General features: G+C 46.3%; 1 protein-coding gene and 1 long non-coding RNA gene across 4 annotated transcripts; both read left to right on the forward strand.

Annotated features, from left to right (window-relative positions):
- Positions 1-19,273: 19,273 nt before the first annotated feature.
- LOC131198928 (uncharacterized) lies at positions 19,274-20,427 on the forward strand. The gene is made up of 3 exons (XR_009155196.1): positions 19,274-19,474; positions 20,239-20,285; positions 20,391-20,427. It is a non-coding gene; the product is annotated as an uncharacterized LOC131198928 (long non-coding RNA).
- A 598-nt stretch (positions 20,428-21,025) lies between these two features.
- RABGGTA (Rab geranylgeranyltransferase subunit alpha) lies at positions 21,026-59,790 on the forward strand. Of its 3 annotated transcripts, none has more exons than XM_058181160.1 (17): positions 21,026-21,300; positions 22,138-22,184; positions 22,290-22,400; positions 28,481-28,605; positions 28,707-28,894; positions 30,812-31,009; positions 33,848-33,931; positions 36,513-36,595; positions 36,696-36,797; positions 41,390-41,495; positions 41,616-41,667; positions 46,403-46,491; positions 47,324-47,412; positions 53,196-53,312; positions 57,738-57,851; positions 59,434-59,521; positions 59,641-59,790. In XM_058181160.1, the coding sequence occupies exons 2-17, from the start codon at positions 22,182-22,184 to the stop codon at positions 59,787-59,789; spliced, it is 1,698 nt and encodes a 565-aa protein (XP_058037143.1). In that variant the 5' UTR covers positions 21,026-21,300; positions 22,138-22,181; the 3' UTR covers position 59,790. The 3 variants fall into 3 exon arrangements, with proteins under 3 accessions (XP_058037143.1, XP_058037142.1, XP_058037144.1); XM_058181159.1 differs by having other exon boundaries at positions 21,027-21,373; XM_058181161.1 differs by lacking the exons at positions 21,026-21,300; positions 22,138-22,184; positions 22,290-22,400 and having other exon boundaries at positions 28,480-28,614.
- Positions 59,791-60,948: the final 1,158 nt, after the last annotated feature.

Raw genomic sequence — 60,948 nt, forward strand, 5'->3', positions numbered from 1 at the left:
AATAGAATATAAAATATAAAATTAGAATAGGAATAGAATTCAGATTATAAAATTAGAATAGGAATGGAATTCAGAATTAAAATAGAATATAAAGAATAGAACTGAAAATAGGGAAGAATAAAATAGAATTCAGAATTACAATATAGAATAGAATATATAGAATAGCATTCAGCATTAGAATATAGAATAGAATTAGAATAGAATATAAAATGTAAAATTAGAATAGGAATAGAATTCAGATTATAAAATTAGAATAGAATAGGAATAGAATTCAAAATTAAAATAGAATATAGAGAAGAGCATAGAATAGAATAGAATAGAATAGAATAGAATAGAATAGAATAGAATAGAATAGAATAGAATAGAACTTTTTATTGGCCAAGTGTGATTGGACACACAAGGAATTTGTCCTCGGTGCATAACCTCTCAGCATACATAACAAGCAACAAGTGATAAATCATGATCATAATCATCATAAAAATACATCATAAATCATAAGATACAACACTTAGCGATAGACACAGGACACTAAATAAGCCTATAAATGTATGTGGATCGCCTAGCCAAGCTTCGACCGAGCTACTCAGGACTTAGGCTTTGGGGATGGGGGACCCCCACGATCAATAATAATAATTCCCAAAACAACTGGAGCATCGCTTGGACACCACCATGGGCATTGACAAATTCCCTGTCAGTCAATTGCAAAAGGCAGCTTCACTCGGAACAGCTGACATCCTACATATGTTACCTGTAGCCCCATCAAACAGCCATATTTATCTGTCCCAGGTCTTGTACGATGAGCAAAATAAAATAAAATAAACAGAATAATAATATAATACAGTACAGTATAATACAGTACAAATACAAAACCATACAAATAAAATACAATACTAATACAGTGCAGTGCAATGCAACACAACGCAACGCAACGCAACGCAACGCAATGCAATGCAATACAATACTACGGTTGTTAAGTGAGACCAGGGTGTTAAACCAGCCTTTGTCCTGCAGACAAATCCATTATATGCCCAGCCTTATGGAAAGACTGACGCACCCACCGCGGAAAAATGAATATAGAATAACAATATTGGAAGGGACCTTGGAGGTCTTCTAGTCCAACCCCCGGCTTAGGCTGGATGGGGAAGATGGCATAATTTGCAGAAATGGACAAATTGATCTCTTTGATCAGGGATGAAACAACGAGGATGCTTATTAAATATAGCTATTAGATTTATTTATTAAATGTATTTTATTTATTACATTTCTTTAGTTATTACCTTGATTGGTCACATTGATTTATTGCATTTATCTATTAAATGATGTATAAAATCGATTGATCGCCTTTGTTTCTTGTACTTATTTCATTTATCACATATACCATAGTTATTTGCTTGTTAATTAAATCTATCTGCCGGCCGTCTCACTCTGCAATGCCACTCTGGAAACCTTTTATGGACTCTTGGCTGAAAATGGAATGGGGGGGAAATAAAATGGTGATTTCCGGATGCGCTTATTCAACGAGCCGAATGCAGGATAAAAGGGAACGATGCGATACCATCTCAAGAACTCGTGAAATAAAAGTCGGTTTGCAAATATCATGCCAAAGAAACACCAGAAGTCGCTTCTTTCGTTATCTTTTGTTTTTCTTTCCTCCTATTTTTCTTTCATCCTTCCTCCTAATTCCCCTTTCTACATAACATAACATAACATAATAACAGAGTTGGAAGGGACCTTGGAGGTCTTCTAGTCCAACCCCCGGCTTAGGCTGGATGGGGAAGATGGCATAATTTGCAGAAATGGACAAATTGATCTCTTTGATCAGGGATGAAACAACGAGGATGCTTATTAAATATAGCTATTAGATTTATTTATTAAATGTATTTTATTTATTACATTTCTTTAGTTATTACCTTGATTGGTCACATTGATTTATTGCATTTATCTATTAAATGATGTATAAAATCGATTGATCGCCTTTGTTTCTTGTACTTATTTCATTTATCACATATACCATAGTTATTTGCTTGTTAATTAAATCTATCTGCCGGCCGTCTCACTCTGCAATGCCACTCTGGAAACCTTTTATGGACTCTTGGCTGAAAATGGAATGGGGGGGAAATAAAATGGTGATTTCCGGATGCGCTTATTCAACGAGCCGAATGCAGGATAAAAGGGAACGATGCGATACCATCTCAAGAACTCGTGAAATAAAAGTCGGTTTGCAAATATCATGCCAAAGAAACACCAGAAGTCGCTTCTTTCGTTATCTTTTGTTTTTCTTTCCTCCTATTTTTCTTTCATCCTTCCTCCTAATTCCCCTTTCTACATAACATAACATAACATAATAACAGAGTTGGAAGGGACCTTGAGGTCTTCTAGTCCAACCCCGGCTTAGGCTGGATGGGGAAGATGGCATAATTTGCAGAAATGGACAAATTGATCTCTTTGATCAGGGATGAAACAACGAGGATGCTTATTAAATATAGCTATTAGATTTATTTATTAAATGTATTTTATTTATTACATTTCTTTAGTTATTACCTTGATTGGTCACATTGATTTATTGCATTTATCTATTAAATGATGTATAAAATCGATTGATCGCCTTTGTTTCTTGTACTTATTTCATTTATCACATATACCATAGTTATTTGCTTGTTAATTAAATCTATCTGCCGGCCGTCTCACTCTGCAATGCCACTCTGGAAACCTTTTATGGACTCTTGGCTGAAAATGGAATGGGGGGGAAATAAAATGGTGATTTCCGGATGCGCTTATTCAACGAGCCGAATGCAGGATAAAAGGGAACGATGCGATACCATCTCAAGAACTCGTGAAATAAAAGTCGGTTTGCAAATATCATGCCAAAGAAACACCAGAAGTCGCTTCTTTCGTTATCTTTTGTTTTTCTTTCCTCCTATTTTTCTTTCATCCTTCCTCCTAATTCCCCTTTCTACATAACATAACATAACATAATAACAGAGTTGGAAGGGACCTTGGAGGTCTTCTAGTCCAACCCCCTGCCCAGGCAGGAAACCCTACACCATTTCAGACAAATGGCTATCCAACATTTTCTTTAAAATTTCCAGTGTTGGAGCATTTACAACTTCTGCAGGCAAGTTGTTCCACTGATTAATTGTTCTAACTGTCAGGAAATTTCTGCTTAGTTCTAAGTTGCTTCTTTCCTTGATCAGTTTCCACCCGTTGCTTCTTGTTCTACCCTCAGGTGCTTTGGAGAATAGTTTGACTCCCTCTTCTTTGGGGCAGCCCCTGAGATATTGATACACTGCTATCATGTCTCCCCTAGTCCTTCTTTTCATTAAACTAGACATACCCAGTTCCTGCAACCGTTCTTCATACGTTTTAGCCTCCAGTCCCCTAATCATCTTTGTTGCTCTTCTCTGCACTCTTTCTAGAGTCTCAACATCTTTTTCACATTGTGGCGACCAAAACTGAATGCAATATTCCAAGTGTGGCCTTACCAAAGTGGTATTAACACTTCACGTGATCTAAACACTAAACATCATTTAGTCCAGGGAAAAAAAAAAACTTTCAATAAAAAAATTGCAAATCGGCCAAAGTCACTGGACAGGGAGAAGGGTGCCGCCACATGCATTCGATAAATAAAACTAAATAAAATCAATTTATACGGGATCCAGAGCAAGCAACTTGAGGGAAGAGAAAATGGCAGACTGGGCAAATTCGGCGGTTCCTTGGGTGAAGTTGGGCCGAGACAACTGATGTTGACACCTGAGAAACCCCTGGCAATTTAAAAGCAATAATGCCATAAATATTTGCTCTCCCCGCCTGTCTCTGCCTCCTGGATGATGGGAAAGGCCCTGCAAAAAACGTGTGCAGGAGCGCAGCTTCCTCCTTCAAAACCTTGGATTGATTCATGACGGCCCCCCAGGACAGGGCAGCCCCCACAAAGGCAGAGCTTCCAAATGTGAATCTTTGCCCCTTGGTCGCGGTGGCGAGGAACACAGCTAGTCCTTGCCTTCCGATGACAATCGAGTTCAACATCCCGGTTACTAAGCGAGACCGTTGTAAAGTGGGTTTGCCCTATTTTGCGGCCTTTCTTGCCAGAGTTCAGTGAATCCGGGGCATTGTTAAGCGAGTCACACTGTTGTTAAAGAATCCGGCTTCCCCCTTGACTTCGCATGTCCGAAGGTCGCCAAAGGGGCTCACGTGACCCCGAACACATTGCAACCGTCGTAAGCAGAGGTCCTATTCAGCCGGTTTGGACGAATGTGGGCCCGCCCTCGGCCCCTGACCACCCGACCACCCGCCTGGATGTAATGCTGTCCCTTTTAGCCACATTTTTTAGGCCGGGCGCATCCACATAAGGCCGGGCGCATGTGCAGAAGGCGTGTGGGTATCGAGCACACAGAAGGCTGGGCACATGCGTGGAAGGCACGCATGGCAACCCGGTGGCAACAATATGTGAAACCCACCCCTGTTTGTAAGCACATGCCAACTGCCAAGCATCTCTGTTTTGATCACGTGACCATGGGGATACAGGAATGGTTCTAAGTCTCATTTTTCTGTGCCGTCGTAACATGAAAACGCTCGCGTCATATTTAAGACGGTCGCAGTGTCCCAGGGTCACTGGATCCCCTTTTGTGACCGTCGGACAAGTCAATCGGGAAGGGTCCTTGAGTGGCTCAGACTGCTAAGACAGTCTGTTATTAACAGCAGCTGCTTGCAATTACTGCAGGTTCAAGTCCCACCAGGCCCAAGGTTGACTCAGCCTTCCATCCTTTATAAAGTAGGTAAAATGAGGACCCAGATTGTTGGGGGGGCAATAAGTTGACTTTGTATATAAATATACAAATAGGATGAAGACTATTGCTAATGCCTTATGCACAGTCACTCATGCTCTGGCCACGTCTCGGTTGGATTACTGCAATGCTCTCTACATGGGGCTGCCCTTGAGGTGCACCCGGAGGCTACAGTTAGTCCAGAATGCGGCTGCGCGAGTAGTAACAGGAGCCCCTCACGGCTCCCATGTAACATCACTGCTGCGTAGTCTGCACTGGCTTCCTGTGGTCTTTCGGGTGCGCTTCAAGATTCTGGTTACCACCTTCAAAGCGCTCCATGGCTTAGGACCCGGGTACTTACGAGACTGCCTGCTGCTACCCTATGCCTCCCACCGACCCGTACACTCTCACAGAGAAGGTTTCCTCAGGGTGCCGTCCGCCAAACAGTGTCAGCTGGCGGCCCCCAGGAGTAGGGCCTTCTCTGTTGGAGCATCGACGCTCTGGAATGAACTCCCCCCTGGCCTACGTCAAGTGCCTGATCTTCGGACCTTCCGTCGTGAGCTAAAAACATATTTATTTATTCAAGCGGGACTGGCATAATGGTTTTTATAGTTTTAATCTTAAATTGGGGTTTTTATTGGGTTTTTAAAATTCTTTTATAATTTTAAATATAAACTTTTAATTATCAGCCTTTTGTAATTTGCTAGGTTTTAATTGTTGGTTTTAATTGTATATGTATTGTGTTTTATCTTTGGCTGAGTCCTTCGGGAGAAGGGCGGTATAAAAAATTTAATAAATAAATAAATAAAAATAAAAATAATATAGTGTAAGCCGCCCTGAGTCTTCGGAGAAGGGCGGGATATAAATGCAAATAAAAATAAAAATAATATAGTGTAAGCCGCCCTGAGTCTTCGGAGAAGGGCGGGATATAAATGCAAATAAAATTTTTTTAAAAAGCCGGATTCACTTAACAAGGGCGTTACTCCCTAACAATTGCAGGGATTCACTTGACAGCTATGTCAAGGGAGGGCCGTCAGATCCCCGTAACAACCGTCTCGCTTAGCAACAGCAACATTTGGAGCTCAATTGTGGTCGTAAGTCAAGGATCGCCTAGATCCGTGATGGCGAACCTATGGCACGGGTGCCGGAAGTGGCACGCAAAGCCATCTCTCTCGGCACGCCAGCTGTCGCCTGTTGTTCTTACGGATTCCATGCGCTCCAGCTAGCTGGTCTTCGTGCACGCGGAGCACCGGAAATTGGAAGAACAGTTCCCCGGCGCACATGAGCACTGGGAACCTGAGCTTCCGGTTTCCATCACACGCACGAGCGCCGGCCAGCTGGTCTTCATCCATGCCTGCCTGCCAGAAACTGGAAGACCAGGTGACCGGCATGCGCCGGAAGCTCAGCACTCCAGCTCCAGTTTCCAGTGCTCCCCTGCGCATGCACATACGCTCCTGTTTTGGCACTCAGCGCCGAAAAGCTTCGCCAACACTGGTCCATATCATGTAAATTATACATAATTAGAACTGCAGAAAAAATAATTGCTACCAACTTGCCTTCCATTGAGGACCTGTATACTGCACGAATCAAGAAGAGGGCCATGAAAATATTTGCAGATCCCTCACATCCTGGACATAAACTGTTTCAACTCCTACCCTCAAAACGACGCTATAGAGCACTGCACACCAGAACAACTAGACACAAGAACAGTTTTTTCCCGAAGGCCATCACTCTGCTAAACAAATAATTCCCTCAACACTGTCAGACTATTTACTGAATCTGCACTACTATTAATCGTTTCATAGTTCCCATCACCAATCTCTTTCCACTTATGACTGTATGACTGTAACTTGTTGCTGGCAATCCTTATGATTTATATTGATATATTGATCATCAATTGTGTTGTAAATGTTGTACCTTGATGAATGTATCTTTTCTTTTATGTACACTGAGAGCATATGCACCAAGACAAATTCCTTGTGTGTCCAATCACACTTGGCCAATAAAATTCTATTATTATTATCTAAATGAGCTGGAATGAAATAGAAGTCCTCCCATCTAAAACATTTTGCGGAAAACTCCCCAACTAGGTGTGTTGCGTTCTTCTTCCAGAATAGCCGTTTAATTGCCGGCATAAATCAGGGCTGCACAAATGCGAATTTATAATATCAGGTTGCCAAAGTTTCCTTCGGTCGCTGCCACCCAGGCAGGCAGGAGGTCGGCAGGCGTTTTCCCAGCTACCGGAATACACTGTCAATCAATCCCGTCATCTCCATTCCTTCCCCGTTCCTTCTGGCTTACATATGCATCCCATTTCCCCCCCCCCCGTGGGAAATCCGGATTAGCTTGACTCGACTTGGCGATGACTTCATCCCCCACACACACCCCTAATTTTTTATCTTGGCTTCCATCACCCAACAGGAGAAGCTAGTCATAAAAAATCAGATTTAAATTCTACCCCACCAAGCCGAGCCTTGGTTTGAAAACTCTGCACAGGGAGTCTTCGACGGACGGCCGCAATCGGGCCCCGACATTTCTGTTGCAAAGCCAGGCGGTCTTTAAGAGGGCTTTTTCGCCCTGTTTTACGACCTTCCTTGCCACGGTTGTTAAGCGAGTGGCTTGAATGTTAAACGAATCACCCTGTCACTAAACGAACCTGGCTTTCGGCATTTGGCTTTGCTTGTTGGAAGCCAGCTGGGAAGGTCAACAAATGGCGATCACGTGACCCCAGGACACTGCAACCGTCATAAATCAGTTGCTGCAATGGTCATAAGTTTGAAAAACGGTCATAAGTCACTTTTTTCAGTGCTGTTGTAACTTCGAATGGTCACTATGTGAACTGTTGTAAATAGAGGACTACCTGTGTAGGTAATCCTCGACTTACAACAGTTCATTTAGTGACCGAAATTATAACGGTACTGAAAAAAGTGACATATGCCCACCAAAACGGCACCCATGGTCACGTGATTTGCATTTGGATGCTTGACAGCTGACTCACACTTATGACGGTCGCAGTGTCCCAGAGTTACGTGATTCCCTTTTACAACCTTCTGACAAGCAAAGCCAATGGAGGAGCTGGATTCACTTAACAACCATGTTACTAACTTAATACAGGTAGCCTCTGCCTTACAACAGTTCGTTTAGTGACCGTTCAAAGTTACAATGGCACTGACAAAATGAGACTTATGACCGTTTTTCACAATTACCACCTTGCAGCCTCCCCATGGTCAAAACTCAGATCCTTGGCAATCGTTTCATATTTATAACAGTAACAACAACAGAGTTGGAAGGGACCTTGGAGGCCTTCTAGTCCAACCCCCTGCCCAGGCAGGAAACCCTACACCATCTCAGACAGATGGTTATCCAACATTATGACGGTCAACGTGCCCCATCCGGGAGGGTCGGCAGCCCCACCCACAGTCATGATACCGGTTCGCTCAAACCGGTCTGTACTGGCTGAATACAACCTCTGCTTACGACGGTTGCAATGTCCTCGGGTTCACGTAAGCCCCTTTGGTGACCTTCGGACGAGCAAACTCAACGGGGAAGCCAGATTCGCTTAGCAACCGGCTTACTGACTTCTCAACCGCAGGGATTCCCTTAACAACGGTGTCAAGAAAAGTTGCCCAACGGGGCAAAACTCACTTCACAAACGTTCCACTTAACACCCGAAATTTGAGGGTCGGTTGCGGTTGTAAGACGAGGACTACCCGTAACCGATGGGCTTAAGAACAGGAAAGCCGGACTCGTTTCATGACAGGGCTACCGACTTCTCCACTGCCCATAACAAACGCGGTCGGAAAAGTTGTACGACGGGGCCAAACTCCCTTCACCGATTTCTCACCGAGCGACAGACTTACGGCCGTTACGTCGAGCACCACCTGTGTTTTAAGATTATCTCTGCTGTCTAATAACGCTTTCCTAAAATCAAATCCCAGCCTTTCGAAACTGTCGAGGATCCTTGGTGTGTCCCTGACAAAAGAGGTTGATGAAAGAAAGGGAAGGGTTTTCTTTTAAAAAACCCTGCCTAAATTCCTTTTTTTTTTCCGCTGACTCAATGGCTTTTATCGTATTGGCACCCACCCACCGAAAGCAGCAATTAAGGATGGCTCATCCCTCAATGTCTGTCTCCCGTCGTTCTGAGAAAGCAAGAACGGCACTGACTTTGGGGTGAACGGCAGGACAATCAAAATGCGAATCCTTTTCGGAGAACTGGATTTCCAAGCCTACACCCAGACGTGTGTAAGCCCTTTTTTCTCTCCCTTGTGGCTTAAATCATCCTTCTAAAGTGATTCCTCGCCCAGAACGTGACCTCAATTAAAGAAACTTTCAATTAAAGAAAGAAATTAAAGGTACCACATATACGGTACAAAATGCACCAGTACCGTATATGTGGTACCTTGCTCAATAGTAGTACCTGTGAGAGGGATCTTGGAGTCCTAGTGGACACCCATTTAAATATGAGCCAGCCGTGTGCAGCAGCTGTTAAAAAAGCCAACACAGTTCTGGGCTGCATAAACAGAGGGATAGAATCAAGATCATGTGAAGTGTTAGTACCACTTTATAAGGCCTTGGTAAGGCCACACTTGGAATATTGCATTCAGTTTTGGTCGCCACGATGTAAAAAAGATGTTGAGACTCTAGAAAGAGTGCAGAGAAGAGCAACAAAGATGATTAGGGGACTGGAGGATAAAACATATTGTTGGAACTGGGTATGTCTAGTTTAACAAAAAGAAGGACTAGGGGAGACATGATAGCTGTGTTACAATATCTCAGGGGCTGCCACAAAGAAGAGGGAGTCAAGCTATTCTCCAAAGCACCTGAGGGTAGAACAAGAAGCAATGGGTGGAAACTCATCAAAGAAAGAAGCAACTTAGAACTAAGGAGAAATTTCCTGACAGTTAGAACAATTAATAAGTGGAACGACTTGCCTTCAGAAGTTGTGAATGCTCCAACACTGGGAATTTTTAAGAAAATGTTGGCTAACCATCTGACTGAGATGGTGTAGGGTTTCCTGCCTAGGCAGGGGGTTGGACTAGAAGGCCTCCAAGGTCCCTTCCAACTCTGTTGTTATGTTATGTTATGTTATGTTAAATGTATCATATAACCTGATAATTTATCATACATCTTGTTTCCTCAAAAATAAGACCCAACCGGAAAAGTAAGCCCTAGCATGATTTTTCAGGATGCTCATAATATAAGCCCTACCCCCAAAATAAGCCCCAGTTAAGACTGTCAGCCAGATGGATGCATTTAGTACCATATTTCCTCCAAAATAAGACCCAACTGGAAAATAAGCTCTTATACGTCTTTTGGAGCAAAAATTGGGGAAACACGGTATGTATGTATGTATGTATGTATGTATGTATCTATGTATCTATGGTATATGTATATATGTATGTGTGTGTGTGTGTGTGTGTGTGTGTGTGTGTTTTCTGAGGTTTTCGCGGGTGTTTGTATGTAGGTCTTTGGTTATTCGGGTTTTCTCCTGCGTAAAATTGGAAGTGTCTTGGCGACGTTTCAACGAAGTCTCATTCGTCCTCTTCAAGCTGGTGTTTACAGCTTTGTGCTTCTAGGAGCAATGTGTGATCACAGCTTTTTCTTCCTTTTAACTGCTAGTGGGGGTTTGAACTGATTGGTTGGGAGCTTGGCTGTGTTCTGATTGGGTGGAGGTGTGTTCTGATTGGGTGGGGGTTTGGCTGTGCTCTGATTGGATGGGGGTGTGTTCTATTTGGGTGGGGGGGCTTGGTTGTGCTCAGGTTAGTCTGAGTTGCAGGGGGATTTGAGTTGGTGAGCTGCATTGCTGTTGTTTGGCTTCGCATTCATGGTCATGCTACATCTTCATGGTGGGTGTCAGTCTGCTGCATGTATGGATTGGAGGGGTTTGAAATGGCTAATGATGCAGCTGCGGTCTGGCTTCTGGTCCATGGTCGTACTTCATCATTGGTGTGGGTTTGAGTCTGTTTCCGCGTGGATGTGTGGTGGTGACATGCCGTGTAGTCATAAAAAATAATAACAATCATAGTGTTTACATCTCTCTCTTAACATATTTTCTGTATTTCGCTGACCTTCTTCTTTGGTTTCCCTATTTTTAACTTCCATTTTTATTCTCTAACCATCGATAAAATAGATCCCATGCACAGAGGTGGTATCAGCTGGTTCTGCCCGGTTCGCGTGAACCAGTTTCGGCGACTGCCGCCCCCGCCCACCCACCTACCCATCCCGGTGTAATGTTGTCCTATTTAAGCACGGTTGTTGTGTCTCGCTCGCTTTCCCCGCAGCCGGGTCCCTCTTATCTTCTGCCGAACGCTGAGGAATGTCCTGGCATCCCTCCAGGCCCCAGCCCTGACACCATGCCCAGACAAGCCGAGCAAGATGAAGGACCTGACGTGCCTCCAGCCCCCAGCCCTGGCTCCATGCCCAGGCAAACGGAGCAACTAGACCCCTCCCCCACAGCATGTGAGCCTGAAGAATGTGAGGCCAGTCATGAGCTAGGATTGCCAACAGCTGGAGGCTGGAGAGATCCTCGCTTCCGGAGAGTGGAGAGGCAACGTCAGCAAAAGGAAGGGAGGGGCAGGCCTGGATAAGTGCTGAGTCATGGAGCCACACCCCATGGCCTATATATAAAGGATCTGCTTTCTGGCATTCTCTGAGTCAGGCAAAGTCTACCTTGGATTGCTGAAGTCACTTCCTGGTCTCCTGCCTGCCTTGAGAACTTTGCTAGGACTTTGGCAGAGCTGCAGAGGCACGCTTGATACGGACTTCCCTGACCCGGCCGTCAGCGGAGGAGTGGGACACGACAACGCTTTTTAGGCCGGGCACGTGTACAAAATGCGCGCGAGCGAGCAAAGCGTACGCATGGAAGGCCGGATACATGCGCGGAAGGTGCATGCGCGAAGCGAGCATGCGTGTGCGCGCATGGTGAACCGGTGGTAAAAATATGTGGAACCCACCACTGAGCCCATGTCATATAACATTCAGAGCCCCACATTTCTGTCCTTAAGCGAGATGGTGGTTAGGTGAGGTCGTTCTCGCCTTACAGCAGGGGTTCAAATTGATATTCCACAGGGATGCGAAAACATGGGTTTAGACGTTTCAGAATTATAGTGTATATATATATAAATTATAAGGGACGCAGTGGCTCAGGGGCTAAGACAGCTGAGCTTGTCAATCGAAAGGTCAGCAGTTCGGCGGTTCGAATCCCTAGTGCTGCCGTGTAACGGAGTGAGCTCCCGTGACTTGTCCCAGCTTCTGCCAACCTAGCAGTTTGAAAGCAGGTAAAAAATGCAAGTAGAAAAAATAGGGACCATCTTTGGTGGGAAGGGAACAGCGTTCCGTGCGCCTTTGGCGTTGAGTCATGCCGGCCACATGACCATGGAGACATCTGCGGACAGCGCTGGCTCTTCGGCTTTGAAACGGAGATGAGCACCGCCCCCATAGAGTCGGGAACGACTAGCACGTATGTGTGAGGGGAACCTTTACCTTTACCTATATAAATTATATGCATATAATTTTTTTTTTTAAGGGGGCGAGAATATATCAGAAGCATTCTAAGGGCGTTGGCAGTGGTGAGATTCAAATAATTTAACAATCGGTTTGCCCGAACCGGTCCGAACCGTCTGAATCTCACCACTGGTTGCAGGGTGTAAAAATGGTTCGGAACCCTTGCCTGACAGGAACAATTGAGCCCCAAATTTCCACTGCTACCAAGGTGAGCCGTCAAAGTGACTTTTGCCCCGTTTTACGACCTTTCTGAGGAATACGGATAGTCCTCGACGTACGACGACCATCGAGGCCAAAATTTCTGCTGCTAAGCGAGACAATTGTTGAGCGAGTTTTGCTCATATTTTATGGCCGTTCTTGCAGCAGCTGTTAAGTTCGGAACACGGCTGTTAAATGAATCCCGTCTTTCTTACTGACTTTGCTTGTCAGAAGGTCGTAAAAGGGGATCCCCTGCCCCTGGGACACTGCAACCGTCATAAATATGAGTCGTTTGCCAAGTATCTGGATGTTGATCATGTGAACACGGGGGTACCACAACCATATGTGTGCGGAACCATCATAACTCCCATTTTTCAGTGGTGTTCTAACCTCAAACGGTCACTAAACCGAAGCGTTGTACCTCAAGGACTATCTCTAATCAGTTACGGAACGCATATTATGCTGGGAAATGCAGCGCTTCTGAGAACGCACAGATTTAGCTGAGGGAAAAGCTAAAAAGAGAGCAGAGGGTTGGACTAGATGACCGCCAAGGTCCCTTATTCTGTTTAATATCCAGCTCCAAAAGAGCCTGAGGGCTGAGGTAGGTGGGGGTTTTTTTTGGAGTTTCGTTTTGTTTTTAATCTGGATTTATTTTCTCTTGTTGTCATCATGAAATTGCCCATTGAAATTGCCTCTTGATTGCAGAAAATATGACTTCTGTAACAGAGTTGTTAACGCTTGGAACTCACTACCTGACTCTGTGGTCTCTTCTCAAACTCCCAAAATCTTCAACCAAAAACTGTCTACTATTGACCTCACCCCATTCATAAGAGGACTATAAGGGGCGTGCATAAGTGCACAAAAGTGCCTACCGTTCCTGTCCTATTGTTTCCTTTCATTGTATGTGCTTGTATATAATGTTGTGACGAAATAAAATGAGGAAAAAAATGTTTGGAAAGAAAAGCAGAAGCATAAAATATAAATAAATCAGGGCGTAAAAAGGTTTTCTGGGAATCACAAAAGGAAGTTTGTGTTTCTTCCACACCCAGAAAAGTTCCCTGAATATCAGCTGCTTCTGTCCTGTCAAATAAAGTAAAAGTGATGATAGATACACCAAAGAATAATTTGGTATTTATAAAGGTAAAGGTAAAGGTTCCCCTCGCACATACGTGCTAGTCGTTCCCGACTCTAGGGGGCGGTGCTCATCTCCGTTTCAAAGCCGAAGAGCCAGCGCTGTCCGAAGACGTCTCCGTGATCATGAGGCCGGCATGACTCAACGCCAAAGGCGCACGGAACGCTGTTCCCTTCCCACCAAAGGTGGTCCCTGTTTTTTCTACTGGCATTTTTTACATGCTTTCGAACTGCTAGGTTGGCAGAAGCTGGGACAAGTCACGGGAGCTCACCCCTCTTACGTGGCGCTAGGAATTCGAACCACTGAACTGCCGACTTTTCGATCGACAAGATCAGCGTCTTAGCCACTGAGCCACTGTGTCCCCTTTGGTATTTATACATTCCCATTAATCTGATATCTTTGTTTTGTGTCCCGCAGGCCCACAAACCCAGGCTGTTTAGCAAACCCTGGTTTAATCGGATCCTTAAATGCCAACAGCTCAGACCGACGTTAGATCCCGAGACTCCACGTAGTCCTTGAGTTACGACCACAATTCAGCCCCAAATTTCCATCGCTAATGTTCTGTCCCCCTTCGCCTCTGTCCGAACGATGGCTTAATTAGCCGGCACTATCAGGTCTGGCAGCAAAATAGTGAGCGTCTGCCAAGTGTCTCTGTTATCTCCCTCGACGCCGATGAGTCAAACAGTACTTCAGTTCTTAGTTAAGCAGTTAATTTGCCTTGTACAAAGAGGCACAGCAGCTCTTGCTGCCTTTATATCCTGTGGGGTGTGGCTCCATGATTCAGCACTTCCTAGGCCTGCCCCACCCCTGCTTCTGTTGTTCCCGCCTCTCCTGCCTACGAAACCTAGGGTCCAGCCAGGCCTGATTGCCATCAGCTGGGTCTAAAGGCGTGGCCTGGGGGGGAAGAGTCAGGGGACGGAGGCCTCGTTATCGCTTCCACCTGGCCTGTTTCTGGCTCCTGGAGCTGAGCCAGGGAAGCCGGTGCTCCCGAGGTAAGTCCTGATGGCCCTTCCCCCTCACTTTCCAAGTCACTTTCTGGCAGGAGGCCTGGCTCGGGGGGTGCAGACACAACAGCTAAGGCAGGCAGTCATTAAGTGAATCTTGCCTCGTTTCTCACCATAGTCATTCTGCAAACCGTTATGAAGGTAGCGACACCGTGGTTAAGCGAATCTGGCTTGACTGGGCTCATCCGAAGGTCGCGAAAGGGGATCAGGTGGATGTTGCCACCGTCCTAAATATGAGTCCATTGCCAAGCGTCCAAACTTTGATCACGTGACCACGGAGAAGCTGCAACGGTCGTAAGGGCGAAAAATGGCCGTAATTTGGCAGTTTGAATCTCACTAGGCTCCAGGTTTACTCAGCTTTCCATCCTTCCTTCCGAGGTCAATAAAATGTAGGACCCAGATGGTTGGGGGGCAAGAGGCTGACTCTGTAAACCGCTTAGAGAAGGCTGTAAAAGCACTGTGAAGTGTTATATAAGTTTATTGCTAAGGAAGGAAGGAGTGAAGGAAGATGGAAAAGAAGGAAGATGAGAAGGAAGGAAGGAAGGAAGGAGGGAGGGAGGGAAGGAGGGAGGGAGGGAAGGTGGGAAGGGAGGAAGATGAGAAAGAAGGAAGGAGGGAAGGAAGGAAGATGGGAAGGAAGGAGGGAGAGAGGGAGAGAAGGAAGGTGGGAAGGAGGGAAGGAAGGAAGATGAGAAGGAGAGAGGAGGGAGGAGGAGGGAGGGAGGAAGGAAGGAAGGAAGGTGGGAAGGAAGGAAGATGGGAAGGAAGGAAGGAAGATGAAAAGGAAGGAAGGAAGGAGGGAGGGAGGGAGGGAGGGAGGAAGGAAGGAAGGAAGGAAGGAAGGAAGGTGGGAAGGAAGGAAGATGGGAAGGAAGGAAGGAAGGAAGGAGGGAGGGAGGGAGGGGAGGAAGGGAGGGAGGGGAAGGAGGGACGGAGGGAGGGAAGGAAGGAAGGTGGGAAAGAAGGAAGATCAGAAGGAAAGAAAGAGGGAGGGAGGGAGGAAGGAAGGAAAATGAGAAGGAAGGAAAGAGGGAAGGAGGAGGGAGGAGGAAGGAAGGAAGGAGGAAGGAAGGAAGGAAGGTGGGAAGGAGGGAGGGAAGGTGGGAAAGAAGGAAGATGAAAAGAAAGGAAAGAGGGAGGGAGGGAAGGAAGGAAGGAAGGGGAAGGAAAGAGGGAAGAAGGGAGGGAAGGAACGAAGAGGGAGGGAGGGAGGGAGGAAGCCATCTTGGTAGAGCGATTAGAGTGCAGTATTGCAGGCTGACCCTGACCAAAGCCAGCAGTTCGAATCCCACCAGGCTCAAGGTTGACTCAGCCTTCCGTCCTTCCGAGGTGGGTAAAACGAGGACCCAGATGGTTGGGGGGGGGGAAGAGGCTGACTCTGTAAACCGCTTAGAGAGGGCCATAAAAGCACCGTGAAGCGGGATATAAGTCTTAAGTGCTATCGCTATAACTCACATTTTTTAAAATACTATTATAACTTCGGACGGTCACTCAATGAATGGCTGTAAAAGTCTGTCTTTGCTAAAGTTGGGTGGACGGTCCTCAGCTCATCGCAAACTCATATTCTGACGTGTTCAATGGCTAAAAAGAGGGAGTAAATTACTAGTAATTAAGGGGAGGCCTTGAAAGCTCAATAGCGGAAACTCCCCAAAATCCCCAACCTCGCCCACGCTGGCTGGGGAATTCTGGGAGTTGAAGTCCACCCATCTTAAAATTTCCAGGGTTGAGAATCACTGCCTTACACGGATTTCATGACATCAATTCTACAGCCACATTTCTTAGCTCAGGTGTGTGCACAGGTAGTCCTCAGCTAACGATAGTCGAGTCCCAAATTTTATGTGGCTAAGCGAGACATTTGTTCGGTGCGGTTTTTTCGCCCCGTTCTATGACTTTTCTTGCCCCGTTTGTTAAGCGAATTGCTGCGACGGTTCAGGGAGTCAGACGATTGTTAGGTGAATCTGGCTTCCCTGCGTCGTTGTAAAACGGTCACTAAACGAACCATTGTAAAGCGAGGGTGTTTCCCGTATTACTGTGCACTGCGGGTGCTTTCCTCGGCCTTCACGCTGACCAGGTCCCCAAATCGAACGAAATTTTTCTAAATAAACTTCTGGTTTGCTTTCCGACTGATGTTGGGTTAACAGGGACAGCTGATTGGTCAGCCAGTAAAATATTTGGAAATTATTATTTCCGGGCCAAATATTGAAACAGCTCTAGGCATGCGTGTGCCATGCGTGGCAGGAATGTACGTCTCTTCATTCTGCCAAAGAAAACAAGAGTGCAGAATAATATATTTGTTTATCTTCTGACTAGGTGGCTCAGTGGCGAAGACACTGAGCTTGTCGATCAGAAAGGTCGGCGGTTCGAATCCCTAGGACAGGTCTCCTGCGTGGACTAGATGACCTCCAAGGTCCCTTCCAACTCTGTTACCATTACATGTATCTAGCCCCAGATTCGGTGAAGCTGAGGGGAGCCAGAAAAGGAGCCTCTTTGAATAACTGTTTTCAGGAACAAGGAGCGCCTCGGGTCGCCGTTTCTAGTCCCTTTGAAATAACAAGCAAGAATGTGAAATTCTGCTACGAACCGGTTGAATAACAGAATCATAGAGTTGGAAGGGACCTTGGAGGCCTTCTAGTCCAACCCCCTCCTCAAGCAGGAGACCCCCTAGACCCGTGATGGCGAACCTATGGCACCATATGGCTCCAAATATGGAGCCATATCTGTGGGCACACGAGCTTTGCCCTAGGTCAGCTCCAGCTTGCATGCGCGCGGCAGCCAGCTGATTTTCAGCACTTCTGGGCTCACCGGAAGTCGGGAAACGGGCTGTTTCCAGCCTCCAGGTGGGTGGGGAAGGCTATTTTCGCCTTCCCCAGGCTCCAAGAAAGTCTCTGGAGCCTGGGGAGGGCGAAAAACGGGCCTACTGAACCCACCGTGCCATCGTGTGCCAAAAGCAGGGGGAGTGTGTGTGGGGGGGTTGTGCACGCGTGTGCAGGGCTGGGCACATTGAATTATGGGTGTGGGCACGCGTGCACACGACCCGCCCCCCTTGCGGTTACCCTGCTTATGGCACGTAATGGCACAGTGGGCCCAGTAGGCCCGTTTTTCGCCCTCCCCGGGCTCCAGAAACTTTCTTGGAGCCTGGGGAGGGCGAAAAAGACTGTTCTTTCTGCGCCAACTCGGAAAGCTCAGAACTGCCCAAGGAGCTGCTGATCCAGTTCTACAGAGGAATGATTGAATCTGTCATCTGCACCTCTAGAACTGTCTGGTTTGGTTCTGCAACAAAAAAGACACAGACTTCAGAGGATCATTAGAACTGCAGAAAAAATAATGGCTACCAACCTGCCTTCCATTGAGGACCTGTATACTGCACGAATCAAGAAGAGGGCCGTGAAAATATTTACAGATCCCTCACATCCTGGATATAAACTGTTTCAACTCCTACCTCAAAACGCTATAGAGCCCTGCACACCAGAACAACTAGACACAAGAACAGTTTTTTCCCGAAGGCCATCACTCTGCTAAACAAATAATTCCCTCAACACTGTCAGACTATTTACTGAATCTGCACTACTATTAATCTTCTCATTGTTCCCATCTCCTTCCACTTATGACTGTGTGACTGCAACTTTGTTGCTTGTATCCTTACGATTTATACTGATATTGTTTCCTGATTGCTTATTTGTAGCCTATGACTGTCATTAAGGGTCGTACCTTATGATTCTTGATGAAGGTATCTTTTCTATTTATTCCATTCATTCCATTCCATATTTTCTATTCTATTTATTCCATTCCATTCCATATTTTCTATTCTATTCTATTCTATTCCATTCTATTCTATTCCATTCCATTCCATTCCATATTTTCTATTCTATTCTATTCTATTCTATTCCATTCCATTCTATTCTATTCCATTCCATATTTTCTATTCTATTCTATTCTATTCTATTCCATTCCATTCCATTCCATTCCATTCCATATTTTCTATTCTATTCTATTCTATTCTATTCCATTCTATTCTATTCCATTCCATTCCATATTTTCTATTCTATTCTATTCCATTCATTCCATTCCATATTTTCTATTCTATTTATTCCATTCCATTCCATATTTTCTATTCTATTCTATTCCATTCCATATTTTCTATTCTATTCTATTCTATTCCATTCCATTCCATATTTTCTATTCTATTCTATTCCATTCCATATTTTCTATTCCATTCCATTCCATTCTATTCTATTCTATTCTATTCTAGCAACTGCAGTGGTTCACTTGGCAAGAAAGGTTGTAAAATGGGGCGAAAGTCACTTAACAAAGGTTTCACTTAGCGACAGCAACGGTGGGCTCCACTGTGGTCGTAAATCGAGGACTCACTGTACAACCCAATCCCATTCAAAACTGAAACTGTTCCTTTAAGAATGAGGACGCTCCGTCCCGCCAGGAGAATTCAACTCGATAGCCTCTGGGACCTCAATGGTAGTTCCCATCCGTATTCCCTCCCCCCTCTTCTCTCTTCCACTCTTAATTGGATTCGCCCGAACGGAGCTCGTTTTGCTCGCCGAGTCTCTGCGGACGAGACCATTCGCCACCGGCCGATCTCATATTCTCCGCCTATTTCCTCCTCCCCCCGTCCTCACCGTCCAGTTGGTATCGCCCCCTAGGGGCGCTCTCAGCCCGGCGCCTCTTTTCCGCTTCTACAAAACACCCCTACGGGCTTGTTCAGAATGGTCTCGCCCCGTAGAAAACCGATGTAGACATTTCCGGGAGAGACCACTTCGCGGCTTCCCGGAGGGGGAGAAACTAGGAATTGGTGAGAACTTGTCTTGAACGTCGCTGGTTGTGCATCAGCCCGAAAACAAGGGGAGAAAAAATTGTGCATGAAGGTAAAATGAGTAGGGGGGCTCCTCAGACTGCGGCCCCCTGTTTTTTTTCCCGAGGATGTTTGCTTTCTGGGCCAATCAAAAAGGCTTAAGTGCTAAAGAGAACGTGTGAATGTTGGTTTAAGGCTGTGCATGCTTTGCAATAATTGAACAAGCCACCATTGGCTGAACTCGTGTTTGGCCCTACACCTGACGCACGGTTGAACCAACAACGGCGGCTGGATTTTGCATAAATGGATCAAACCATGTTTGCACCCTGGTTTAAGTCTAGCTACAGTTCAGCAGATCTGGGGTTTAAGGGAGCCTGGGGTTTTAGCAGATTGCTGCCTGGTTGTGGGTCTAGTCCAGTTTCTTTTTTTCTTTGTTTTTTTTAGACTGTGTTTGTGTAGGTTCCTCCACCTTTAACCACAAACAAGCCATGTTTTGGCCCCTAAACCACAAACAAGCCATGTTTCAATCAAGTTTCAGGGCTTGGTGGGAAGATAAGACGGGGAGGAACTCCAAGTCACTGGGAAATTGAAAACCGGAAAATGATGCTTTTAAAAAAAAATAAGTGCGGTTTGGTGAAACCTGACGTTCCATCTGAAGGGTTAAACGTCAAGTGGGGGGGTGGGGGGTTGGACTAGATGACCTACAAGGTCCCTTCCGATTCTGTTAAAGGTATGTCATCTTTAGGACTCTAGTGCCCATCATCCTCGGCGTGCCCGCTGGAGAGTTGAGCTGCAAACATCACTGAGGTTTTCTTCTTCTCGTTTCACATTTCCTAGGATAAGTGATTCATTCTTCGCCTCTCTCTTCGGAGTCAGTCAAGATGGTGAGTTTGCTGTCTGGTCCTTTGATGGATCCTTGCGGATGTTCCTCATTGCTTCCCCACCCCCACCCCGAAGCATCCTCTCATCCTCATCTCCCTCTCCCCCAGCACGGAAGGCTGAAGGTGAAGACGACGGAAGAGCAAGCGAAGCCAAGCGCCTGGAGCAGGAGAAGAAGCTCCAGCAGTATGTGACGGTCACCAAAGCCATCTTTGAGAAGGTAAAAGACTTGAGGCTGGGACTATTTTCTATTCTATTTATTCCATTCCATTCCATATTTTCTATTCTATTCTATTCCATTCCATATTTTCTATTCTATTCTATTCTATTCCATTCCATTCCATATTTTCTATTCTATTCTATTCTATTCCATTCCATTCCATATTTTCTATTCTATTCTATTCCATTCCATATTTTCTATTCCATTCCATTCCATTCTATTCTATTCTATTCTATTCTAGCAACTGCAGTGGTTCACTTGGCAAGAAAGGTTGTAAAATGGGGCGAAAGTCACTTAACAAAGGTTTCACTTAGCGACAGCAACGGTGGGCTCCACTGTGGTCGTAAATCGAGGACTCACTGTACAACCCAATCCCATTCAAAACTGAAACTGTTCCTTTAAGAATGAGGACGCTCCGTCCCGCCAGGAGAATTCAACTCGATAGCCTCTGGGACCTCAATGGTAGTTCCCATCCGTATTCCCTCCCCCCTCTTCTCTCTTCCACTCTTAATTGGATTCGCCCGAACGGAGCTCGTTTTGCTCGCCGAGTCTCTGCGGACGAGACCATTCGCCACCGGCCGATCTCATATTCTCCGCCTATTTCCTCCTCCCCCCGTCCTCACCGTCCAGTTGGTATCGCCCCCTAGGGGCGGCTAGGCTTAGCCCGGCGCCTCTTTTCCGCTTCTACAAAACACCCCTACGGGCTTGTTCAGAATGGTCTCGCCCCGTAGAAAACCGATGTAGACATTTCCGGGAGAGACCACTTCGCGGCTTCCCGGAGGGGGAGAAACTAGGAATTGGTGAGAACTTGTCTTGAACGTCGCTGGTTGTGCATCAGCCCGAAAACAAGGGGAGAAAAAATTGTGCATGAAGGTAAAATGAGTAGGGGGGCTCCTCAGACTGCGGCCCCCTGTTTTTTTTCCCGAGGATGTTTGCTTTCTGGGCCAATCAAAAAGGCTTAAGTGCTAAAGAGAACGTGTGAATGTTGGTTTAAGGCTGTGCATGCTTTGCAATAATTGAACAAGCCACCATTGGCTGAACTCGTGTTTGGCCCTACACCTGACGCACGGTTGAACCAACAACGGCGGCTGGATTTTGCATAAATGGATCAAACCATGTTTGCACCCTGGTTTAAGTCTAGCTACAGTTCAGCAGATCTGGGGTTTAAGGGAGCCTGGGGTTTTAGCAGATTGCTGCCTGGTTGTGGGTCTAGTCCAGTTTCTTTTTTTCTTTGTTTTTTTTAGACTGTGTTTGTGTAGGTTCCTCCACCTTTAACCACAAACAAGCCATGTTTTGGCCCCTAAACCACAAACAAGCCATGTTTCAATCAAGTTTCAGGGCTTGGTGGGAAGATAAGACGGGGAGGAACTCCAAGTCACTGGGAAATTGAAAACCGGAAAATGATGCTTTTAAAAAAAAATAAGTGCAGTTTGGTGAAACCTGACGTTCCATCTGAAGGGTTAAACGTCAAGTGGGGGGGTGGGGGGTTGGACTAGATGACCTACAAGGTCCCTTCCGATTCTGTTAAAGGTATGTCATCTTTAGGACTCTAGTGCCCATCATCCTCGGCGTGCCCGCTGGAGAGTTGAGCTGCAAACATCACTGAGGTTTTCTTCTTCTCGTTTCACATTTCCTAGGATAAGTGATTCATTCTTCGCCTCTCTCTTCGGAGTCAGTCAAGATGGTGAGTTTGCTGTCTGGTCCTTTGATGGATCCTTGCGGATGTTCCTCATTGCTTCCCCACCCCCACCCCGAAGCATCCTCTCATCCTCATCTCCCTCTCCCCCAGCACGGAAGGCTGAAGGTGAAGACGACGGAAGAGCAAGCCGAAGCCAAACGCCTGGAACGGGAGAAGAAGCTCCAGCAGTATGTGACGGTCACCAAAGCCATCTTTGAGAAGGTAAAAGACTTGAGGCTGGGACTCCCTCTTCTGCTCCTGGGTGGAAAAGGAACCGGAAGGTCTTGTGTTGGTTGGGACGTCTCGCCGTGTTAGGATTTCGAAATCCCGGCTCTCCTCACTCGGTTAAAGAACCCTTGGTGTTGGGATGGCTGGATGGATGGCTGTCTATCTATCATCTCTCCATCCCTCCATCCACACAATGGATGGCTGCATGGATGGAGGGAGGGAGATGATGATAGATGGATGGATGGATGGATGGATGGATGGATGGATGGATGGATGGGTAGGTGGATGGGTGGATAGAGAGATTAGAGAGAGAGAGAGAGAGAGATCGTAGATAGATGATAGCTGGGTAGGTGGATATGTAGACAGACAGACAGATATATAGATGATGGGTAGATGGATGATGGATAGACAGACAGGCAGAAACAGTCAGTTGTAGAGATAGATAGACAGACAGACTATGGATGGTTGGATAGACAGACAGAATGGCTGGATGGAGAGAGGATAGATAGATAGATAGATAGAGATAGATAGATAGATAGATAGATAGATAGATAGATAGATAGATAGATAGATAGATAGATGATAGATAAATAGATAAATAGATAGATATGATGGATAGATGGATAGATAGATAGATAGATAGATAGATAGATAGATAGATAGATAGATAGATAGATAGATAGATAGATAGATAGATATGATGGATAGATGGATAGATGGATAGATAGATAGATAGATAGATAGATAGATAGATAGATAGATAGATAGATAGATAGATAGATAGATATACTATGGATGGTTGGATAGACAGAATGGCTGGATGGAGAGGATAGATAGATAGATAGATAGATAGATAGATAGATAGATAGACAGACAGACAGACAGACAGACAGACAGACAGACAGACAGACAGAGACAGACAGACAGACAGACTATGGATGGTTGGATAGACAGACAGAATGGTTGGATGGAGAGAGGATAGATAGATAGATAGATAGATAGATAGATAGATAGATAGATAGATAGATAGATAGATAGATGATAGATAGATTATAGATAGACGACAGACAGACAGAGATAGATAGATAGATATACTATGGATGGTTGGATAGACAGACAGAATGGTTGGATGCAGAGAGGAGATAGATAGATAGATAGATAGATAGATAGATAGATAGATAGATAGATAGATAGATAGATAGATAGATAGAAGATAGATAAATAGATGATAGATAGATTATAGATAGACGATAGATAGAAGATATAGATAGATAGACAGACAGACAGACAGATAGATAGATAGATATACTTACTATGGATGGTTGGATAGACAGACAGAATGGTTGGATGCAGAGAGGAGATAGATAGATAGATAGATAGATAGATAGATAGATAGATAGATAGATAGATAGATAGATAGATAGATAGATTATAGATAGACGATAGATAGAAGATATAGATAGACAGACAGACAGACAGATAGATAGATAGATATACTTACTATGGATGGTTGGATAGACAGACAGAATGGTTGGATGGAGAGAGGATAGATAGATAGGTAGGTAGGTAGGTAGATAGATAGATAGATAGATAGATAGATAGATAGATGAATGAATAGATAGATAGATAGATGAATGATAGATGAGCGATAGATGAAGATATAGATAGACAGACAGACAGATAGATGATAGATAGATAGATATACTTACTATGGATGGTTGGATAGACAGACAGAATGGTTGGATGGAGAGAGGATAGATAGATAGGTAGGTAGGTAGGTAGATAGATAGATAGATAGATAGATAGATAGATAGATAGATAGATAGATAGATAGATAGATAGATGATAGATAGATTATAGATAGACGATAGAAGATATAGATAGATGATAGATAGACAGACAGACAGACAGACAGACAGATAGATAGATAGATGATATACTATGGATGGTTGGTTGGATAGTCAGACAGACAGAACGGCTAGATGGAAAGAGGATAGATAGAATGAAGGAAGGAAGGAAGGAAAGAAAGAAAGAAAATGAATGAATGAATGGACAAACAGATAGATATGATGGACGGCTATGATAAACGAATGGATGCGAGAGAGCACTGCCTAGATCTGTTAGGAAATTGCCAATTTTGAGGCCACACAATTTCTTTGCCATTCTTGGTAGGGGAAAAGCCGAACATGGTTGTGTAGAGCTTCCAGGGCCCGAAAGTTTGCATGTCCCCAAACCTTCATCTTTTACTTCGGTCGCCCCAAGAAAGTTCCCCCCCCCAAAAAAAAGGTGAGCACGTTCTCTGAAGCCCTTGAAGAGTTTTTGTTTGCTTTTTTTTAAAAAAAAGATGATTTTTTTTCGAAAGACGCAAAACAACGGTGTTGGCCCCGAATGGCCCCAGATCGAGGAATCGGGTCCACGTGACCCGCCAACAGCTTGGCAAAGATTCGGGCAGTGCGATCGGATTGCGGCTCGGCGTCTTTTCGCTGCTGGTTTTTTTGGGCACCGGGAGAATGTATATGGTGCGGTCCTGCGATGTCTTTCGGAAAGGAATTTATCCTGCGCGATTACCTCTTCAATTGAATTTGGCCAGGAATACAATGGTCAAACGGAAAACAGATTGTAATCATTTATAATTGCTGCCAATTTCTTCTGTCCTTGCTTCCTCCCCTCCCTCCCTCTCTCTTTCTGTCCTTCCTTCTCTCCTTCTTTCTTCCTCTTTCCTTCCCTGTCTCCTTCCTTCCTCCCTCCCTTCCTCTTCTTCAGCCACCTACCTACTTACTTAGTTTCCTCCCTTCCTCCCACCCTTTCTACCTCCCTCCCTTCTTCTCTCCTTCCTCTCTCCCTCCCTCCCTGTGTCCTTCCTTTTCCTTCCTTCCTTCCTCCCTCCCTCCCTCCTTTTCCACCTCCCTCCCTCCCACTCTGTCTCCTTCCTCTTCCTTCCTTCCTTTTTACTCTCTCCCTCCCTTCCTTTTTCCTCCTTCCCATCTTCCCTCCTTTCCTTCCTCCCTTCCTTTTTCCTCCTTTCCTTCCTTCCCATCTTCCCTTCCTTCCTTCCTTTTTCCTTCCTTCTCATCCTTCCTTCCTTCCTTCCTGTTCAACTCCACTTATATTAAAGTCCCCAACAGTGAGAAGGGGAGTTAAGTTAAGGGGACCTCATTCCCATCCATGTCCCTTATTTTCTTCTATGGTCCTTCCTTCCTTCCTTCCCTCCCTCCCTCCCTCCCTCCCTCCCTCCCTCCCTCCTTCCTTCCTTCTTATCTTCCTTCTTCCTTCCCCTTCCTTCCCTCCCTCCCTCCCTCCCTCCCTTCCTTCCTTTTTCCACCTTTCCTCCCTCCCTCCCTTCCCTCCCTCCCTCCCTCCTTCCTTCCCTCCCTCCCTCCCTCCCTCCCTTCCTTCCTGTTCAACTCCATTTACCTTAAAGTCCCCAAGAGTGAGAAACACGGTTAAGGGGACCCCATTCCGATCCATGTCCCTTATTTCCTTCTATGGTCCTTCTTCCTCCCTCCCTCCTTTCCTTCCTTCCTTCCTTCCTTTTTCCACCTTTCCTCCCTCCCTTCCCTCCCTCCCTCCCTCCTTCCTTCCCTCCCTCCCTCCCTCCTTCCTTCCTTCCTTCCTTCCTTCTTTCTCTCCTCCTCCTCCTTCCTTCCTGTTCAACTCCACTTACCTTAAAATCCCCAAGAGTGTGAAACACGGTTAAGGGGACCCCATTCCGATCCATGTCCCTTATTTCCTTCTATGGTCCTTCTTCCTCCCTCCCTCCCTCCCTCCCTCCCTCCCTCCCTTCCTTCCTTTTTCCACCTTTCCTCCCTCGCTCCCTCCCTCCCTCCCTTCCCTCCCTCCCTCCTTCTCATCTTCCTTCTTCCTTCCCCTTCCTTCCCTCCCTCCCTCCTTTCTTCCTTCCTCCTTCCTTCCCTCCCTCCCTCCCTCCCTTCCTTCTTGTTCAACTCCATTTACCTTAAAGTACCCAAGAGTGTGAAACACGGTTAAGGGGACCCCATTCCGATCCATGTCCCTTATTTCCTTCTATGGTCCTTCTTCCTCCTCCCTCCTCTCCTCCCTCCTTCCCTCCTTCCCTCTCCTTCCTCCCTCCCTCCCTCCCCTTCCTGCCTCCCTCCCTCCCTCCCTCCTTCCTTCCTTCCTTCCTTCCTTCTTTCTCTCCCTCCCTCCCTCCCTCCCTTCCTTCCTGTTCAACTCCACTTACCTTAAAATCCCCAAGAGTGTGAAACACGGTTAAGGGGACCCCATTCCGATCCATGTCCCTTATTTCCTTCTATGGTCCTTCTTCCTCCCTCCCTCCTTTCCTTCCTTCCTTCCTTCCTTTTTCCACCTTTCCTCCCTCCTTCTCCTCCCTCCTTCCTCCTCCTCCCTCCTTCCTTCCTTCCTTCCTTCCTTCTTCTCTCCTCCCTCCTCCTCCTCCTTCCTTCCTGTTCAACTCCACTTACCTTAAAATCCCCAAGAGTGTGAAACACGGTTAAGGACCCATTCGATCCATGTCCCTTATTTCCTTCTATGGTCCTTCCTCCCTCCTCCTCCCTCCCTCCTCCCTCCTTCCTTCCTTTTCCACCTTTCCTCCCTCCTCCCTCCCTCCTCCCTCCCTCCTCCTCCTTCTCATCTTCCTTCTTCCTTCCTTCCTTCCTCCCTCCTCCTTTCTTCCTTCCTCCTTCCTCCCTCCTCCCTCCCTCCTCCTTCCTTCCTTCCTTCCTTCCTTCCTTTTCCTTCCTCCTCCCTCCTTCCTTCCTCCCTCCTCCTCCCTCCTCCTTCCTTCTTGTTCAACTCCATTTACCTTAAAATCCCCAAGAGTGAAACACGGTTAAGGACCCATTCCGATCCATGTCCTTATTTCCTTCTATGGTCCTTCTTCCTCCCTCCCTCCCTCCCTCCTCCTTCCTTCCTTCCTTCCTCCCTCCCTCCTTCTCATCTTCCTTCTTCCTTCCTTCCTTCCTCCTCCTCCTCCTTCCTTCCTCCCTCCCTCCCTCCTCCTTCCTTCCTTCCTGTTCAACTCCTTACCTTAAAATCCCCAAGAGTGAGAAACAGTTAAGGGGACCCCATTCCGATCCATGTCCCTTATTTCCTTCTATGGTCCTTCTTCCTCCTCCCTCCCTCCTTCCTTCCTTCCTTTTCCACCTTTCCTCCCTCCCTTCCTTCCCTCCCTCCCTCCTTCTCATCTTCCTTCTTCCTTCCCCTTCCTTCCCTCCCTCCCTCCCTCCTTTCTTCCTTCCTCCTTCCTTCCTTCCTTCCTTCCTTCCTTCTCTCCCCCCCCCCCCCCCCCCCTCCCTCCCCCCCCCCCTTCTTTCCCGTTCAACTCCATTTACCTTAATGTACCCAAGAGTGTGAAACACGGTTAAGGGGACCCCATTCCGATCCATGTCCCTTATTTCCTTCTATGTCCTTCTTCCTCCCTCCCTCCCTCCCTCCTTCCCTTCCTTCCTTTTTCCACCTTTCCTCCCTCCCTCCCTCCCTTCCTTCCCTCCCTCCCTCCTTCTCATCTTCCTTCTTCCTTCCCCTTCCTTCCCTCCCTCCCTCCCTCCTTTCTTCCTTCCTCCTTCCTTCCTTCCTTCCTTCCTTCCTTCTCTCCCTCCCTCCCTCCCTCCCTCCCTCCCTCCCTTCCTTCCTGTTCAACTCCACTTACCTTAAAATCCCCAAGAGTGAGAAACACGGTTAAGGGGACCCCATTCCGATCCATGTCCCTTATTTCCTTCTATGGTCCTTCTTCCTCCCTCCCTCCCTCCTTCCCTTCCTTCCTTTTTCCACCTTTCCTCCTCCTCCTCCTTCCTTCCTCCCTCCTCCTTCTCATCTTCCTTCCCCTTCCTTCCCTCCCTCCCTCCCTCCTTTCTTCCTTCCTCCTTCCTTCCTTCCTTCCTTCCTTCCTTCCTTCTCTCCCTCCCTCCCTCCCTCCCTCCCTCCCTCCCTCCCTTCCTTCCTGTTCAACTCCATTTACCTTAAAGTACCCAAGAGTGAGAAACACGGTTAAGGGGACCCCATTACTCTCCCCAACTTCCTTTCTGGACATGCGAGGGAGAGAGGTGGGGAGCGAAGGGGGTTTGGGACGCCGCCATCTTACCTCTCTTCTTCAGAGGAAACTGGGACAGCTGGACAAGGAAGCCCTGGAGCTGAGCAACAAAGTCCTCGGGGCCAATCCGGATTTCGCCACCCTCTGGAACTTCCGGCGAGAGACCTTCCTGCACCTGGAGAAGGAGGAGTGAGTAAGGTGGGGCGGGGGTGTTGCCTGCGCAGAGGAGACGGAGGGTCTCCCCGTAGGGTCCAGAGGTCCACATGTCCACCCGCTGCATCTCCTGCCAGGAGCCCAGAAGAGATGCAAACCTTGTGCAAGGCCGAGCTTGCCTTCCTGGAGTGCTGCTTGAGGGTGAACCCCAAATCCTACGGCACGTGGTATCATCGTTGCTGGGTGATGGAGCACATGCCTGAACCGGACTGGGCCCGGGAACTGGAGCTGTGTGGCAAGTTTTTGGAGATCGACGAGCGAAATTGTGCGTATTTCTTTCCTTTCTCTCGAAGGGGCACCCTTCAATACAACAAAGATAACAAAATCCAGGTAGTCCTCGGCTTACGGCCACAAGGGAGCCCCCCCCCACGTTTCCGTTGCTAAGCGAGACCCTCGTTGGGGAAACACTGCCCCCGTTTTAACGAACCGCCCTGGCCGATGCTGCGAAGTGAAACGTCGCACTTGTTCAGTGGGTAACACAGTTGTTTGGTGAATCTGCCCTCCCCTCCCTCCCCCCCTCCCCCCGGTGGGCTTTGCTTGTCAGAAGGTCGCAAAAGGGGGGGGGATCACGGGACGCCCCGACCGTCGTAAATAGGAATCAGTGACCAAGCATCTAGAGTTTGATCACGTGACCGTGGGGATGTTGCGACGATCGTAAGCAGCGGTGGGATTCAGCCGGTTCGGCTTGGCTCGGGCGAACCGGTCGTGGCGACTGTGAAGCTCCGCCCGCCCACCCTGAGGTAATGTGTGAGCAAAGAGCATGCAGGCAAGGCCATGCGCATGCGTAGAGGAGGTGCTCGCTCACGTTTGCGAACCGGCAGGGAAGTTAAGTGAATCCCACCTACGGTCGTAAGTGCGAAACGTGTTCATAAGTCACTTTTTTTTGAGTCCCGTTGTAACTTCGAACGGTGACTAAACGAACTGTTGTAAGTCGAGGACTGCCTGTAACAGACTTGGAAAGGACAACCTTTTGAGATTGGACAGCCGTTTGTCTGAAATTGGTATAGGGTTTCCTGCCTGAGCAGGGGGTTGGACTAGAAGACCTCCAAGGTCCCTTCCAACTCTGTTATTCTATTCTAACCTGTTGACCTGACCTGGTTTATCTAGCCACAGTTAGCTGAAAGCATGAGGTTACCATTCAGACAAACATTATCATCGCACAAACACATCAGGTGTTCAATCACCCTTTCTTCCTTCCTTCCTTCCCTCCTTCCTTCCTTCCTTTGTTTCTTCCTTCCTTCCTTCCTTTGTTTCTTCCTTCCTTCCTTCCTTCCTTCCTTTTTTCCTTTCCTTCCATCTATCTATTTCTCTATCTTATCTATCTTTCTTTTTCCTTCCTTCCTTCCTTTCCCCTCCCTTTCTTTGTCTCCCTTTCCCTTCCTTCCTTCTTTCTTTCTTTTTCTCTCACTTTCTTCTTTCTTTCTTTTTCTTTCTTCCTTCCTTCCTTCCTTCCTCCCTCTCTCCCTCCTTTCCTTCCTTCCTTGCAACCACCCATCTATCTATCTTTTATCTATCTATCTTACCTACCTTTCTTTTTTCTTCCTTCCTTTCTTCTCCCTCCCTTTCTTCGTCTCCCTTTCCCTTCCTTCCTTCTTTCTTTTTTCTTTCTTTCTTTCTTCCTCTCTCCCTCCCTTCTCCCTTCCTTCCATCCATCTATATCATCTATCTATCTTTCTTTTTCCTTCCTTTCTCCCTTCCTCCCTTTTCCTTCCTTCCTTCTCCATCACTTTCTTTGTTTCCCTTTTCCTCCCTCCCTCCCTCCGTTCCTTCCTTCCTTCCTTCCTTCCTTTCTTCCTTCCTTCCTTCCTTCTTTCTTTCCTTCTTAAACTTACATAACTATCCTTCTCCTATCTATAACTCTGGGCAGCTTACGAACCATTTTAGCCAATTCATGCTGAAAGTTTTCCTGTCTTTCGTGGAGACCCCAGGAGCTGGAATTCAGCGTGTCTTAAGGAAGGCTAACCTATGGGATCAATAAAGGCCCCATTTCTCAAACGTGGCGACTTTTTAAGCCGCGCGGACTTCATCTCCCGGAGTTCTTTGCTGGCTGGGGAATTCTGGGAGACGAAGTTCGCAGGTCTTAAAAGTCGCCATGTTTGAATAGAAGGAGGATGGAGAGGAGGAGGAGGAGGGTTGGCGGTCCAACTTAAGATTCCACCCTTCTCTGTGGCGCCCCCTGCAGTTCATTGCTGGGACTACCGGCGTTTTGTGGTACAGCGGTCCAAAGTGCTCCCGCAGGACGAATTGGCCTTCAGCGACAGCCTCATCACCCGGAACTTCTCCAATTATTCTTCCTGGCATTATCGCAGCCTCCTCCTCCCGCAACTGTACCCGGATCCCCAGGACCAAGGCCGGATCACGGAGGAAATCCTACTGAAAGGTGGGAAATCGGGAATGGATGGGTTTGGGGGGGGCGGGATGGAGGCAATGGGAGGGCAACCCTAACCCTCCCTTATAAGAGGCTCAGGGCTTTCCAAGGGTAGGGAGCAGGCTGTGCTCCCCAGGAGGCTGTGGCTCAGACCGCTAAGACTGTTATTAAAACAGCTGCCTGCAATTACTGCAGGTTCTAGTCCCACCAGGCCCAAGGTTGACTCAGCCTTCCATCCTTTATAAGGTAGGTAGAACGAGGACCCAGATTGTTGGGGGCAATAAAGTTGACTTTGTATATAATATACAAATGGATGAAGACTATTGCTTAACACAGTGTAAGCCGCCCTGAGTCTTCGGAGAAGGGCGGGATATAAATGCAAATTAAAAAAAAAATACTGCATTATACCACGTGCTGGACAAAGTGCTCTCGGGATGGCTGAAAGATGGAAAAAATGGATTTTGCCATTTGGCAAAAGTTGGCAGAAGATTAAATAAACAGAGGATAAGCTTTACAAATTCCTTTGGAGGAGGAGAACACTGAAAGGTAATTAATCATAACCCTTTTGAGAGAAAGTGATGATTTCCAGGAATAGATTCCCTTTTCGCTTCCTCCTCCTCCTCCTCCTTTTTTTTCATTCCCCTTTTCAGCCCCGTTAGAAAGAAGCAAAGGAACACAAACCGAGTGAGCCACACCTGCCTGCTCACGATCAAAAAATGTTGAGTGCTTTATGTTTGCAGAAGCCACGCTAGCAACTGGTCTCGGTGCCAACTTTGGCAATCGACGGTCCGCACAAGGCTGTCAATATATATATTTTTTTCTCTTGGAGCATTTTTATCTCTCTGTCTGTTGTTCTTGTTGGTTTGGGGTGGTGCTTCCGTTGCATGTGAGGAAAACGGGGTGCTCGGCTCGGAACAATCCACAATCCACACAGTTTTTTTTTTTTAATTTGCATTTATATCTCGCCCTTCTCCGAAGACTCAGGGCGGTTTACACTATGTTAGCAATAGTCTTCATCCATTTGTATATTATATACAAAGTCAACTTATTGCCCCCAACAATCTGGGTCCTCATTTTACCTACCTTATAAAGGATGAAAGGCTGAGTCAACCTTGGGCCTGGTGGGACTTGAACCTGCAGTAATTGCAAGCAGCTGTGTTAATAACAGACTGTCTTAGCAGTCTGAGCCACCAGAGGCCCTAAGTCTTTGGCGATGACCACCAACAAGGGGTAGCCAAAAGAAAGGTTACGGCTGCCAAAAAAAAAAAAGCCAGTGGAATCCCAGGCTACATTAACAGAGGGATGGATGTTGTGGTCCGCCAGCAGCCTGCGGAGCTGGCAACTAAGTTGGAGAGCGATGAGGCTGAGGTGAAGCCAGGGCCATCGGGAAGTGAGGTGCGGACTCCGGAGCCTCCAGAAACTGATAGTAGTGAGGCAGAGGAACAGGAAGAGCCTGTTCCTAATGCACACATGAGAAGAGCTGCCAGAAGGCAAGAGCAGCTCAAGCAGAGAGGACGACTCAGGAGTAAGGCCAGGATATGATTGGCCCCTCCCATAAGGCTTAAAAGACCAGCAATGGCATTTGATCTTTGCCGGAAAACAACATTGGTAGCTTCGTCTTCTTGCATTTATTTTTGTATCGGTGACTTCTGAACGTTTGCCAAGAAAGGCCTTTGGCAGTTTGCCTAATTGGACCAAAGTTTGCGAGAGGACTGAGGAATTTGTGTTGGGAGGAATTTGTTTTAATTTGAGTTGAACGAAGATGCTGGGAATGAAGTAATTCTCAGCTGTTCAAATAAAGTTTGTTTGTTTTGTTTCCGCGGACTGAGTTTCCTACGGCCTACTTGGGCCTGGATCACAACAATGGAATTCAAGATCGCCGTGAGGTGTTAATACCGCTTTATAAGGCCTTTGGTAAGGCCACGTTTGGAATACTCGCATCCAGTTTTGGTCGCCACGACACAAAAACGATGCTGAGACTCTAGAAAAAGAGTGCGGAGAAGAACAACAAAGACGATTAGGGGACTGGAGGCTAAAACATACGTCTAGTTGTTTTAACAAAATGAAATTCGTGGGGAAAAAAGGAAGGTTCTACATTTAGGCAAGAAAACACTAAATACACAGGGACAGTATAGGTGGGACCTTGCTCAATAGTAGTAACTGTGAGAGGGATCTTGGAGTTCTAGTGGACAACTGTTTAAATATAGAATAGAATAACAGAGTTGGAAGGGACCTTGGAGGTCTTCTAGTCCAACCCCCTGCCCAGGCAGGAAACCCTACACCACTTCAGACAAATGGTTATCCAACATTTTCTTAAAAATTTCCAGTGTTGGAGCATTCCCAACTTCTGCAGGCAAGTTGTTCCACTGATTAATTTTTCTAACTGTCAGGAAATTTCTCCTTAGTTCTAAGTTGCTTCTCTTCTTGATTAGATACGAATCAAGATACGAGCCAGGCGCTCCCGAAAAAAGCCGACACAGTTCTGGGCTGCATAAACAGGAGTGATAGAAATAAGATCACGCGATGGGTTAATACCGCTTTATAAGGCCTCGGTAAAGCCACACTTGGAATATTGCCTTCAGTTTTGGTCACAAAAAAGATGTGGAGACTCGAGAAAGAGTGTTATCACTCTATTTGCAGAAACAGAATCTCGGTGACTCTGCACGGTTTTTTAAAAAAAGATATTAAAACAGTTTTCCAGATGACTCTTCATCCATTTCATTGTCGAGCAACTCGGGGAGTCGGGGTGGTGTGGGGGCTTAAAACATCGTAAAGGCGCGATATGAAATCATGAAAAATATTTAGGAATCGGACTAAAAACATTTTTTTACCCAATCTTCTCTCTTCCAGAGCTGGAACTGGTGCAAAATGCTTTCTTCACAGACCCCAACGATCAAAGCGCTTGGTTCTACCATCGGTGGCTTCTGGGCAGAGGTAGGAGCCAGGCAGCCACCTTGCTTTCGTGGAAATTCGGCTCAAGGCAGATTCTGGGGAGGGGGCTTTCCCCAGGACAGGAAGTGGGCAAGTCGGAGGGTTTATCTCGAGATAAATGGAGGTTGTCCCCCACAGAATCTTCTGGGTGCTGCCGAGGATATTGGAGGCTGAGAGACTGAGGATAAAAGGATTGGTGGGCTCCTTGGTGGTCTCTCTCTCTCTCTTTGTTTTTTCCTTGCGGACATCTCGCGACCTAACTAGGTAACGTTATCAGTGTAGCATCACCTACAAGCACTGATGATGTTCCCTAGTTGGCTAATGAAACGTCGGCAAGAAAACCACCAAGCGCAGAGAGCACCAAGGACCCTTCAGATCTGCTCCTCCTCCTTTTTCTTTTTCTCTTCCTCCTCCTCCTCCTCTTCTTCTCCTCCTCCGCTTCCTCCTCTTTTTCTTTTTTTCTTCCTCCTCCTCCTCTTCCTCCTCCTCCTCTTCTTCTCCTCCGCCTCCTCCTTCTCTTCCTCTTCTTCTTCTTCTTCTTCTTCTCCTCCGCCTCCTTCTCTTTTTTTCCTCCTCCTCCTCCCTCCTCCTCCTCCTCCCCCATCATTCCAAAAAAAACCTCACTCCCTTCTAGCACTGATGATGTTTCCTAGCTGGGTCATGAAACGTCTGCAAGAAAACCACCAAACTCAAGAGAGCATCAAGGACCCCCACAGTCCTCCTCCTCCTCTTCTTCTTCTTCTTCTTCACAGTTGTCCTCCTCCTCCTCCTCCTCCCCCTCCTCCTCTTCTTCTTCTTCTTCTTCTTCTTCTTCTTCACAGTTGTCGTTCTCCTCCTCCTCCTCCTCTTCTTCTTCTTCACAGTTGTCCTCCTCCTCCTCCTCTTCTTCTTCTTCTTCTTCTTCACAGTTGTCCTCCTCCTCCTCCTCCTCCTCCTCTTCTTCTTCTTCTTCTTCTTCACAGTTGTCCTCCTCCTCTTCTTCTACTTCTTCTTCTTCTTCACAGTTGTCCTCCTCCTCCTCCTCCTCCTCCTCCTCTTCCTCCTCCTCCTCCTCCTCCTCCTCCTCCTCCTCCTCCTCCTCTTCTTCTTCTTCTTCTTCTTCTTCTTCTTCTTCTTCTTCTTCTTCTTCTTCTTCTTCTTCTTCTTCTTCTTCTTCTTCGTCCTCTTCTTCTTCTTCCTCCTCCTCCTCCTCCTCCTCCCCCTTCTAGCACTGATGATATTACCTAGCTGGGTCATGAAGCGTCTGCAAAAATCCCACCAAGCTCAGATAGCACCAGACTCTTCAGTCGCCTCCTCCTCCTCCTCTTCTTCTTCTTCTTCTTCTTCACAGTTGTCGTTCTCCTCCTCCTCCACCACCTCTTCTTCTTTCTTCTTCTTCTTCTTCTTCTTCTTCTTCTTCTTCTTCTTCTTCTTCTTCTTCTTCTTCTTCTTCTTCTTCTTCTTCTTCTTCTTCTTCTTCTTCTTCTTCCTCCTCCTCCTCCTCCTCCTCCTCCCCCCCCCTTTTAGCACTGATGATATTACCTAGCTGGGTCATGAAACGTCTGCAAGAAAACCACCAACCTCAGATAGCACCAGACTCTTCAGTCTCCTCTTCCTCTTCCTCCTCCTCCTCCCAAACCCCACTCCCTTCTAGCCCTGATAACGTTCCCTAGCTGGATCATAAAATGTCTGCAAGAAACCCACCAAACTCAGAGAGCACTAAGGACCCCACAGTCCTCCTCCTCCTCTTCTTCTTCCTCCTCTTCTTCTTCCTCCTCCTCCTTCTCCCCTTCTAGCACTGATGATGTTCCCTAGCTGGGTCATGAAACGTCTGCAAGAAAACCACCAAGCTCAGAGACCACCAAGGACCCTAGAGTCCTCCTCCCCCGCTCCCCCTCCCCACCCTCCTCTCCGCAAACCCCCCTCCCTTCTAGTGCTGATGATGTTACCTAGTTGGGTCATGAAACGTCCGGAGGGAAACAGCCAAGGTCAGAAGCCACCAAGGACCCCACAGTCTCCTCCCCCTTCCCCTCTCCCTCCGCCTCCCTCATCATACCGGAAAGCTCATGGAGATTCTCAGTCATCCAGGTTTATTTTGAAAAGGTGCTTTTTCAAACTAAACCTCCCAAGTGGCTTCGAGAGTTCTCAAGAGGGAGTACTAACGACCAGATGACTGCAACGGAATCGGAATCCTTCCCTCCTCCGCCATTCAGCCAGAATTGAAGAAGCTTCTTGGATGAGAAGCGAAATGTCTTTAAGGGGGAAAAAAAAACAACAAGTCCAGTTCCCTCTTGAAAAAGCAGTTTTGGGAAACCCGTTCCCTTTTAAGCACTTTTGGACGTTCCCCAGTCGGGTCACGAAACGTGTGCAATTAAATCCCCCGCGGTTCACCCCTGTCCTGCAAATATTCTGTTTTATTGACATTCTCCTGAATTAGAGACCTTTGCAGGCCTGGGGAAACCTCAACTTTCAGAATTCCGCCCCAGCTAAAAATTCCGGGAGATAAAACTCTTTTTTCCGCTCCCGGTACGGGAGGCATTGAACAAAGCCCATCTTCCACTCCCTGTCCGGATGCCTTTTGTTTCCCACTCCGTCCTTTCTTTAGGTGATCCGGAGCCAACCATTCGCTGCGTCTACGTCAACAGGGAAAACACCTCCCTGGCCGTGGCCTTCTCTCATCCTGTGGCGGTGAGTTCCAGAGGCTCCCGAGGGGAAAAAAAAAAGATTTTCAGAAGCCCGCCAGCCGCGGTGACCCGTTTCCTTCTCTCCTTTTTTTTTTTTTTTTTAGGTAGCTCCGGCGTCGCATGACCTGATCGTGTTCGGAGACGAGTCTCCGCTGGTAGTGCGTTGGCGTACACCGGATAGGAAAAATAAACCGGGATATATGTGGGTATCTTTTGTGACTCGGTTGGCCAAGGACGAGCCATTGATGGATTTATTGGGGAGCAGAGAAACAAATGGGGACGTTCTTTAGTTAATGAATGCATAAAGTATCCAGGCTGCCTTTAAAAAAAAATCTATCCAAGTAGGCCTTGAGTTACAACCGGCGGTTGTACTCAAGACGGTTCGGACCGGTTCGGGGGAACCGGTAATGGCCGACCTGTGAGCGGCCCCGCCCACTTGTCTCGGCACTATGCTGTCCTATTTAGCTAGCCGTGCGCACGAGCATGTGCAGAAGGCCACACGGGTTCGCGGAAGGCACGCACCCTCACATTTTCGGTGCCCGGCGAACCGGTGGTAAAATCATGCGAAACCACTTATTTGTTTCGCGACCGTTCGAAGTTACAGCAGCACTGAGAAAAGTGGCTTACGGCCCTTTGTCACACTTAACGACCATTGCAGTGACCCAGGGGTCAAACTGACCCAGGGGGTTCCAATTATTCTCCAAAGCACCAGAAGGCAAGACAAGAAACAACGGTTGGAAAGTAATCTAGGAGAGAAACAATCTGGGATTAAGGAGAAACGTCCGAAGAGTGAGGACGATTAACCAGTGGAACAGCTGGCCACCAGAAGATGTGGATGCTCCCAACACTGGAGGCTTTTAAGGAGAAACTAGACAGCCACTTATCTGAAATAGTATAGGTTCTCCTGCTTGAGCAGGAGGGTGGACTAGAAGACCTCCAAGGTCCCTTCCAGCTCTGTTCTATTTATGGTCATGTGTTCAAATTGAGAGACTTCGCAACGGGCTCACATTTATGACGGCCGTACTTCTGATGAGCCGAGTCGACAGGGAAAGCCGGATTCACTGAACAAGCCGTGTCCCTATCTTAACAACGGCCCTGACTTGCTTAACAACGATAGCAAAGAAGGTCGTAAAAAGAGACAAAGCACATTTTTAACAACTGGTGTCGCTTAGCGATAGGGATTTCGGGCTCGGGTTGCGGTCGTAAGACGAGGACTTGTCGGCCTGTGGGCTTTACACTCAAAGGCTGTTGCAGAATTCCAGGAATTTTTAATTTGCTTATTAGCCCAGAGAGATCAGAGTGGATTTAATTGCTCTCCAGAGACCAGATTAAGAGAGATCTATTTTAGGCAGAGAGACGGAAGGTCAAAACAAGAAAAGAGTTGGGAAAAGATTAAATCAGATTCTTAAGACGGTGTTTATAAACCTGGGTTACTTGATGAGGGATGGACTTCAACTCCCAGAATTCCCCCAGCCAGCATGACTGGCTGGGGGAATTCTGGGAGTTGAAGTCCATCCATTTTAAAATGGCGAAGGTTGGAAAAAACGTCACTTTAGGCGTTTCCTAAAATGGAAAAGAAAGATTCCCACAGAGTCCGTTTAGCAAGATTCCTGCAGAGGAATGTGCAGGATTAAAGGAATTCCAACAATTTTCAAATAATTACTACTTTAGAACCCATATATTGTGTACTTTAGTCTACTTCATGTCTCCAATGAGCACGGCGTAGCCCAGCAAAGAGGCAGCTGTTTTATGTGAATTTTCAAGCTGGCTATTTATACAGGCTAAGCGTATCCCGGCGGTTGTTAAAGTGAATCGTACGGTCATTAAGCGAATCCGGCTTGACTTTGCTTATGGGAAGGTCACCCGTGGCAATCAGATGACCCCGGGGTCCTGCAATCATTGTTGGATGCCAACCATCCACATTTTAATCGTGTGACCGTGATTCGAAGCCTATCTCGGTTCAAACCGGTTCGCCCGAACCGGTAGCGAAAATTGCGAGTGGACCAGCCCAGCCGCCCTGGCCCTATGCGATCCTATTTAGACATGTTTTGAGGCCGGGCGCATGCGCGGAAGGCCCGCACGCGAGCACAGCGCATGTACGGAAGGCAGACACGCGCACGGGGCGAACCAGTAGCAGCATAATGTGAAACTCACTGCCTTTGGGTCATATAAAATACTGAGAATAGAGGAGTTAATTCCAAAAATGATACAAGCAGACAGAGAGATGGAAGAGAGAACAATCATCGCTTAACACGGAACAAACAGAATATTTTTTAAAAAAATTAAAAGAGAATAAAGAGAAAGATCTAAAAAATGATGGGGGAATTGTGGATGGGAGATTCAACAGCAAGAGACAGATGATGTGGCAGAGGAAATATTTAGATTAAATAAACATGATAAAAGGAGTCACAAGATACCAGAGGAGAAGCAGGAAAGTTTCACGAAAAAGTTCATAAGAGCTGAAATTTTAAAAAGGGCAACAGATGGATAGATATAGAATTTATTTTTATTTTATTTATTTATTTTAATCAAATTTTTATACCGCCCAATCTCCCGAAGGACTCAGAATAGAATATAGAATATATTATATTATATATAGAATATAGAATATTTTTTAACATGTTTAACATATTATTTCATTAAGCGATACAGAATATTTTTAAACATTGTGGTTATTTTCTTAAGCGTTAGAAAAAAGAAGTGGAAAATAGAAATTGGGAAGAATAGTATTATGTATCCTGAAACATAATAGAACAAATTATAATTACTCTATATAGCAGGGGTCTCCAACCTTGGTCCCTTTAAGACTTGTGGACTTCAACTCCCAGAGTCCCTCAGCCGCTGGCTGAGGAATTCTGGGAGTTAAAGTCCACAAGTCTTAAAGGGACCAAGGTTGGAGACCCCTGCTATATACACACAAATGTTAGAAGTTGAAAAATTACAATTAAGTATACTTAAATGGTCATATTATTATCAGAATTGTATGCAAAGTATATCGGCCCCGATAAATACACTGTTCACCAAGCACTTACGGGTGTTAAAGGAAAAAAATCATAAATAAAATTATAAAAAAATAATTTTATTTTATTTTTTAATTTATATCCCGCCCTTCTCCGAAGACTCGGCAGCTTACACTATGTTAAGCAATAGTCTTCATCCATTTGTATATATTATATACAAAGTCAACTTTTATTGCCCCCAACAATCTGGGTCCTCATTTTACCTACCTTATAAAGGATGGAAGGCTGAGTCAACCTTGGGCCTGGTGGGACTTGAACTTGCAGTAATTGCAAGCAACTGTGTTAATAACAGACAGACTTAGTCTGTTGAGCCACCAGCCACAATACTGAAAATAAAAAACAGGATTAGAAATTATATAAAAAGTTTTTTTAAAAAACAAAATATAATATGGCCACATATTTAGATACCTTTGTAAAGGTAAAGGGGAAAAATGCAATTTGAAAAACTTGGTTTTAGTATTGTTGTTTTTTTTAAAAAAAAACTCTGAACATGCTCAGAAATCCCTTAAGAGCAGCTTCATTTGAAAATGAATCTTCTCATTGTGTACAGGAATACATCTGCTGCTTCTCTGTGACATAAAATACCCGATTTCCCGAACAATAAAACCTGACTGGAAAATTAAACCCTAGCATGATTTTTCCAGGATGTTCATAATATAAGCCCTACCCCCAAAATAAGCCCCAGTTAAGATTGTCAGCCAGATGGATGCATTTAGTACCGTATTTCCCCGAAAATAAGAGCTAATCAGAAAATAAGCCCTGATGTGTCTTTTGGAGCAAAAATTAATATAAGATCAGGTCTCTTATTTTGGGGAAAACACGGTATATGTGGATATATGCATAATTCTATATTTATCTTTATTTATTTATCCCGTTATATTATGTAGTGTATGTTGGAGGTAGTGACCCTTTGAGAGCCGTATGCAATTAAATCTCACTTTAATGTAGGCCGATTAGCGTACATTCAAAGTGACGATAAAATTATTATTATTGTATTTTTCTGGGGATTCAGAAACCAGTTCAAGAATACCGATGACGATTTTAGCAGAAATAGGAGGGCTGCGAATTCGAGGAGGGGGGCGACCGTAACGCTCGACTTAACGACCACCGTTGTGCCCGAAACGTCCGTCGCTAAGCAGGACAGTGGTTAAGGGAGGTTTGTTCCCATTTTACGACTTTAAGTTAGAAATTGGGTTTTTCAGTGAATTTGGTTTGCCCCTTGACTTTCCTCGTCGGAAGGTCGTAAAAGGGGGATCGCGTCACACCCTCGTCGTAAAGACGAGTCATTTACCAAGGGTCTGAATTCGGCTTCCCGTGACCCTGGGGATGCCACAACGGTCGTAAGCGTGGGGCGGGGGGGAAAAAACAGCCAATAAGTCACTTGGTTCTATCTGCCGTTGGGACTTCACCCGGTCACTAAATGAACCGTGAGCTAAAAACATATTTATTCATTCAAGCAGGACTGGCATAAATAGTTGATTTTAAATTGGGGTTTTAGTAATATTTTAAATTTTTAAATTATCGGCCGTTTAGTAATAGTTCATTTTAAATTCTTTTAATTGTATATATTCTGTATTTTATTTTGGCTGTACACCGCCCTGAGTCCTTCGGGAGAAGGGCGGTATAAAAATTTAATAAAATAAATAAGTAAATAAAAAAAACCGACGTAAGTCCAGAACTGCCTGAATACGAAACAGGAAGCCGGGCAACTGCTTTTGCCATTTTCCAGAATTCTGGGTTTTTTTTGGTTTTTTCCTTAAATCCGGCCACTTCCCCAGCTTTGTGACCTGCCAACCTCTGCCCTCAACGACCACTGGCCTCAACACACCTTTCGTGTCCTCTGGGCTGAGGGACACGTACAGAAGGAATGTGTCCTCTTCAAAGGTGATGTGACCCCCACCCCTGTTTCTCTACCCACCCACCCCCATTTTCCAGCGTCCGCAGCCGGACCCCTGACCTCTCCCCCTCCCCACTCTCTCTCTCTCTCTTTCCCACCCCTCCCAGGCCACAAGGACTGCTGGAACCAGGATTCGGTGACGGAGGAACAGGTGTTCAGGTAAGGGAGCTGGCCAAAATTTCGGGATGGGGTCTTGGGCCGGGTTCACACAACACGCTAAAGGGAGGGAGAAGAGACTTGAGGGTGCTGGGGGTCTCGGCAAAAGATGCAGGTCAGGTGGAGCATCAAGGAAGGGAGGCCAACGGTGGACACAAGGAAAATGGTTAGCCGGTTGGCGTCTTGGTGGATGTGGGTCCTTTCTCATTTTGCTAATCCATGGGATGAAATGTGTTGGCAAAGCACTTCCAAGAATGCTGGCTAGGGAACTCTGGGAGTTGAAGTCCACCCAGTGCTGACTAATGAATTCTGGGAGATGAAGTCCACTCAATGCTGGCTAGGGAACTCTGGGAATTGACATCCACCCAATGCTGACTAATGAATTCCGGGAATTGAGGTCCACCCAATGCTGACTAGGGAATTCTGGGAATTGAAGTCCACCCAATGCTGGCTAGGGAACTCTGGGAATTGACGTCCACCCAATGCTGGCTAATGAATTCTGGGAATTGAAGTCCACCCAATGCTGGCTAATGAATTCTGGGAATTGAAGTCCACCCAATGCTGGCTAATGAATTCTGGGAATTGAAGTCCACCCAATGCTGGCTAATGAATTCTGGGAATTGAGGTCCACCCAATGCTGACTAGGGAATTCTGGGAATTGAAGTCCACCTAATGCTGGCTAGGGAATTCTGGGAGCTAAAGTCCACCCAATGCTGGCTAATGAATTCTGGGAGTTGAAGTCCACCCCAGTGCTGGCTAATGAATTCTGGGAGTTGAAGTCCACCCAATGCTGGCTAATGAATTCTGGGAGTTGAAGTCCACCCAATGCTGGCTAATGAATTCTGGGAGTTGAAGTCCACCCAATGCTGGCTAGGGAACTCTGGGAGTTGTAGTCCACCCACTTTAAAGTGGCTGCATTTTGAGAAACGGCCGCTTTAGGATACGAATCCTCTCGAGGCCGATTTGACTCCCTAGTTTTACTGAAGGGAGGGAAAGAGGCCTGCTAATCTCTACTTAACACCTCCAAGCTCCTGGGAAAAAGACAGGTAGCTAATCCCCGTGTAACAAGCTTCCGCCACCGCAGCAAATCTTGGCAGAGCAAAGGGAGAAGGCGCAAGAGGCCCGTCCTTCAGGAACGCAACGCAACCACGTTGTGCAACAACCTCCACACCCATCAGTCCATCCTACAGGTCAGGGGTCTCCAACCTTGGTCCCTTTAAGACTTGTGGACTTCAACTCCCAGAGTCCCTCAGCCAGCAAAGCTGGCTGAGGAACTCTGGGAGTTGAAGTCCAAAAGTCTTAAAGGGACCAAGGTTGGAGACCCCTGCTACAGGTAGTCCTCGACTTACGGCCACGATGGAGCCCCGAATTTCTGCTGCTGAGGGAGAGAGAGAGAGAGAGAATTCTTCAAACGAGTTTTGGACCCATGTTCCGACCTTTCCTGCCACCGTCGTGTAAGTGGATCGCTGCAGTTGTTCAGCGAGTCCCGCGGTTGTTAAGTGAACCCGGCTTCCCTTTGCTCGTCGGAAGGTCGCCAAAGGAGATCGTGTGACCCTCCCCACCACCACCCCCGGGACGTTGCGACCGTCGTAAATATGAGTCTGTTACCGATTGCCTGACTTTTGATCCTGTGACCCTGGGGAGGCTGCAACGGTTATAAGTGCGAAAAACGGTCATAAGTCGCATTTTTCAGTGCCGTTGTAACTCGGAATGGTCACTAATCGAACTGTCGGAAGTCAAGGACTACCTGTATATCTCGTATTTCAAGTAAAGCATAAAGTGACCGATGGAGCTCTCCTTCCTCCGTTCTGCTCAGACACACAGCTCCCTGCCAGGTTTTTAAGTAGTAGGAAAGGAGGGAAGGAGAGAGAGAGAGAGAGAAGGAAGGGAAGGGAAGGAAAATGGAAAAGAGGAAAGGAAAGAGCATGGGGAGTGGAAAGAAGGAAGGAAAAAGAAACAGGAAGGAAGGAGGATGGGGAGGGAGGGCAGGAAAGGGGAAAAGGAAGGAAAGGGAAGAAAGAAAGGTAGAAGAGACGAAGGGAGGGAGAAAGGAAGGAGAAAAAAAGGAAGGAAAGCATGGAGAGGGAGGGAAGGGATAAAGGAAGAAAGAAAGGGGAAAAGAGGAAGGAAGGAAGGAAAGGAAAGGCAGGAAGGAAGGAAGGAGCATGGGGAGGGAGGGAGGGAAGGGGGAAAAGGAAAGAAAGAAAGACAGGAAAGAGGAAGAAAGGAAGGCAAGCATGGAGAGGGAGGGAAAGGATAAAGGAAGAAAGGAAGGAGAAAAGAGGAAGGAAGGAGCATGGGAAGAGAGGGAGGGAAAGGGGACAAGGAAGGAAAGAAGAAAGGAAGAAAAAGAAAAAAAAGACAGGAAAGAGGAAGGAAGGAAAGCATGGAGAGGGAGGGAAGGGATAAAGGAAGAAAGGAAGGGGAAAAGAGGAAGGAAGAAAGGAAAGGAAGGAAGGAAGGAGCATGGGGAGGAAGGGAAGGGGGAAAAGGAAAGGAAAAAAAAGACAGGAAAGAGGAAGAAAGGAAGGCAAGCATGGAGAGGGAGGGAAGGGATAAAGGAAGAAAGGAAGGGGAAAAGAAGAAGGAAAGAGCATGGGAAGAGAGGGAGGGAAAGGGAAAAAGGAAGGAAAGAAGGAAGGAAGAAAAGACAGGAAAGAGGAAGGAAGGAAAGCATGGAGAGGGAGGGAAGGGAGAAAGGAAGAAAGGAAGGGGAAAAGAGGAAGGAAGGAGCATGGGGAGGGAAGGAAGGGGAAAAAGGAAGGAAGGAGCATGGGGAGGAGAGCATGGGGAGGGGGGAAGGAAGGATAGAGCAAGGAAAGAAGGAAGGAGCATGGGGAGGGAGGGAAGGAAGGAAGGAAGGGAAAAAATGGCAGGGGAAGAGGAAGGGAAACGATCCCGTCTCCATCCTCGCCCCCTTTCTCCACCCAACCCCCCCCCCTCGCTTCCCTTTCCATCCTTGGGGGTTATCCCGACCGACGGAGCCCAGTCTGGACGGACCAGTGAGCTGGGCCAAAGGGGAAACCGAGTCAGGCCTGGGTGATGGGCCCACCCAGTTTTTTCCGGGCTTCCTTCAGCCGGAGGAAGTGCTGAGCTCTCCTGCCTGACTCAACGGGGAGGAAAGCCCATCCGCCAGGGTCAACCGGTTGTTGATTGGGAGAGGCGCTCACACACCAAGCCTCTTCGGGGCCTGATGTCATGGGTGTGTGTTAGTGTGTGTGTGTGTGTGTGTAAGAAGGGTGGGGTGAGCCAGTTCAAATTGGGGTGTCGTCCCCCCCCCATCCCCAAGCAATGCTGCACTGAAAAAGTGGGGGGGACACAATAGGCAGGAGCATCGTTGCAGGAGCCGAAGGGATGCAGGCTCAGCTCATTGGTCCAAAAATTAAGGGAAGGTGGGGGGTGGGATGTTGTTTCTCCACCTCAACAACACTGAGATGGGTGGACTTCGATTCCCAGAATTCCTCCAGCCAGCCGGAAGGCGGGGGGGCGGGTTTCAAGGCCCAGAATTCCCCACCGGAGCGGGAATTTTAAGCTTTTTTGTTTTGTTTTGTTTTGGTCTTTCTACTGCTTTTCTGCGAATAGCAAGAAGGCCTCGGGTGGGTTTCGGAAGGGGGTTAATCCGGTTTATTATTTATTTTATTTTATTTATTTATTATTTAAATTTTTATACCGCCCTTCTCCCGAAGGACTCGGGGCGGTGTACAGCCAAGATTAAAACAATATACAAATATAATATGAAATATACAAAATTAAAATATCAATTAAAATACATATTCAATAATGGCCAAATTACCCCCCTCCCCCCCCCTTCATCGAATTCGGATCATTCAGCCACTGGGGGAAATGAGGTGGAGGAGAGAGCGGTTCATAATGGCTACCCCTTCCTTCCTTCCTTTTTTTTCCCCTTCTTTCTTTCTTTCCTCTCATTCCCATCTTCTTCCTCCTCCCTCCCTTTGTTTTTCCTCCTCCTTTCCTTTCTTTCCATCCTTCCCTTCCCTTCCTTCCTTCCTTCATCTTTCCTCCTCCTTCCTTCATTTTCCTCCTCCTCCTCCTCCTCCTTCCTTCTTTCCTCCCTCCCTCTTCACCCTTCCCTTCCTCTCTCCCTCCTTCCTTCCTTTCCTTCTCTCCCTTTCCTCCCTCCCTCCCTCCTTTCCTTCCTCTCATTCCCATCTTCTTCCACCTCCCTCCCTTTGTTTTGCCTCCTTTCCTTTCTTTCCATCCTTCCCTTCTCTTCCTTCCTTTCATTCCCATCTCCTCCTCCTTCCTTCATTTTCCTCCTCCTCCTCCTTTCTTCCTTCCTCCTCCTCCTTCTTCCTTCCTCTCATTCCCATCTCTTCCCTCCTTCTTCCTTCGTTTTCCTCCTTCCTCCTCCTCCTTTCTTCCTTCCTCCCTCCCGCCTCCTTCTTCCTTCCTCTCATTCCATCTCCTCCTCCCTTCTTCCCTTCGTTTTTCCTCCTTCCTCCTTCCCTCCTTCCTTCCTTCCATCTTTCCTCCCTCCCTCCCTGGTCCCTTTCCTTCTCTCCCTTTCCTTCCTCCCTCCCTCCTTCCTTCCTTCCTTCCATCTTTCCTCCCTCCCTCCCTAGCTCCTTTCCTTCTCTCCCTTTCCTTCCTCCCTTCCTCCCTTCTATCTTTCCTCCCTTCCTCCTTTCCTTCTCTCCCTTTCCTTCCTCCCTTCCCAGTGGCCAAAGACTTGCTTCCGCTCCCTTCCTGACCTCCTGGCCTCCTTCTCTTGCCCCAGGTGCGAACTCTCCATTGAGAAGTCAACGGTGCTGCAGTCGGAGCTGGAATCGTGCAAGGAGCTGCAGGCCTTGGAACCGGAGAACAAGTGTAGGTTCGGGATCTCCTTCGCTCCCACACAACTCGGGGGGATTCCCAGAAGAGACCTCAGTAGCGGCCTCCAATGTTTTTTCCCCCCTAAGTTACTAGTCCTCAAGGCTGTCCTGACAGTCTGTAGAACCTGTCCAGAGGTTCACAAGAGCTGGCCCCGAGGACCTCCAGTCTTAATAACATCCTTCAGGACTAGCAACTTGAAAGATGCCGGTCGTCCTCGGCTTACGACCGTTCCTTTGGCGACCATTCAGAATTACAGCAGCACTCTTAAAAATGACTCGCAACCGGTCCTCGCACTTACAACCTTCACAAAATCCCCACGGTCTCGCCATTAAAGTTTGAGCGCATTATTTACGACAATTGCAGCGTCCCGGCGGTCACGTGGCCGCCATTCGTGACCTCCCCAGCCAGTTTCCCACAAAGCAAAGTCAGTGGGGGGGGCGGAGAACTGGGTTCATTTAACGACCGCCTGATTCACTTAACGACGCCGGGGATTCACGATGCAAAAAAGGGTCGTAAAGCGAGGCGCGACTCAATTAACCGCCGCCTTCCTTTCCTGAGCAATGGAAATTCTCTTCCCAATGGCCGTCGTAAGTCGAGGACTACCGCTAAACAGAGGATCAAGGGAAACATTCAACAGAAAGGGAATGTTTTACGATTTTTAGCGGGACACCCAACAACCGAATTAGGGCAGCTGGGCAATCCAGAAAAGTATGCGGAATAACGGGAGGTTTCGCGAATGAATTAGCGGCACTGATTTGAGTTGTGAGGCGGGTGTAGCTTGATTAAACCTTAATCCGTCCTTTTTTTTTTTTTTTTTCCTCCTCAGGGTGTCTCCTAACCATCATCCTGCTCATGAGGGCTTTGGACCCCTTGGTTTACGAGCAAGAGACCCTCCGCTACTTTGCCGCCTTGAAGGTCAGCCTGGGAGAGACGCACCAAAAGTCTGGTGTGACTCCCACGTTATTCGGATGCTAATCTCGCGCGTGTAGCATGCAACATTTTTGCTTTAGCGGCTGGGGAATTTGGCCGCTGTCCTCCCAGCCGCGTGGGTTTCCCATATTCTTACCACCGGTTTGCCCCGCGCGAGCCCATGTTCAGTTCCCGCGCGCGCGAGCGCCTTTTTCACGTGCACCCGGCCTTCCGTGCATGAGTTTTGCTCGCTCACGCGCCTTCCACGCATCCCCCCTGGCTTCAAACACGTGGCTAAATAGGACGTCTTTACGCCTGAATGGGGGGACGGCCACCCGCAGTCACCGCTACCGGTTCACCTGATTTAGAAATCAGGGTTCCCGTCATTTGCAAGGTGCAAAGACGTCTCCCTGCCTGCGCAGGGAAGTTAAATACGAAGACGTATTTATTCTTCCGAGCAGGACTGGCATAAAATGGGTTTTTTAATTGGATTTTAAATGGAGTTTTATATTATATTATGTATTTTATATTTTAATTTATAGGCCATATTGAATAAGTTGGTTTTTTTTTCCAGAGCAAATTTTTTTATTTTCCATAATAATTCCCACAATTTGACCAGTGTACAATACAATCACTTATCCAACAATCGATCCTATACTCAAATTGTACTCCATCAGGGCTGCTCGACCGCCACTCCCTCCCTTGATCCTTTCTACCCTTCTCATCCTTCTTCGACTTTCCCCACCATCCTTCTCCTCGCTTTCCTACTTCCCCACCTCTTTCCCACTTCTCACTACCATCCTTTCTAACCCTCTATCTTCTCCTTCTTCTTGTCCTCCTATCCTTTCTTCTCCCTCCCTTCTTTCCTACCTACCCACCTGCCTACCTACTTTCTTCCTCCTTTACTCCTCTTTCCTTACCCTTTCCCTTCGGGAGTGGTTACCGAGCAGTCCCGACTTTACACAATTCCAACTTGTTTAATTCTACCATTATTCCTGTACAATGGCAATCAATCAATTTATAATCTTCCCCTTCCCCCCCACCATTTCCCCCCCCCCGAGACTTCCCAGAACAGAATACAGGGTATTGTAACTAACAAACATAATCTAAAATATAACATAAAACATATTCCATTTCACACCATCACACTATCAATTCCCTTCTTTCTTAAACTCTAATACATAGCAATTCCTAACTTCACTCAAAAACTAATTGATATTTTTTAATCTGATACTTATTTTGAATATAATCAATCCACTTTCTCCATTCCAAAATATATTTTTCTTGTGTACAGTCTTTCAAGTAGGCAGAAATTTTTGCCATTTCTGCTAAATTTGATACTTTACTAATCCATTCTCCAATTGTCTTCTTTCTTCCAATATTGTGCAATTGAATAAGTTTTTTAAATAGTGATTTTATTTTAGTGTATTGTATTGTTTTTTATCTGGCTGTTCACCGCCCTGAGTCCTTCGGGAGAAGGGCGGTATAAAAATTAAATTATTATTATTATTATTATTATTATTATTATTATTATTATTATTATTATTATTATTATTATTATTATTATTATTATTTCTTTGATACGGTTTTTACAAGCAGAAAAAAGCAAACTAGCAAACAGCGTTTTTTTATTGGTAGCTTTTCCTCGCCCCCCCCCCCTTAAGATACCAACCACGTATCAGGGTCAGAGTGAAAAAAGCCACAATAATAAGCCATTCAGTCCCAACTCCATCTCTGTGGGATGCCTTCTCGGGACAACAGCACCCCTGAGCATGTGCAAAGCTATCCTACTTTCTTTAGCCAACCTTTCTTTCTTCGTCTCATTCATACATCCCTCTAGGGAAGTTACAAAAGGTCCCTGGCTGACAAATGAATTTGAGAAAAGATCTTAAGATTATTATTATTATTTTTTTTGCAAGGTTCTGGGACCCCAGTGTTTTCTCTGACAGGTTTAAGAGGGGTGGACTTCAACTCCCAGAATTCCCCAGCCGGCAAGGATTTACCAGAATACAGCATGGATAAAGAACAAACCATCCTCATCAACATTTTTTTTTTTAAATAGGGTAACTTTCTTAATAGCTGGTGGGAATGCGATAAACATAATATATCTTGATTTCAGCAAAGGGAAAGGAAAGAGCCGGCCATGGAATTCCTTGGAGTTGAATTCCACCCATCTTAAATCAAGCTGGCCAGGGAATTCTGGGAGTTGAAGTCTACCTATTTTAAAACACAGTGGCTAGGGAATTCTGGGAGTTGAAGTCCACCCATTTTAAGGCACGGTGGCTGGGGAATTCTGGGAGTTGAAGTCCACCCATCTTAAAAGCATTCTGGCTGAGGAATTCTGGGAGTTGAAGTCCACCTATTTTAAAGCACAGTGGCTAGGGAATTCTGGGAGTTGAAGTCCACCCATCTTAAAAGCATTCTTTTTTTTTTTTAATTCAAAAAGTTTTACAAAAAAATTTTTTTTCCCCTTTCCCCCCCTCCTCCCCCCTCCCTTCGCAACCCCCCTCCCCCCCTGACTTCCCGGAACGAGCACAAGGTATAGTTAAAAATAAAACAAACATATGCTAAAAAATTTTCATCCCAACTTGATTATACCCCTACAATCATCAATTCCTAACTTCCCCCAAAAGCAATCAAAAATAATAATAATACATCATAATCATTCAAAAACAGTCTGATAACTCAGCTCAGAAGAGAAGAAAAATATTTCATTATTTGAAACAATTTAAAAATGATGTTATTTGCTTACAAGAAACGCATATTAAATTATCAGATCAAAAGTACCTAATAAACTCAAAGTTAGGTAAACATTTTGTTGCTTCAGCTTTGGAGAAAAAACATGGCATAGTGGTTTATTTGAGAAAAGATATACCAGCCAAGTTAATAGAGGCAGATATTCACGGAAGATATATTGCTATTGAACTTACAATAGAAACAAAAAGTACTCTCTTGCTTGGTATATATGCACCCAATCAGCAACAAGAAAAATTTTATAGAATGTTATATGATAAGTTGAATCTATGGGATTATAAATCGTGCATTATATTGGGAGATTGGAATGGAGTAATAGATACACGAAAGGACAAGAGAATTTCTTCCAAGAAGATACCTGCACATGCAAAGCTGCCTAAATCCTTTTTTGATATGATAGAAGATTTTGAGTTAAGAGATGTATGGAGACTGCGAATTTGGAGGAAAGAGACTATACTTTTTCTCTGATAGGCATCAATCCTTCTCACGTATTGATTTTATTTTAATTTCTAATGATTTGCTTTTTAGGGTGAAGAAAACTAAGATATTTCCAAGATGTTTGTCTGATCATAGTCCTGTTTGGATGGAATTGCAATATGGAAAAGAGGGTAGAAGAACTTGGAGATTAAATGAAAATTTGTTTAGATATCAGGATAATGTAAATCAATGTAAAAAGCAGATGAAAGAATTTTTTGATTATAATTTGAATAATGAAACATCGATAGAAATGGTTTGGGACTCAGTAAAGCTTTTATGAGAGGTGTATTAATATATCTTAATAATAGACAGAGAAATAAGCAACAAAGACAGCGTAGGTATTTAGAAGAGGAAATTTATAAGAAACAACAATTATTAATACATAATCCACATGATCAAAAACTTAAAGATGCAATAAAGTTACTACAGAATCAATTTAATATGATAATGGCTGATCAGGTGGCAACAAATATACAATATGCCAAACATAATACTTTTGTAACGCAAATAGACCTGGTAGGTGGTTAGCATACACTTTAAGGAAAAGACAAAACAACGTACTATAGAAAAAATAGAATATAAAGGTAAAGAGAGATATCAACAGGATAAAATTAAAAAAGCTTTTTTAGAATATTATACAAATTTATATCTTAAAGATAATATATTGAATAGGGATATTGATAATTATTTGAAGGAATATAAGGTTAAAAATTTAACTTTAGAACAAACGGATGAACTGAATCGGCCTATAACCTCGGAAGAAATTATTTTGGTAATTAAACAATTAAAAATGGGGAAAACTCCTGGTACGGATGGGCTCACAGTTAGTTATTATAGGAATTTACAGGATGAGATGTTAGGTCCACTTAAGGAATTATTTAATCAGATACAACTAGGAGGGGGAATTCCCCCCTCATGGAGAACCTCTTTTATTTCATTGATACCAAAAGAGGAACAGGATTGTTCTAAACCTGGGAATTATAGGCCAATCTCACTTTTAAATAATGATTATAAGATTTTTGTTAAAATAATAGCTAATAGATTAATGTTGATTCTCCATCTTAAAAGCATTCTGGCTGAGGAATTCTGGGAGTTGAAGTCCACCTATTTTAAAGCACAGTGGCTGGGGAATTCTGGGAGTTGAAGTCCACCCATCTTAAAAGCATTCTGGCTGAGGAATTCTGGGAATTGAAGTCCACCCATCTTAAAAGTATGCTGGCTGAGGAATTAGGGAATTGAAGTCACCTATTTTAAAACACAGTGGCTAGGGAATTCTGGGAGTTGAAGTCCCCCCCCATCTTAAACGCATACTGACTGAGAAATTCTGGGAGTTGGTCCACCTATTTTAAAACACAGTGGCTAGGGAATTCTGGGAGTTGAAGTCCACCCATCTTAAAAGCATTCTGGCTGAGGAATTCTGGGAGTTGAAGTCCACCTATTTTAAAGCACAGTGGGTAGGGAATTCTGGGAGTTGAAGTCCACCTTAAAAGCATGCTGGCTGAGGAATTCTGAGAATTGAAGTCCACCCATCTTAAATCAAGCTGGCTGGGGAATTCTGGGAGTTGAAGTCCACCCCATCTTAAAAGCATGCTGGCTGAGGAATTCTGGGAATTGAAGTCACCTGTTTTAAACCACAGTGGCTAGGGAATTCTGGGATTAAAAGTCCACCCGTCTTAAAAGCATGAAGTCCACCCATTTTAAGGCACAGTGGCTGAAGAATTCTGGGAGTTGAAGTCCACCTATTTTAAAGCACAGTGGCTGAGGAATTCTGGGAATTGAAGTCCACCTATTTTAAAAGCATACTGGCTGAAGAATTCTGGGAATTGAAGTCACCTATTTTAAACCACAGTGGCTAGGGAATTCTGGGAGTTGAAGTCCACCCATCTTAAAAGCATACTGGCTGGGGAATTCTGGGAATTGAAGTCCACCCATCTTAAATCAAGCTGGCTGGGGAATTCTGGGAGTTGAAATCCACCCATCTTAAAAGCATGCTGGCTGAGGAATTCTGGGAGTTGAAGTCCACCCATCTTAAAAGCATACTGGCTGAGGAATTCTGGGAATTGAAGTCACCTATTTTAAACCACAGTGGCTAGGGAATTCTGGGAGTTGAAGTCCACCCATCTTAAAAGCATGCTGGCTGAGAAATTCTGGGAGTTGAAGTCCACCTATTTTAAACCACAGTGGCTAGGGAATTCTGGGAGTTGAAGTCCACCCATCTTAAAAGCATACTGGCTGGGGAATTCTGGGAGTTGAAGTCACCTATTTTAAACCACAGTGGCTAGGGAATTCTGCGATTAAAAGTCCACCCATCTTAAAAGCATGAAGTCCACCCATTTTAAAGCACAGTGGCTAGGGAATTCTGGGAGTTGAAATCCACCTATCCTACAAGCTTACTGGCTGGGGAATTCTGGGAGTTGAAGCCCACCCCCCTTAAAAGTTGCCAAGGATGACAAACCCTGCTGTATCTTTACACTAAAACGATCCACCTGGATACGTTCATGTGTCGACCTTGCCAACGATGCTCTCATATGCTCACCTCTGGCTTTTTCCTTCAACAGGCCGCAGACCCCATGCGCTCCTCGTACCTCAACGACCTCCGGAGCAAGTTTCTGATTGAGAACAGCGTCCTCAAGATGGAGTACGCCGATTCCCGCGTGGTAGACCTGTCCCAAAAGGTACTTGGCCAGCAATGAGGGGGATGGAGGGTCCCTGCAGGTGGGCAGATCTAAGAACCAGGTGACATGCCAGCGAGCATCCTCGGAGAACGGCGAGGAATCCGACCGCCTGGTTAATTCTTGGGGTACCAAAAAACAGAAGGGGGGCATCTCTTCGAAGTTTGTAAAGAGCCAACCAGATGTCGAGGCGGGATACGGAATTTTTGTGCACCTATCCAGCCGTTCCCAAGGACCTGAGATAGACAGGTGTGTTTGTTTGATGGGGTTAAAATGTCTCGTCGTAGAATGTTAGCCCTTCCACGTCAGGCTGCCTTCCGCAATTGACCGATGGGGATTTTTTCAATGGCAACGGTGCTCCAGATACAAGTGTTCCTCAATTCGAACGGCCGCAGCTGTCCCAAAATGTAACGTTGCTAAGCAAGACGGTTGTTAAGCGGGTTTTGTCCCGTTTTACGACCTCTCTTGTTAACCGAACCGCTGCGGTTGTGGGTTAATCACAAGATTGTTCAGCGGGTCCGCCTCCTCCGTCGACGTTGCTTGTCAGAAGGCTGCCAAAGTTGATCACGCGACTCCGGGACTACGGCAAGCCGCCATCAATACACGCCAGTTCTCAGGCGTTTTGACTTTGGATCGCGTGACTCAAGGAGTCACAGGATCGAATCTCCTTCATTCCATTCCAAACTTCCTAACAGGGAGGACAGTTAACCTGTGGAACAGTTCGCCACCAGAAGTTGCCGGTGCTTCATCATTGGAGGTTTTTCCTGAAGAGACCGGACAGCCATTTTTTTTTTCTGAAATGGGATAGGATCTCCTGCTTGAGCAAGGGGCTGGACTAGAGGACCTCGAAGGTCCCTTCCAGCTTTATTCCCTAGTTCTGATTCTGACTTTGGGAACGGTCGTTTTCCACGCAACGGCCGTCAGTGTGAACAACGGCCGGAAGTCCTTTCTTTTCAGTGCCGCTGTAATTTCAAAAACCGTCGCTAAGCCAGTGGTCGTAAGTCAAGGACCTATCTGTATTCCTCACTTTTCTGCAGACAGTACGCACCCAGAGGGAGACGGAGAGACAGACAGGTGTCAAACTCCAGGACCCCTGTTTACAAAAATTGAGCTACAGACGTCACCCAGCGTGGCAGCCTCTTCCTCTTTTTCGTCGCTGCCAAGGAAATTGGGTCATGATCTAAAATAAGGGACGAGGTGGGCCAACTTCACCGCTTGAGGGATGTTGGGAAATACCCAGCCGGAAACAACCACCCATTTTTCTCCCTCGCGGGGAACCAGACTTAAGTTTCTGCGGGGTGGAAAGTCAATTTTTGGACCGTTTTTCGTGGCAAAAAAAAAATCTCGTAATTGTGGAAGGAGAAACCGAAGGCTTCGGGAGGCCTCATCCTGCGAATTGCGGTTTGATTTCCCGATGTTTTTGTGTAAAGTTAGATCAACAGAGGTTTGTAAAGTCAGATTAACGAGAGATGGAAGGGACCTTATAGGTCATCTAGTCCAACCCCCATCTCCTGCCCAAGCAGGAGATCCTACAACAAGGGGTGGGATTCAAATAATTTAACAACCGGTTCTCTGCCCTGATGACCGGCTGGGTGGGCGTGACGGGGAGCACTCGGCCTCCTGCACCCCCCTGGGAGCAAAAACAGGCTGCGGGTGGGGGGACACACCGCTGCCCCCCCATATCCCATTTTGGGCCTAGTAGGCCCCCCCTGCAGCCTCCTGGGAGTGAAAACAGGCGGGGGGGATTGGGGGCGCCGCAAACACACACACACACACACTGCTCCGTTTTGGGCCTAGGAGGCCTCCCTGCATTTACCTGGGAGCCAAACTACGGTGCATGGCGACTCCGGGAAGGGGCAGGGCCAGTCAGCAATTGAACTACCGGTTTGGCCAAACCGGCTGAATCCCACCACTGCCTAGACCCTTTTCTGACATTTCTACACCATTTTTCTCCCAATTTAAAACAGTCACTGGTGCTGAGTGCAAACCTCACGTCGGTTGCAATCCCAGAAACCTCAGCCCTCGTGCCATACAGGTAGTCCTCGACATACGACCGCGACAGAGCCCAATATTTCAACGCTAAGCGAGGCAGTTGTGAAGCGAATTCTGCCTCCTTCCACGAGTAGCACGGTTGTTAAGCAAATCCGGCATCCCCCATTAACTTTGTCACGACGGTCGCAAAAGGGAATCGCCACACACACTCACACACACACACACACACACACACACACACACACACACACACACACACTGCCTGGGACACTGCGAACGTCATAAATATGAACCGAGCATCTGAAATTTTGATCCCGGGAACCTGGGGGACGCTATAAGGTGGCAACTGTGGAAAATGGTCGTGTGTCACATTTTTTTCGGTGCTGCGATGGCTTTGAGCGGTCGTTAAACAGACTGCTGTAAGTCGAGGACTACCTGTATTCAAAAGTGAAGGAGGATTGGAAAAAGAATTCGATTGCATCTGAGATTAAAAAACGTGAACTATGAAAAATGTGACATATTGGTATTAAAAATATTGAAAAGCAAAAAAACTCTGGGCAAATATTAAAAAACGGCGAGAAAAAATAACAGAACAACCAGCTGAAAGCAAACTGGAAACATTTTTTATTAGGAATCTTTACAAGAACATACACCAAAGAAATAAAATACCTGATTTTACACATTATAACAGCTGCACGAATAACATACGCAGAAAATTGGAAACAGGACAAGAGACCAACAGGTGAAGAAGCGATAGGGAAAGTTTTAGAGTGGGCTGAAATGGACAAGTTAACAAAAGAAATTACAGAGAAAGAAGAGACAGATGATTATATAATCTGGAATAAATGGTATGAATAGCTTGAGACTAGAAATAAAGGAAAAAAATAAAAGGGGAGAAATTAGAAATGTACAGAATGTATTAAAAATGTGCAATATGTAAATAATCAATATATAAGAATCTAGAAAAGTAAAGCTATTCGTATGAGATAATTGAATATAAATAAAGAGAAGGGGATAAGAAAGAAAATAAAATAACAAGTGTGATATTGGGGGGAAAGGTATAAAAGCGAAAGAAGACCACTCAGAAACGCTGTTTGGAAAATAGGAAATATTTGTTTGTTATATGTTGTGCGTTTGTCAGATTGTGTATCCCAAAAAAAAAAATTAATGAAAATATTTATAAAAATATGCAAAAAACTGAAAAGAAGCCACGATTGGCAGGAGAGTCAGTTTACCTGCCTATCGAGTCAGGCAGGATTCAGCGGTTTATTTTTTTTTTTCTTTTTTTTTAATTCAAAAAGTTTTACAGAAAATTTTTTTCCCCTTTCCCCTCCCCCCTCCCTCCACAATCCCCCCCCCCCCGACTTCCCGGAACTAGCACAAGGTATAGTTAAAAATAAAACAAACTAAAAATTTTTCGTCCCAACTTAATTATACCCCTACAATCATCAATTCCTAACTTCCCCCGAAAACAATCAAAAATAATACATCATAATCATTCAAAGGCAGTCTGATAACTCTTAGTCTGATATCTACTTTGAATATAGTCAATCCATTTTTCCATTCCTTTAAGTATCTTTCTTGCGTATTGTCTTTCAAAAAGGCTGATATCTTCAACATCTCAGCCAAATTGGCAACTTTCAATATCCATTCTTCTATTGTAGGTACTTCTTTTTTCTTCCAGTACTGTCCTATTAGTAATCTTGCTGCTGTTATTAGATTTAAAATCAATTTAGTCTCAATTACTGTACAGTCCGTAATAATTCCCAACAGAAAAAATTGCGGCAGGAACTTTTATCTTCTTTTTCAAAACATTTTGTAAAATCCACCAATTTTTTATCCAAAAGCCCTTTATATCCTTACAAGTCCACCAAATATGAAAAAATGTAGCGTCATCACAATTACATCTCCAACATTTTGCTTGCATATCTGGATACATACACGATAATTTCTTAGGATCTAAATGCCGTCTATGAAACGTTTTATAAAAATTTTCCCTCAGATTCTGTGCCTGCGTAAATTTAACATTTCTAACCCAAATTTTTTCCCAAGCTTCCAATAATATTGGCTCCTGAAAATTTTGTGCCCACTTGTATCATACAGAGGATTCAGCGGTTTAAATAACAGGGCTGGGAAGTGGCTCACCAGGCTAATGCAGCCTGTTATAAACACACAGCTGCCTGCAATTACTGCAGGCTCGAGTCCCACCAGGCCCAAGGTTGACTCAGCCTTCCATCCTTTATAAGGTAGGTAAAATGAGGACCCAGATTGTTGGGGGGGCAATAAGTTGACTTTGTATATAAATATACAAATAGGATGAGACTATTGCCTTACACAATGTAAGCCGCCCTGAGTCTTCGGAGAAGGGCGGAATATAAATTCAAATTAAAAAAAAACAGTAAGAAATTCTGATTTTATTTGCTTTCCTTTCCTTAGGGCCTGACCAACCTGTGCCACCTGGAACACCTGTTGCTGGTCACCCACCTGAATCTCTCCGATAACCTTCTCTCGGCCTTCCCCCCCACAATGGCCATGATGCGTTGCCTCGAGGTGAGACTACTACTCCCCCCCCCCCGCCGCCTCACTCCCCTCACCCTCTTTCGGAGCTCGGCTTCTCCAACCTGGTGGCCCCTGGAACCCTGAAACCATCAGCCACAGCTTTGCTTTCTGAGCTGAGCACAGGTTCTCCTCGAGTTAAAAGCGTTCAGTTTGGGCAGGGGTTTCAAACACAAAGCCCACGGGCCGAATCCAGCCCACGATGTGGCCAGATTCGGCCCGTGATAACAGCAGGATACGGTCTGCGATATGACCGGATTCTGGGCCATCCGGGAAAATGTAAGGATGTCGGCTCATGTGACTGACTGGGTGGGTGTGGCCAACTTTGGCGCCACTACTTGGGCGTGGCCGACTGGGTGGGTGTGGCCAGTTTTGACGCGACTCTCCAAACCGCTGGCCTGATGACCAATGCGATGAGGAGTCCTCGGGCCAGCATTTTGGGGAGTGGCGTCAAACTGGCCACATCCACCCAGTCAGCCACGCCCCAACTAATGGCGCCAAGGTGGCCACGCCCACCCAGTCGGCCATGCCCCACCCCCCCTGAGGTCAATCACACCCCTGATGCGGCCCTCAATGAAATTGAGTTTGACGCCCCGATTTAAGGGATGTTCAAAATTATAACAGCTCCGGGGGGAAGGGGAAGGAGGACTTCATCAGTCCTCAGAATTATGACCATTGCAGCTTCCCCACATTCAGTGATTGATTGACCAACGAAATGTCCGGACTACAATTCCCAGCAAACCCAGCCTGCAGGACTCCCAGAATTGGAATTCTGGGAGTCGTAGTTCTCAACCTCTTTCAGCTTGTGAGGATTCCCAATTCCCAGAATTCCCCAGCCAGCCAGAAACCGTTTAGCGACCGTTCAAAGGTGTGGCGGCACTCAAAAAAAAAAAAAAGGAACTTGGGACCTGTCCTCGCACTTACAACCATCGTCCCCGTGGTCACGGAATCAAATTCAGACGCTTGGCAATTGACTCATACTTACGACGGTTGCAAGTGTTCCAGGGTCCTCTCATCCCTTTTTGCGACCTTCCGACGAGCAGAGTCAGTAGGGAAGTTGGATTTGCGTGATTCACTTAACAACAGGGGAAAGCCATTAAGTTGGGCGTGACTCATTGAACGACCGTCTCGTTTCATGACGGAAATTCAGGTCCCTGTGGTAAGCAGACTACCTGTAGTGAATGAGCTGTACAGGTAGTCCTCGACTGACGACCACAAATTCCGTTGCTCAGCGAGATGGTTGTTAAGCGAGTTGTGTCCCGTTTTACGGCCTTCCTTGCCACCGTTGTTAAGCGAAGCACTGCCGTTGTCAAGTTACTAGCCCGGTTGTGAGGCGAAGCTGGCTTCCCCCTTGACGTTGCTTGTCGGAAGGTCGCAAAACGAGATGCTGGGACCGCTTTTGCAACCGTCGTAAGTACATGCCGGTTGCTGAGCATGAGGGACGCTGCAACGGACGTGAGGTTGGAAAAAACCGGCCATGGTCGCTTCTTTTACCGCTGTGGTCCCCTCGAACGGTCACTAAACGGACGGTCGTAAGTGGAGGACTCCCCGTTTCTCCGCTTTTTTTCCTCCCCAGGTGATGGAGGCCGATGACAACCAGATCGAGAGCCTGGAAGGGCTGCCTCCTCTGCCTTCTCTGGAGGAACTCTCGCTCCGTAACAACCGTATCCTTGCGGGGGGACACCGCCGGTTCCTGAACGGTGCTGGGGAGATTGACAGGCGGTGGGTGGGTCGGGGGTCTCACGGACCAAAGCCTTCCTTAACTCGTTTTGCGTCCGTCAAGGCATCCGGCGAGCTTCCGCCCTCCGCAGCCTGGCCGCCTTCCCCGCGTTGGCTCAGCTCAACCTGCAAGGAAACCCCTTGTGCCAAACCCCGGGCATCCAATCAGAGCTGGCCGCACTGCTCCCGAACGTCACCACCATCCTGACTTGATTTCCTGGGCGGTGGGGTGGGGTGAAACATGGGGGGGGGGGACAGAACCGGAGACCCTTAATTTATTGCCAATTAAAAGTATCCCAATCGGAGGCTTTGTGGTGCGAGTTTATTGATTTATTTGCATCCTGACTGTTTACTATTATTGTTTTAAGGCAACCGATCATTACAGAACCCTTTTCATCGTCCTATGTTCCCCACAACAACAACCCTGTGAGGTGGGCTGGGATGAGAGAGAGACAAACTGGACCAAAGTCACCCAACTGGCTTTCATGCCCGAGGCGGGACTACAACTCCCAATCTCCTGGTGATTGGCTCAGAATCACCCAGATGGCTTTCATTCCTGAGGCGGGACTAGAACTCTCCGTCTCCTGGTGATTGGGCCAAAGTCACCCAGCCAGCTTTCATGCCTGAGGTGGGACTAGAACTCACTGTCTCCTGGTGATTGGGCCAAAGTCACCCAACCAGCTTTCATGCCTGAGGCGGGACTAGAACTCTCCGTCTCCTAGTGATTGGCCCAGAGTCACCCAACCAGCTTTCATGCCTGAGGCGGGACTAGAACTCTCCGTCTCCTAGTGATTGGCCCAGAGTCACCTAGCCGGCTTTCATGCCTGAGGCGGGACTAGAACTCTCCGTCTCCTAGTGATTGGCCCAGAGTCACCTAGCCGGCTTTCATGCCTGAGGCGGGACTAGAACTCTCCGTCTCCTAGTGATTGGCCCAGAGTCACCTAGCCGGCTTTCATGCCTGAGGCGGGACTAGAACTCTCATTCTCCGTTAACAACTGTTTTAACAACAAAAGTTACAACACACCTTCCCAGGGGTAATTCAATCAATCAATCAAAATAGAGCTGGAAGGGACCTTGGAGGTCTTCTAGTCCAACCCCCTGTTCAAGCAGGAGACCCGATACCATTTGAGACAAAATGACTTGTCCAATCTGTTCTTGAAAACCTCCAGTGTTCGAGCCCCCACAATTTCTGGTGGCAAGCTGTTCCACAGGTTAATTGTCCTCACTGTTAGGAAGTTTCTCCTTAATTCCAGGTTGCTTCTCTCCTCAATTAGTTTCCATCCGTTGCTTCTTGTCCTGCCTTCAGGAGGTTTGGAAAATAGGTTGACCTCCCTCTACTTTGGGGCAGCCCCACAAATACTGGACTACCGCT

Source organism: Ahaetulla prasina, chromosome 4, assembly GCF_028640845.1.
Source record: "Ahaetulla prasina isolate Xishuangbanna chromosome 4, ASM2864084v1, whole genome shotgun sequence".
Classification (NCBI taxonomy): Eukaryota; Metazoa; Chordata; class Lepidosauria; order Squamata; family Colubridae; genus Ahaetulla; species Ahaetulla prasina.

Excerpts from the sequence above, each read along its gene's own strand:
- RABGGTA (XM_058181160.1), top strand. Across the intron at positions 36,596-36,695 it reads CCTTCTCTCATCCTGTGGCG|GTAGCTCCGGCGTCGCATGA; the intron begins GTGAGTTCCAGA and ends TTTTTTTTTTAG. Across the intron at positions 57,852-59,433 it reads CCATGATGCGTTGCCTCGAG|GTGATGGAGGCCGATGACAA; the intron begins GTGAGACTACTA and ends TTTCCTCCCCAG.